Source organism: Capsicum annuum, chromosome 6, assembly GCF_002878395.1.
Source record: "Capsicum annuum cultivar UCD-10X-F1 chromosome 6, UCD10Xv1.1, whole genome shotgun sequence".
Taxonomy (NCBI): Eukaryota; Viridiplantae; Streptophyta; class Magnoliopsida; order Solanales; family Solanaceae; genus Capsicum; species Capsicum annuum.
Window position 1 is genome coordinate 204,669,315 of NC_061116.1, and position 72,089 is coordinate 204,741,403.

At 32.6% G+C, this 72,089-nt stretch overlaps 6 protein-coding genes and 1 pseudogene across 15 annotated transcripts in view; 6 read left to right on the top strand and 1 right to left on the bottom strand.

Moving 5' to 3' along the window:
- Positions 1-1,988, top strand: part of LOC107876035 (biotin carboxyl carrier protein of acetyl-CoA carboxylase) — a 5,187-nt gene extending 3,199 nt beyond the window's left edge. Inside the window, exons 4-9 of the mRNA XM_016723014.2 lie at positions 307-366; positions 520-753; positions 835-897; positions 1,437-1,505; positions 1,611-1,656; positions 1,744-1,988. Of these exons, the coding sequence (XP_016578500.1) occupies positions 307-366; positions 520-753; positions 835-897; positions 1,437-1,505; positions 1,611-1,656; positions 1,744-1,814 (543 nt within the window). The 3' untranslated portion in view covers positions 1,815-1,988. The remainder of the gene's footprint in view (positions 1-306; positions 367-519; positions 754-834; positions 898-1,436; positions 1,506-1,610; positions 1,657-1,743) is intronic.
- A 1,210-nt stretch (positions 1,989-3,198) lies between these two features.
- On the top strand, positions 3,199-4,403 carry LOC107873958 (MAPK kinase substrate protein At1g80180-like). The gene has a single exon (XM_047413792.1). It carries the CDS (start codon positions 3,330-3,332, stop codon positions 3,663-3,665), a length of 336 nt encoding a protein of 111 aa, XP_047269748.1. The 5' UTR covers positions 3,199-3,329; the 3' UTR covers positions 3,666-4,403.
- A 421-nt stretch (positions 4,404-4,824) lies between these two features.
- Positions 4,825-8,950, bottom strand: LOC107876034 (trafficking protein particle complex subunit 2). Of its 4 annotated transcripts, none has more exons than XM_016723010.2 (6): positions 8,822-8,950; positions 8,535-8,635; positions 7,622-7,707; positions 7,456-7,517; positions 6,618-6,703; positions 4,825-5,144 (listed from the first exon to the last, which is right to left on the bottom strand). In XM_016723010.2, the coding sequence occupies exons 2-6, from the start codon at positions 8,613-8,615 to the stop codon at positions 5,052-5,054; spliced, it is 408 nt and encodes a 135-aa protein (XP_016578496.1). In that variant the 5' UTR covers positions 8,616-8,635; positions 8,822-8,950; the 3' UTR covers positions 4,825-5,051. The 4 variants fall into 4 exon arrangements, with proteins under 4 accessions (XP_016578496.1, XP_016578497.1, XP_016578498.1 ...); XM_016723011.2 differs by having other exon boundaries at positions 8,535-8,650; positions 8,822-8,931; XM_016723012.2 differs by having other exon boundaries at positions 8,535-8,627; positions 8,822-8,897.
- Positions 8,951-9,732: 782 nt separating this feature from the next.
- On the top strand, positions 9,733-13,556 carry LOC107874776 (probable polygalacturonase At1g80170). The gene is made up of 9 exons (XM_016721520.2): positions 9,733-10,065; positions 10,544-10,675; positions 11,108-11,278; positions 11,568-11,588; positions 11,829-12,036; positions 12,311-12,392; positions 12,503-12,611; positions 12,846-12,962; positions 13,153-13,556. The coding sequence occupies exons 1-9, from the start codon at positions 9,829-9,831 to the stop codon at positions 13,426-13,428; spliced, it is 1,353 nt and encodes a 450-aa protein (XP_016577006.2). The 5' UTR covers positions 9,733-9,828; the 3' UTR covers positions 13,429-13,556.
- Positions 13,557-15,019: 1,463 nt separating this feature from the next.
- Positions 15,020-18,230, top strand: LOC107876033 (uncharacterized protein At2g34160). The gene is made up of 5 exons (XM_016723009.2): positions 15,020-15,377; positions 15,807-15,855; positions 16,888-16,950; positions 17,450-17,514; positions 17,903-18,230. The coding sequence occupies exons 1-5, from the start codon at positions 15,261-15,263 to the stop codon at positions 17,990-17,992; spliced, it is 384 nt and encodes a 127-aa protein (XP_016578495.1). The 5' UTR covers positions 15,020-15,260; the 3' UTR covers positions 17,993-18,230.
- Positions 18,231-35,720: 17,490 nt separating this feature from the next.
- Positions 35,721-51,989, top strand: LOC107873957 (annotated as a pseudogene).
- Positions 51,990-68,054: 16,065 nt separating this feature from the next.
- Positions 68,055-72,089, top strand: part of LOC107876031 (phospholipase D alpha 1) — a 5,296-nt gene continuing 1,261 nt past the window's right edge. The window contains exons 1-3 of one of the 7 annotated variants that reach the window (XM_016723004.2): positions 68,055-68,342; positions 69,404-69,503; positions 70,452-72,089. The exon at positions 70,452-72,089 is cut by the window's right edge and continues 262 nt beyond it. In XM_016723004.2, coding sequence (XP_016578490.2) covers positions 69,411-69,503; positions 70,452-72,089 — 1,731 coding nt within the window. In that variant the 5' untranslated portion in view covers positions 68,055-68,342; positions 69,404-69,410. The other 6 variants (XM_016723003.2, XM_047413794.1, XM_016723005.2 and 3 more) reach the window with 6 other exon arrangements.

A 72,089-nucleotide genomic window follows, 5' to 3' on the forward strand; every position in this document is an offset into this window, starting at 1 on the left:
TCTGACTGTTCAACTCCTGCTTACAGCGCTTAATTCTCTGTTCCTTAGAGCCGCATTTACATATGCTGTTGACATGACTCTGCAAAATGCATTTTCCTTTTATATGGTGCTAACATACTTTTGTATAGTCCATGCAGCCTCATTACACTATACATTTGTTCGTATCTGCTAAAATTTTTTTGGTGAAGAGGCACTCAGTTTATGTTGAAGAGTGGAATAAATATGCTCTTCTGTATTAATATGTTATTGCCTGCATGCGATGACATTTTATGTTAACATGTGAAACTTACCTACTTCATTTAACAGGTGGAGTCTCTCCTTACAGAAATATGTGATACAACCTCCATTGCAGAAGTTGACTTAAAAGTAAGCTGGTTTTGTAGTTCTTTTGTTTATTTTATTTCTTATTCTTATGTCCTTCACAAAAGTTATTTATGTTCTGCCCCCTGATGCATGATTTATCTTTGATTACTTTTAAATCCTTCTACTTCTTATGACACTTTTTCATTTTACTTTTAGCTTGGTGGGTTCCGTTTATATGTGAAGAGAAACTTGACAGGGCAAACTACAACTTCATTGCCTGCAATATCCAGTCCTGTCAGTATTCCTTCACCTGTTGAAGTGGCTGATTCAAATGGCTCAGCCTCATCAACATCATTAGCTATCACAAAATCTTCACCTCCTTCAGACGGAATTCAGACGATGATTGACAAAGCTGCAGATGAAGGCTTGGTGATAATTCAATCTCCTAGGGTGAGATTGCAATGAATCTCTGTGTGTGTGTGTGTGTGTGTCTTCCTCTCCCTGAAAATGACATTCTCATATGTCATGCAGGTTGGCTACTTCAGAAGATCTCGAACCATTAAGGGAAAGCGTGCACCTCCATCCTGTAAAGAAGTAGGTGTTTTTCAGTTCTTATTCTTTAGATTAAGATGAGATATTTCTATTTGATCGAACTAAGAGATTATCAGCTTCTAGTCTTTTTCTATCTGATTATTACTAAATTTCAGGGGAGTTTACTATTAATCTCATCTTGATATAGCCCTTTCCCTTCAAAAGGAGGTCTGTTTATAGGGAAGGTCCGAGCAACATTCAGCAAGATTTATTTTCTAAAGCAGCCCGTAACTGTGTCTAAATATCTATTGCGTTGTTCTTAAAACAGATTTTGCAAGTCCACGTGCAATCTTTTTCTTGAGGAAACCCTATCTAAACTGGCGATTAAATCCTTTTAGAACTTTCATGTAGCTTTATGAAACCGAGGCAAATGTCACTCTCTTCCTGAAATCCCTCCTTCCTCTCAACCTTCCCCTCTTCGTCTATTCCTTTTTCTCTGTCATGTCCCTCTTAATGCACGACTAGTATCATCTGTGCTTCGGTATTAAACTTTCCGGCTACTGTTATTATGACCTGTTTTTTGGGTTTATTCTTCTCTGTAGAAGCAACAAGTGAAGGAGGGACAAGTAGTTTTCTTTATTGAGCAGCTTGGAGGCGAGCTCCCTGTTGAGGTTCGAACCTGCTATAGCATTATTTCTTTTTGATTGTACAAACTGTTACTCTTCTTCCGACACTTTTTTTGAGTAAATTCTCATGTCTTTTCTATCCTGTTTTAGTCTGATGTATCTGGAGAGGTTATCAAGATACTCCGAGAAGATGGAGGTATGCTTCTTGATTCTTATACTTTGTGTTAAAAATCATTGTGAACATTCTGTCTTCGAGATCTCACTTTACCTGTTTATTGAACAGATCCTGTTGGATATGGTGACCCTCTAATCTCAATCCTCCCTTCTTTCCCCGGTATAAAGAAGCTTCAATAGATTGCTCTTGTAACATAAGCCTTCTGGCCCCGAGTTTTTTTCTTTTTTTTTCTCTTTCCTAAAGAGAATAGTGAAGTTGAAAATTGTTGATTGCCTTGTTTATTCGTTTTAGTTTAAATATTTATCTGGAATCTGCACCAACAGTATGAAAAAGGCAGAAAGTTTTTGAATTTATACTCTCGTTCTTTTGCAATTTGTGTACGTCTTAGGATAATTAGACATTGAATCACTATTAATCAGCTGATTTAACATCCGAATTATAGAAAATTCCGGAGATTGGAACCAAAAGAAAAGAAGAGCTTAGCTTGTTAACAGTAGGTTTCATGAAGGGAAATCCAGTTTCTAAGCAGTTGACTAATGGAGGTGTCAAGAACCACAGTATTTTATGCCCAAATGTTGTATACTAATTCATCGAATTTACATTTTTAAGAAAAAAGGAGACTTGGTCTAGTGGTACCTCTTCTCTTTCTTCTCTGTTAGTATGAGAGGGCAAGAGGGAGTTCCTCAAACTGGAAGCGCCCCTCACTTTCAACTCAAAGATTGTGAATTCGAGTGGGACAAAGGGGGTGGGCCCCTCACTTTCAACTCAAAGATTGTGAATTCGAGTGGGACAAAGGGGGTGGGAGTTCCTAGAGAGGGGTTAAAAAACGAGTATATGAGAAAGAAAATACAGAATGAAATAGACCGGCGACTCGAGTCATTAAAACATAGATAAAAATATAAAATCAGTATGACCTGAACGTTTGATTTAATATTTTAAACAGGCGTTTGACCAACAAATTTCAATATAATTATTACAATTCAAACACGTAAGAGTCCGTTTGAATGGACTGAATTTAAGTAGCTTTTAAGCTCTTCAAGTGTTGAAAAACACTTTTAAGTACTGGAACTTAATTTATATTGAATACAAATAGTTATTTATAAAAAAAAAAAAGAAAAAACAATTGTTAAGCTAAAATAAGTCAAAGGCAATAAGTTGGACAACCCAAACTTGTTACTTTTGCCTTAAAAGGCACTTGACTTAAACCTACCGAATTTGCCTAACATACCAAAAAAATCTTTGCAACACTCATGCTTATGAGCCATACACTTTTAATCCACTAATCCAAACGAACTCTTACATACCTACTTACAAACTTTTAGGTGTTAGAGTAATTAACAAAGTTGTCCTGGTAAACCAGTGGTAAGAGGCCATGCCGTATGTCGTACTTTATTTCCTTAAATATTCCTCATCTGTCTTTCTATATGGAGTATAAATCTGTCGCCTTCATTTGATGCATGTGGAAAAAGTGTAGTTGCAAGGGGCTCCATACTTCATTCAGAGTGCTGATCCCAAGAATGATCTTTATAGATAAGAATATTACTCCTCCGATTTTAATATAACATTAATCTCCATGTCAAGTCAAAATCAGACGAACAAAGTATACAACAAGAACGTCAACAAAGAAGCAGCTATAACACAACCTTTTCTTTGGGGGAAGACTGAAGAATAAAGTACTCATCATTTAATTGTTGATGGCTGGGTTGCAAAGATCAGTTGTTTCATTCCGTAGACAAGGTTCCTCTGGTCTAACATGGGATGACAAATACTTACCAGGTGAACTGATCAATCAGCCTGTTAAACATGAACAAGAAACTAACGAAAAACGTGTCAAAGAGGAAATGATGCTGCAGGTGAATGCTTCATCAAGAACATCCGTTGGATCAACAGAGAGGAGCCGATCCAACAGTGGTTTTCCAACTAGGTGGATGTCTCCGGTAGTAGAGCCACCATCTCCTAAGTTATCTGCATGTGGATTGTGCAGTGCTATTAATGGCAAAAAAGATAAGTCCCACGGTCGACTTCAGTAGGGTAAGCATGCTTTGTGAGTCAGTGTGTTCAAAATCAGTGGCGAAAGCAGGAATTTTTAGACAAGGGATATTCAGCTCCTTTGTAAACATGGCTCTGCCACTGTTTAGAATGTAATTAATGCATCTAAAAATCCTTTATCATATGTATGCACAATTGTTTTAGTCATAAGAAATGAGTTCAGTTGAGCTGTACGCCTTTGTGTGTAATTTACGTGAATACACTTTGATGAGCCGGTGGCTCGAGTGGCCAACAGTGGAATATTCCGGTGGGATCGTTCTCGTTAGTGAATAGGGATGTTTCATCGTATGCTGTATTATGTGCCAGAACGTTGGAGCTAAACGACTTGTACCAGTTTTTTGTTTTGGTTAGTTTAGGTCTGCAGAAATGCAGTGTGTGTAAACAAGGTTTCTTAGATTGTCTCAGTAATTTCTGAGTATTGTTTCTCTTATCTTTCTCCTTTTGAGCAGCTGTGAGGCAAATATTCAATGCAAATATTATTTAAATTGGGTATTCAATGTAAATACTATTGTAGGCAAGCATCATCCTTTCTAATTCAACATGCAGAAAGCTTTCATCCGGTCGAGCTACTTAAAATTTAATCAACTGTACAATATGACATATGGTTTCCAAAGGGGTTTATATGTTATCACTACTCTTATTCTCAGTTTTATAATTGAATCAAATACTCAAAATCTTGCATGGTGCATAAAATCGGGCAGTAAAAAAGGAAGGGATAGCCATCGTTATCAGAAAATTAACATAATGTTTCCACAGTTCTTGTTACTCAAGTGCAAACTTTGACATTATTGAAACAAAGAGTGAAGGAGAAAACACTGGAGCTTCAGGTAGAACTTAGAAGTAAGAAAAGGAAAACACGAAGAGGGGTGTTGGAGAATTTTTCCATATAAGTTTGTCAATAATGAAAGACAACTGCTATACTATACATTACAATTACATGATATAGTTTATAGGTATTGACAGTGTAAAGAAGGTTTGCTTTATCCAGTACTCACAGTTGATAACTATTGACAGTGAATGTTTACACTATCAATGTAATTAAACATACTGCAACCGGTTATATTTGCAAATTGACTTCTTTAATCCATGAAATGCAGATAATTGGAATCATTGTAGCAGACTAGGTGCATAGCAAAACAATTACTGCTAAGCTCAGGCCTCAGTTTATCACTCATTGTTGTGGTTATATAACAATAACAAACATTAACTTGGTGAAAGGAAGATTAGACTAGTCAGCTTTCATTTACCATGAGAAATATGATCACTCCAAACACAATAACCAGACATCGATAGCAGATGAATTTTACAAAGAATGAACTCTGGATTCATACTACAATTCTTGTTTCGCTTTAGTCCACTAGTTAGTCTCACAGATACTTTCTGGCAAGGGCTCTAACTTTGGTATCGAAGTGAGATGATGTGATCCGAGATCCTGGCAAATATAGTGGATTCAGAAGGATCTGCAAGTTTTGCAGTAACAGATCAGTGAATTTCTATCTAAAAATAGTTAAAGCACATTCTCGCTTCAAAACAGGAAGGGGCATTAGGCAGGAGATAAACCAGGGCATGAAGTAGCAGCACAGTTACATTACTACGAGAATATAAATGAAAAAGTCACAATGAAAGATGTGCGCAAACTTTTTTCCCAGGGCTGGCATCTAAATTCCAAGCTCAATCTCTGTTTTTAAATAAACTTTAGAATTTAGTTCAATTGTACTTCTTGAACTGAAACCACTTCTTTGGGAAAAAAAATTCTAGTTTTCATCATGACACATTATGTTTGTGAATTACAAAATTTTGGATTATCATACAGTTACCAATTAATTCAATGGCTTAACAATTTCCCAAGCTGTATCATATACACCTTTAGAGCTAAACTTGACAAAAACCCATATATCTATCCAATATCAGGAGATCAGTAGTTACATGAACCACAGTAGATTAGTGATACAACAACATCATACCCAGTATATTCCCACAAAAGTGGGGTCTGGGGAGGGTAAGTGTATGCAGTCCATACCACTACCACAGAGGTGAGATAAAGATGTTGTTTCTGATAGAACCCCGCCCCAAGACAAAAACAATCTAGAAAAGAAATAGTAACGGAACAAGAAACAATTGGTATTAACACACCAAGTAATAACATAAACAAGACTATCAACAAATAATACGACAAATGATAATACACTCTGAAACAAGACTAACACTATGACTACTAGCACGGATAACAAAAAAAATACCTCCTACCTACTAGTAAGGACGCATTCCTTCCTAATACCCTAATTCGCCTCCTCCACATCTTCATATCTAGGGCCATGTCCTCGGAAGCTGAAGCTGCTCCATGTCATGTCTAATCACCTCCCTCCAATATTTCTTCGGTCTACCTCTACCTTGCTTGAAACCATTCCTAGCCAACCTCTCAACCTCTTAGTACCTCAACAGTACTCTTAGTGATGTGTACCAAAGAGGTTCTGTACACACTGAAAGAGTCCTGTAGTATGCTGTAATCCCAAAAGAGCAAGGCAAAGAGAACAAATAGGCAAGGAATCTAATCATATCCGCGGAACTCCGAAAAGATAAAATCTAGTTAGCCCAAATGAACTTCATATCTAATCAATGCTGACATAAATTCTAGATGACTTGACAGTGATTGATCTTATTATTACATACAAAAGAATTATTCCACACAATTTTTTCAATAGCAATGCATACAGAAGTTTCTGATTAAAAGAATCTCCTGTTACAGCATAGGAACACAAACAATAAAGTGAAGTTATATAATAACTCACAATAGGTATACATAGATGTCAGCACTCCCACCCCGAAGAATAATGACCAAGGGAAAAAGGCTAATGAAGCTTGAAACAGGCCTTTACCAGGTTTAAGCAGCAAGACTAGATTAAATAAAGAGAAGCTTTCAGAAAAGGCTTTACCTTTATATATAGTTCATGGACCTCCTGGAAGAAGCTTTTGATCCCATCATCATTGCGCGAGTCATGAAGCAGCATTAATCGCGTATGTATGCTTGATTAGTCAAGGGAACAAAAACAAAATGTTCACATTTGTACAGTTAAATTGGTGATGCAAATTGTATGGTTTCCACATACAATAAGATATTAACTTATGCAGCTATGAGAACATCAAAAACATGCTTCTTCCTTTTTTTTTCTTCTTTTGATATGTAAGAAGATGCTATCAAGAGAGCTAGAAGAAGTCTGCCTTGACATTCCAACTTGTATTAAACCAAGGAATTAGTCAAGGAGGCGAGCTAATAATAACATCAGGAGATTTAGCACTAGTATGCTTGAAGTTAAGAGTTAACTATCATCATTGTTTACAGAAAGGGATAACGAAACGCATAATGTAGAGTGAGGAGGAGGACAAGATGGAGTTGATGGGGAAGGGTTCCCTTCAAGATCATACAGGTTAAGGAATATGGGTTCTCTCTTCCTACTAAATCTGCTACAGGAAATCACTTCACATATCAATCCATGAGCTATTAGAACTAATCTTCTACAAGAGGAGTCAACTGGAAAGACAAAACTGCTAAGCAGATTCATCTGGGACACATGGGGTACTGGTAAACAATGACTAGCTTTATAAGTGACCAGAGATCACCGTAGATCAGATAATTCAGAAAATAAGAAGCAAGCTGTAGTACTGATTATTAAAGAGAAATGCAGGTATAAAACAAGCTAGCACCATCATCTATTATTTATAATCAAAACAGTACTTTCACTAAATACTGAATTACTATAATATGGAGGATATGACCAGCAGTGACGTAAACAGACACCACCAAATCATTGAATCTGTCAATTGATTTCAAAAACCTGGAAGAAGAAAGAAGGAGAATCGCTATGATGATGATGAAAGCAAGAAACTTTATAATAGAAAATTAACAAATGCTTTGATGACTAAGGAGAGGCAACCTTACATAGCACTTGTAGTCCATGCAAGGTCCTGGACTATATCCAATGCTGCATGTAATATAAACTGGTGCTGGTGAGCAGCATCTTCTTTCTAGCATGCAAGTACAATGTACAATATCACCAAGTAACTACAGCGCATGTCATCAAGAACAGAAGGTAGAAAGATGTACAACAGTTTGGCAATGATGGCAAAGACGCTACAGTTCAAACTATAAATTCAAATGCATTATAACTACGTCGTTAAAAACTTGAGTGCACACATTACAATATTCAAATTTATGATGTAAAACTGTTAAAGGTTCTTCATGTCGGATATTGCTTATGTTGCGACTGGTGTTTTAAGGGGAGACGGGAACTAGTGACTGATTATTACCCCAAAAAGAAATTAAACGAGAAAAAATAACCCGGAAACTGATAAACACTGTAGTCTATATCCTAACATTGTTTAAGACAATATGACGTCTAGACATAGAAAGACTGTTCCTTACCGAAAATCCAATTCTGACCCTCCAGTAAAATCAAAAAGAGAAAATAGTGACAAATAAAAATCAATGCTCTTAGACCAGCTTTACACCCCATTTCTTTATCTAGTTACCAGATATACAGCAATATTCATCAGATAGTAAATTAAAAAAAAATGGGCAGCCCTGTGCACTAAGTTCCTGCAATAGGCGAACTCTTGAGAAGGGCGAGACCAAAAGGATCTATTGTATGCAGCCTTACCCTGCATTTCTGCAAGAATGTTACTTCCTGATTACATGACAACAACTTTTACTAGTTATGCCTAGGCTCCCTTCATTAAAATGAGGTTTATGACTTATGTACATTTCCTATCAATCAGATTCAAAGTGATGCAAAACTAGAAATCTTCACTAATAAAATGTGAAAAAAAAGAAACATAACCAAAAGGCGAATTACCTTGGGCGCTGTACCAACTTCAGCTTCGTAGATAGGGATATCATTCCTACTTACAATCATAAAACATGCCGTGCTTGCCATTTATTCGGATCCCTAAATTCCTTCAAACTCAAAAACTGAATCAAATTTTACATTTTAATCACACACAAAAGTTATCACTCTTAAAATCATCATTTATAATGATGTTAGAAGAAAATTTACTGATCTTTGTATGAACAAAATCAATTAAAATATAATTTTGAATGTACGAAAATCTAGAAGAGAAGGACGAAACAAAGAGTACTTACAACTCGATTATGAAAATGAGATCGCGAGGAGATCGCCGAAGAAACGGGACGGAGAAGTTAGCAAAGAAGGTAGAGTAGAATAAACTGGGCCGAAGAATAATGGGCCTTTCATCATCTGGGCTTTGGATCTAAATGTTTGAGGCTAGTCCATTTTTCAAAAGAGAAAATTTCGTAAATAGCCCTATTTGCGTTTTGATTTGTGAAAATAGCGCGATTTTGCTCAATTACAAAATAACGGTATCTTGATTTGAAAATGTATTAGAATAAATTGTGTTTACATTCGTAATAATAGTGAAATACGTTGTATTTGTATTCATAATAACAGTATCCATGTGAATACATTATCTTTATAGTTGTATCTGCACACATAATAATAGTGAAATACATTATATCCACATGAATAATAAGTGTATCCGTGAGTATACAATATCTCTACTGCTATAACATCTCAAATTATCGTTACATCATGTATTAAACTTTAAACTACTACTATAAATGGCAATTAGAGGCTTGAGTTAGCTAAGCCATAAAATTATCTCTTATATCAAAAAATGAAGAGGGGCGAAGTGCACAAAATAGCCACTTTCAGTAGTACCATTTAATACAATTTCCAAATTTACAAAGTATATTTAAAATTTAGCCACCTCAAACCAAATTTTAGATTTAGAATATGAAGTTTTAACTATTACAAATAAAGGACCTATACCAAGTTTGTGAATGTGAATATCGGTTATACTTGTTGGTACTAAGGATAGCTAGTAGTGATGGGATTGAATGATTTGTATAAGTATAATATAAAATATTGCCAATGTAGGAAAATTCCCTACTCTGTTTTAATTAATTTCTTGGAACCTTCCTTTCATCACACACACAAGAGAAACATCTAGCAGGAATTAAATCATTTGTAGAGTATGTTGCATTATAAATTTCCTCTTCGTTTTTGTCAGTTCAATTAATTAACAGAAACACAGAATTAGAATTAGAAGTGGAAGCTCAATAGCTAGCTCATGATGAGATTTGATTCTTTTTTCTGTTGCTTCAGTGTTCCTTCTTATTCTGTTTCTATTTTTGCATCACTACTATATAGTGTAATATTCTCTTTATTGCTTTTCGTAAATGTGAGTAGTTTTGATCCCCTGATTCAGCTCCCCACAATATTGAAGAGTTCAACAGGCAAATCAATAACCCTTCTTTACGTGAATGAGTTTGGAGCCAAAGGAGATGGCATCACAGATGACACTAAGGTAATCAATTGCTTTTTGGAGTCAAAAGAATAATTTTTACGATATAATACTATCTCTTTGTTTAAAGTCAAAGCAGGAGCCCATCCTTAGCAACGTGTTGTGATCTGATTGTCATCTTTGTCTTTGTGTGTGTCTGAGTGGGACCTTTCCTTGTGAATTGCCATTATATTTGATATTCTTATCATTGTTAAGTTACTTAAAAGATTAAGTGGTACAACCTAACAAGAGTATATTATGCTTACCATCCTCATACAAGCAATAATTGCCCTTAATTTGGTTGGCCTAACCTCAAGTCTTTTTAAAAAATTTAACTGATTCAATTGTGAAATAACATGGCATGTGTAATCAGGGAGTTGGTCTTTTGATTAGAGTAGAGATTGTGAGAGAGCAGTATACCAATCGACCATTCATAGTCATGAGTTTGTTTATAGTCGCGACTATTAATACTAATACATAGCTTTTACGTATGTATTTTCAGATTTTTCAAGATGTTTGGAAGATGGCATGTTCTTCACGATTAAGACCAAAAATTATAGTCCCAAATGGATATTCATTCTTAGTTCGACCAATTGATTTTGTTGGGCCTTGCCGGTCAAAGGTTTCTCTATTAGTAAGTTCTGCTAAACTCTTAACAGTATAGTAACTTGTTCAACAATGAATTACTATGTTTTGCAACTTTTAATTTGATAATAGAGTAAAATATTTAGTACGCCTCTGAACTATGGACCAAATTTGCTACGACACATTAACTTTACGGGAGTTCTATTATCTCCTGAACTCAATTTTAACATATTTTTATCACCCTTTTATTCTAACGTAACACCTTTTGTCACTTTTTTGGCTGGCAGGATACCTTTGATGTGAACCCTATTTTATGTTAAAAAGTTATCATGTTAGCACAAAGGGTGACAAAAATACGTTAAAATTGAGTTTAAGGGATAATAGAACCCCTGTGAAGTTGAAGTGCTTTGTGACAACTTTTGTCATAGTTTGAGGGGATATTGGATGATTTTTCTCTTGATAATATTTTGCAATATTACAGGTTGAAGGATCAATTGTAGCACCAAAAGATCTAAAAGTGTGGGATGGATTGGATGCACGTAAATGGCTTTATTTCCTTAAAGTGAGACACCTAACTGTACAAGGAGGAGGAACAATTAATGGAATGGGCCACAATTGGTGGGCTACTTCATGCAAGACTAATACAACAAATGTAATTAATAGTATTTGTCATTAATTGACCTAGAAATAGCATCTATTATTGTTCACTTTTAAGCTCTTGTTTTTTGAAAAATAACCATTGTTTTAGAGTTTTTAAATTTTACAAATGAAATTCCAAGTTATTAGTTTGAGGATTTAACTCCAGGACAGACTGTCTGACAGTGACTATTTTTCAATTATAGAGTTAATAAGTGACTATTTGTAATTGTTTTTTCCTTTATGCTTTATGAATTCTTTCACAGCAATGAAAGTCTGACGTGTTACAATCTTCTATTTTGCAGCCTTGTCGACATGCTCCAACAGTAGGTGCTATTTTCCTCACCCTCACCTGTCTTAAAGAAATTTTATATTATTAATGTCACCTAAAGATTAATCATAATGACGGTAAGTACCAACCGAAACTAGTGCACTAGCAAATATTGAGAAATTATGTTAAACTAATAGTATTGTCAACTGTTTTTGTTTAATTACATATATAGCAGATTTTAACTTAATTTTTATTAGGGTCATAATGATTATTCATTAATTTAATGGAATTACAGGCTATGACTTTCCACAGATGCAACAATTTAAAAGTGAGGGACATAAGGATGCTAAATAGTCAACAAATGCATATATCAATTTCAAACAGCATACATGTTGAAGTATCACATATCATAGTGCAAGCACCAGCTAAGAGCCCCAATACTGATGGAATCCATATAAGCTCATCTACACTTGTTGCTATCAAGGATTGCACTATTCGCACAGGTTTGTTTAACCTCTACCGTGCGCGAAGAGAGATTTTACTCTTATGTAAAAGAGGACCATACATGATTTAAATTTAATGGGTTAAAAATTCGATCGATTAATTCCTCTGGGCTCTTTTTATCATGCATATTGTTCACCTTATGCTTCGAGATTTGTCTCATGAGTTCAATTTTTCTTGTCTACAATATAATGTCAATTCTGTCGTAACAATAGAAAAAATTATATTTTTCTTTTCTTGTGACGTGCTATGTATAAACTGAATACGATCCGCCAGGAGATGACTGCATATCTATAGTCAACAATTCTTCAAATATCCTGGTAAAAAATATTGCTTGTGGTCCAGGCCATGGTATAAGGTACAACTACGTTTAATATTAATTACCATTTTGTTATAAGATCATATATATATATATGTGTGTGTGTTGATAGATTAAAGTTTTGGCTGATTTATGCACCATAATTTTAGCATTGGAAGCTTGGGAAAGTCAAATTCATGGGCTCAGGTGCACAATGTCTGTGTTGATGGAGCATATCTTTCCAACACAGAAAATGGTGTCAGGATTAAGACTTGGCAGGTAGATATATAAAAATGCTATTAACTTTAAAATTGGAATTTCTAAGTTAAAATATTTTTTAATTTAGAAATGTAGTAACGTTTTTTTTCTCTCTAATGGACTAACAAGAAACAAGAGAGAAACACTAATGTTGCCATCATTAATTGATTCTGCAACAATTTTCATCATTGACATTTTAATTTAACTGATGCAACCCTGATTGAGATTCCTCATATATAACACTTTATCTATCAGGGAGGTCGAGGATATGTGAGAAAGATTAGCTTTACGAACGTGTGGATGGAAAATGTGTCAAATCCCATCATAATAGATCAATATTATTGTGATTCTCCACTGCCCTGCCCAAATCAGGTATGAGTAATCTATGTTTCTCCGATTCTTTAAAAACATCGACGGGGATATGTCGAATACTGCAAAAAGCAGTGCATTTTTTGAGGGTCCGACACGGTGCAATGCAATAATATTTTTAGAGAGCCCGAACAACTAATTAGATTATGTTTTTGTTTATCTAATTATATTAATGTAAATATTTGATATGCAGACTTTTGGTATTAGCATTCACAGTGTATCCTTTGTGGGAATTAGAGGAACATCAGCAACAAAAAATGCAATTAAATTTGCCTGTAGTGATAGCTCCCCATGTAGAAAGCTATATGTGAAAGATGTTCAACTGGTTTCATATTTGGGGTTCCCCACTACATCCTTTTGCTGGAGGGCATATGGTTCAACTTCAGGACTAAACAATCCCCCTTGTTGCTTTAGCTTTATGCAACAGCCAACAAAATATTTATCGTATTGGAATCATCAGTCCATTTGAATTTGCTCAAGGCATAAAGAGGCTTAGCTTAGATCATGCAGAGAGGCAGATTCAATATTTAAAATTTATGAATTTCTATATAGTGTGTTTTATATACATAAAGGTGTGGGCAAAAATTATTGAGTTCACGTGAACCAGCTACCGACACTCTATATCCACCCTTGTGCATTCACATCATATGAGAGCTAGCTATTATTAAATTTAAATATGTTATAAGTACTATATTTTGCTATCCTAGGTAAAGCATGTATATTAAACGCGATGTAAGTATTTGTAATACTTGATGAGATGAGAAGGTTATGAATAATCTGTCCTTTGATAGGATGTTGTAATTGTGGCTGAAAGACATATTGCTTATTTAAATTCGATTTGGATTGAGTTCACAAATGATCTTCAGAATGGGTGATCTTGATTTTTGAGCTCCATTTAACAAAGTGTTTTTTTTTTTCCGTTTAACAAAGTTCAAAAATAGATTTGAACCATTTCTAAAGTTCAAAAGCAAATTTGACGCTGTTTTTTAATGGCACTCGTGTGAATAAATAGCATCACCAAGTGCCAAACATTATCATTAGGGAATATGCTTTAATAGATAATTAGCAAGAGCAAATCAAGAAAAGTACTCAGAATATTAAAATAACCCTGCTTAAGGATGACACACATAAATCGAAAAATGATTCAAATTTTTATTTTATTTAAGAAAGAGTAAATTTTTCCGAAGCTGTTAACTTTTGGTAAACATTAAGGTGTAGTTTGGTAGCTGATTTGAAGGTGAGTTATGCATATATAAAATTACTTAAGTGTTTGAAGTGTTATTGAATCATAATTAATATCATACATATGTAAGTTAATTAGAAAATCTATAAAAATTACTTTATGCATGTTAATAGACAAAATAAACATGAATAACGAAAGTTCAAATCATGTGCAACAACTAACAAATACCTCCATAATCTAATGTATAAATTCTCTCATAATTAATCTTGCATTATTAATAGTAGCATAATTCTATTCAGTAACAGTGTGTATTAATCGATTCGATTTGATTTATTTTTTAATTTTTACATATGCGAAATTAATAAAATATTTTTATCGATTTTTTATCTTCAACGATTTGATTTTCAGGTTAATAGATAAGAAAATACTCATAAAATAATAATAATTTGATGCAATGATATTCAATATTCTGTAATAACAACAATTAACATGACATCAATGAGAATGCTTATAAGAAAAAAACAGTAACAACTAACATGACACATGTCTTGCAATGCCAAGTTCTACAAAATAAAAAGTCTACCATCTTGTTATCTCAAACCCTCACCATCGCCGTCGCAATCTTCGTCTTCGGTTTACCAAAGAGGAAATTGAATAGGTTTAACTTTAGGGGCTATTGAATAATGAATAGGTTTAACTTTATTACGTTATATGTTTTCAGGAAATTTAAAAAGTTCGTAGAAATTAAGTGAAGGTAGTAACCGAACCATTAACCCAATAATTTTTTTTTATATAAAATCATCAAAAATCCAATAATAATTAATATTTTTATTAATTTAATTTATTAATGGATTCGATTTTTAAATATCCACGGCGACTATTGTTATTACGTGGTACATGAAGGTCCAAAGTAACTCAATCTCCTTACATCAAGGACCACTTTGATAATTTCCTCCTCAAAAATTTTCTCCTCCCAGTTTAGTAAATTAGTAACAAAAAGCCCTAGCTCAAACGTTATACAGTTACATTACCCGCCGTTTCGTTTTCAGGCCGTTCAGTCTCTCGCTTACTCATTCACCATAATTTGAGTTGATAGTACTATTGTTAAATTGTTGAATATGGAAGAGGTAACTGAAGGAGTAAGCAATTTGAACCTGGTTGATTCTCAGAAGAAGAATCGTATTCAAGTGTCTAATACCAAGAAGCCACTTTTCTTCTACGTTAATCTGTCCAAGGTACAATAACTCATAATATACCATTATTTTTATATCGTTTTAATGGGTTAATTTGTTCTTTTTGTACTCCCTCCGTCCCAAAATAAGTGTTTAAGGTCCGTTAAGAAATAAGTACAGTATGTAGTTTATTTACTGAACTAACAAAACGTACTATTCTCTTTGTATTTTTGTTTTTTCGAGAGTGAAACAGTTTAAGTTTGATCATAAATTTGGATCAAATCTTTTAAGTTTTTTGAAATAAAATTTATATATTTGAAAACTACGTAAAAAGGCATAATTAAAAAGTAAACTTGTTTGAATGTCAGAAATCTGAAAAGTGACACGGACGGAGGGAGTAATATTTATTGATGGCTAATGATACACTTATTTTGAGATGAAGGGAGTATATTATTGGATATTTGGATTTAATTTTTGAATACATGGTTGTAGAGGTATATGCAACAGTATAATGAGGTGGAGCTTTCTGCTTTGGGAATGGGTATTTCATCTCAACTCTTTTTCTCTTTTTGTATTATCGCACTATTTGTTTGATTGGGTATTGTCAATATTAGTGGTGGTAGAAGAAGATTTATTTAATATTGTTATTGTCATTGTTAGAAGTTAGGTTGTAGAGCATGTCAAAATTTGGAATTTGAATATAGTTGAATAAATTTGAATTCCGTAAACTAAGAGAATAGTAATATTATTATTAGTCAAGTATTTTGGGAGGTGTCAAAGTAGAAAGCTTGTTTTAAATTTGGAAGGCGGGAGTGTTTGATTTTGGTTCTTTTGAATCATCGACACAAGTATCACCCTTAGATGATAATTTTGTTGCTATTGAGAACCAATGAGGGACGGTCATAATAATGTTTGCGAGTAATTTTTTTGATATAATTGAAGGCAAAAAGGGAAGGTTTCGTGGAATACATTTGTCGACAGATTTCTTTCTTCCATTTAATTGATTTCACTATTCCTTTTAGTTGCTTTACCGAGGTCAATGAGGGTCCAAGTTGCCAAGAAATAGTTCCTTTGTGCAAGTAAGAAACTTATGTATTTAATCGGATCGCCCTTTTACCATATATGAGTTCTTAAAAATTTCCAAACAGTGCTATTTCAAAATGATCCTGCTCCTCTTTAAGGTTTTGTAGCAAAAAGACTTTTGGGTAGAGCTTACTTCATAGCTCCCTGATTTTGATTTTCAGCAATTAAAGGGATAGTACGAATATTTAAATCAGATAAACCCTGAATTCAGTGAATCTCTCTATTACATCTGCTTAATTTATTGTTAGCACTGGTTTTGAACTTTCAAGGTGTTGTTTCCTTGTTGGTTCCTCTATGATTAAGGAACTGTGCTTTTAATAATCTCTCAATCCAGTGAATTTTTCTTGGCGTCATTCGTTCTACTTTTGCTCTATGCTTATACAGTTATACTTATTATAACCTAAAGCTTAGTTGTAAAAACTACTCATGATGGTCCAGTGCATAAAACTGCTTAATACGGTGCTGACACATTTCTGATGTAAATTTGCAGCAATTTCAACAGTTGTATCAATTGCTGAAATTCTAAAGAATAATGGGCTGGCCACGGAAAAAAGTGAGTTTTCACATTAGATGCAAATTTACTTCAGTGTTACTCTATATTGTTCAAAGTTTATGATATTTGCCATGCATATTGATATCAGTGTTGTCAAATGCGCACTTAAAGAGCGCTTAAGCCCTTAAGCGAGGTGTAGAACATGTTGAATGCTTCTTAGTCGGCGCTTCAGTGTTGCCATCTAGATAGGCATACTTTTTCTTGCAAACAAGCATCATCCTGAAGAGTCGATACTAAAAAATTGACATTTCGCTTTATTGTAAAATGAAAATACAATTTCGTTTGTCCATATATTTGTTCTTCTTGCTTATAATTACTAGCATTGTATTACAAACACATATTTGTATTTTTTTTCTCCATTTGCACCTTTCTTCATTTAAGTCCACACTTTTTTGTGATTAGCGCTTAATGCTCCAAGTCCCAACTGACCTGAGAGCTTTTTGCGCTTTTCACCTTTGATAACACCAATTGATATCCGTTCTTTGAAACATAAATGCAGAAATAATGACTTCTACAGTTGATGTAAAGGAAGACATGAGGGGAAGACCTGTCCAGAAAGCCAAGGTATGTGCTTGGACGTGTGCGGGGGATGTTTTAATTTGGTTGTGCATTGTGAACTCAATTATGTTTTCGTCTCTGTTTACGTGTCTGTGTATGCGATATTTTGTTTTGATTACATATTGTGAAGCTCAATTATGTTTGGCTTTTGGGGAAAAAGTGACTCATTCCATATTATAATTTAGCCTGTTTGTTATCTTTCCCTTAGTAGAACAGAGAGCAGCATGGCATCTAGTCTGTCACGTATAATCCATCTTCGAACATTAGTAGTAAATGCTATCCCATCTAACATAAGATCTTCCATGTTTCGAAATGAATACAATAAGAATGTTCTTGTCTATCAGATGCAACTTGTTTCTACCTCTTGTTGAAACAGTGGATGTTTACCTTTCAGATTGAAATCGTTCTGGGTAAGACCGTGAACTTTGATGAGTTGATGCTGGCTGGGCAAAATGATGGAAACAATATTCAGGAAGAAAGTTGAATGAAAAATAGGTAGTTAATTTTCTTGGTCATGGTCAGTTGTACTTTTGAAGTTTAGAAGCAAAAATTTATAGCCGTGCAGTTCCTTTTTCTTCCCCTATATTTATGCTGCTGTTGTTTTTTCTTCCCACCTCCCTCTCGTTTGTACCTCCAAGACACAATTGCCCTATTTTTTTTCTTTTTTGGGGTGTCTAAACTGAATTTTACATCCATTTAAAAGAAAGCATAATACATAAGCATACCTGTATCGATAACCCCCAATTTTGAATGTGCACAATTAGACACCTAAATTTGTATAAAGTTAAACAAGTAGATACACACGATCTATGTGAAATCTACATGACAATCTCATCCGAATTGCCACATAAACACTATGTAGGATGTGTGTCTACTTATTCAATTTTGTGTGCTTGTATATACCCAAAGTTAAAAGGCGTAAATGTTAGCTGATGTCAAGTTAAACAACATATTTATATTTATGTATTATGCCAAATAAAAATTGAAGTCACATTTGAGTGACAAGGATGGTGATAAGTGACAACTGATTAGGAGATCTGGAAGTAAGGAAGTTCTCACGGATTACGTTTCCTCCCATTAGAAATTATAGTTCAATTTCATTACGTCACCGGCATGGATCAACAACTATGAGCAGGGTTAAAATTTACGCGCATTTGGTGCATATATCAAGCAAATATATGTATGACATGTGTTTGAATTTATAGTTCATGTTACTTAACCATGATTAATTAACAAGTAATTTACTTAATTTAATTATTTAATCAAGGTAAAGAATATTAATTTGATGTATACATCGGGTGCATGTAAGTTTTTACCCTATGAGCAGCCTTATGGGTGGAATATTTTTCGAAAGTAGTTTCTCTATTTTTTCACGAATAAGAGGTTAAATATAAACTTAAATTTGCTTATATTTATCTATAATCTATTAAAAGTGTGAAGATCTTTAAAAAGTAATTTGAACTTTTTGCGCTTCATTAAAATACTCCATAATAGATAAAATTGTGTTTTTACTTATTTATTTCAATATTTAATTATTTTTATAATATTCAAAAAATAAAAAATCCGAAAATATATGTAAGGATTTTCTTACTTTTCCTTATTTGAAATTAAAAAAAAATCTACTTAGGGTTCAATTGTTACACATATATATATATATATATATATATATATATATATATATATATACCAAAATTTGATATTGATGAGATACAAACATAAATGTACATTGATTTAAAATGATAATTTTTTAAATAATAACTATTTGACGGTACTCGCTAAGGAGTAAAGTTTTATAAGATAGTTTTTTCACATGATAAGAAAGTGTGATATGTCGTGTAATCGGGCTATTTTAATTGTTTGATGATAAGATTGAGACCTGTTACAAAATATAGAAAAGATGTAGAATTAATATTCATAGGATTAGTTCATACAAAAACTGAAACAAAAGATACTTCAATTAACAACAAAGTCTTGAATCATCTTTTCAAAGGCAAAACACTTATAAATAAAGATATTAAAATGTTTTGAACCACTACTAAATTAAGAAATTCTTATAGATGGGTGCACAATATTATCAGATCTAGATATCCAAATATAATAACAGTTAGAATTGAGGTGGTAGCGCGAAAAACATTTTCAAGATTAACTATTGTGATTTATAATACTTTTTATGTAATTTTTAAATGATATATACTATACCCTCTTTCTCAATTTATATGGTATTGATACAATTTTTGAGAGTTAACTAAATTTTTTATATATTTTTAAAATACTTTAAATTATTAATTGTTGTGATTTGTAGTATTTTTTCTTCTGTTCCAATTTACGTGACAGTAATAAAATTTAGAGAGTCAACCAAAAATTTTTTATGTCTTTTTAATTACTTTAAATTGATAATTATTATGATTTATAATACTTTTACGTAATTCTCAAATATATAATAGATTAAAATTGAAAGAAAAATAAACAAATATAAAAGGAAGTATTTAAGTAGGCAACACAAACAAACATGTCGATCTGCTACCTGCTTTATCATTTTATGTCTATTTTATCTTTTTTATTAAATATCATTAATTTTTTAATACTTAGATGATTAATTAAGAGCGGTATTTAGTAAAATTACAATTGAAGCAGCTGAAATAGACATGTCATAAATGTCTATTTTTTTAATTAAATATTATTATCTTTTAATACATAAATGACCTAAAATAATTAATTAAGAGTGATACAGTAAAATCAAAGTTGAAGGACGCCAACTTAATTTAAAACATCAAGAGTTAATTTATTATTTGTCGATTTTATCATTTTATTAAATATTATTAATTTTTTAATACTTAGATGACTCATCATAATTAATTAGGAGCGATATTTAGTAAAATTATGGTTGAAACAGTTGCAACAAACATGTCATAAACACATATTTTTCTTGTTTTAATTAAATACTATTAATATGCTAATACATAAATGACTTATAATAATCAATTAGGGGTGGTATAGTAAAATCATGACACAACTCTTGAAGCAGCCATGTCGAAACCAATTTTTTAATTAAATATTAAGAATTTTTAATACATAAATGACTTATAATAATTAATTAGGGGTGATACGGTACAATCACGGTTGAAGGAGGTTAACTTAATTTAATACATCAAAAGTTAATTTATCATTTTATGTTTTTTTTTTTTAAATATTATTAAATTTTTAACATTTAAATGACTCATAATAATTAATTAGGAGCGATATTTAGCAAAATTATGGTTGAAGCAGCTGCAGCAGACATGCCATCTATTTTTTTATTTAAATATTTTTAATTTTTAATACATAAATGACTTATAATAATTAATTAGAAACGATATAGTAAAATCATGGTTAAATCAGCTGAAACAAACATCATAAATATCTATTTTTAATTAAGTATTATTAATTTTAATATATAAATGACTTATAATAATTAATTAGGGATAATATAGTAAAAAATATTATTAATTCTAATATATAAATAACTTATAATAATTAATTAGGAATAACATGATAAATCATAAAGAAATTAGGGGTAATATAGTAAATAATGAACCAGCTGGTCGAAATCAGCGTTTCTATTGTATAGAAATAGAAAAGAAATATTTGATGTACAAGTCAAACATAAATAGAGACACAAGTAGGGATCTCTCCTCCTCTTTTTTTTTTTCTCTTTATTTTTCCCTTATTTCTGTGTTTTACATGTTGTGAATTAGATATATATCATAATTTGAATTTTCTTTTTGTGTTTGTTTGTGTTGCAGATATAATAAAAACAATTGCATCAGATCGACAACAAAGAAACTACACCGGGAATGAAAAATCACGCACGAGGTATCTTTGTTGGATGTTTCTTGGCATATTACATATGCAAATAAATTACTTTTAATTTGTTGATAGAATATACTTTCAGTGAGTTTAAGGTAATAAGGCAAACACGGTAATAGTACATTAGGTAAAGCAGAATGAAATAACACAAGAAAAACACTAATCTACAATTATGTATTGGTTCAAATTTTATTTTCTTAAAAAAGATCTTTCAAAAAAAGAAAATACTATTATTTTCCGACTACATGCAATGTCTAATTACAGTATATAAAAATAGATTAACGGGATATATTAATTATTAAATTGAATTATCTACGTAGAATTTGAATCATACTAAATAGTATTCGGGGCTTTGAGCTGCAGGTGAAAAAGAGTTTTAAAATGAGTTGTATAATTGAGTCAATGTGATAATTATTTTATTATAGATAAAGTTGGGAAAGTTTGAAAATAATCTACAAGTTTTTTAATTTACACTTTGATCCAAATGTTAGTTAATATAACAGAAAATGGAGGAAAATTCTCTCTTTTCTCATCCGTTGTTGTTTTCTTTCTCTTCACGATTATTGTTGTTCATTGTTGCTGCTGCTTTATTCATCATTTTCTGCTTCATTATCATCATCTTCTACTTCATTATCATCTTCATCTTCTTCTTGTCGATCATTGTTGTTGTTGTTGTTACCGCTACTGCTGCTATCTGACCAATTTCTTAGGTCAAATTTTGTTTCCTACATCACTTTCCACTTTTGCATTATTTCATAGGTGACTTTGGTAAGTAAAATTATGATTTTTATTCGAATTTGTCATCTGGTACACAATTACTGCTATTTTTTCCAACAATGGATAGAATCCGATCATGAATCCAACATAAGTGCCTACAATTTAAACAAATCTCTCATCTGGTGCATGAATAATCTGTTGCAACGGAAAACTCATATGTTGGATTCATGTTTATGCTTCTATAGTGCCCGTAACATGAATCGAACAGTTGGGTAATCTGTTGCAACAGACTAGTTATCTGTTGCAACAAAGTTATTATCTGTTGCATTAGACTGATTATCTGTTGCATCAAACTTCTTATCTGTTGTAACATGTGAGTAATTTGTTTGGAACAACACAAATCAGCCTTGCCACAAACCCAATAGATAACCAATATGTTTCAACTCTTGCTATTGCTACTGGATTCAAAATTATTCCTTACGTTCAATCGTCGACATGTTTGTTGAGAAGATAATAGACAGAATAAAAATTAAATACTCCCTCCGTCTCAAATTATCCTTCCCAAATTTTCTAATTTGATTTCTCATTTTACTTATCTTTTTTCATTAATCAAGAAGAGACATTTTTTTTTCATGTTTTACCCTTTGCATTGATTACTTTTTCTTCAAATTAAAATGTAACCATCATTTAATAGGGGTATTATGGTAAACTAGGCATGTTATTTAATTATTTTTCTTAATCAATGTGTCATCTCAATTTAAGACGGGTAATTTGAAATGGAGGGAGTATGAATTAAAACGTCAAAGCCGCGCAACAGACTAGTTATCTGTTACAACAGACTAGTTATCTGTTGTAACCAACTTATTATCTGTTGCATCAGAATGATTGTCTGTTGCATTAGACTGCTTATCTATTGCAACAGATTACTCATTTGTTGCAACAGATGAGTAATCTGTTTGGAATAACACAAATCAGACTTTGTCACAAACCAACAGATAATCAATATGTTTCAACTCTTACTATTGCTATTGAATTCAAAATTATTCCTTACGTCCAATCATCGACATGTTTGTTGAGAAGATAATAGACAGAATGAAAATTAAATATGAATTGAAACATCAAAGCCGATCAAACATAATTTTTATATTATACAAAAATAAATAAAAATACATAGACTAAAAAAAATAATCTAATCATTATTATTATTATTATTATTATTATTATTATTATTATTATTATTATTATTATTACTACTACTACTACTACTACTACTATTATTGCCAGCCGGCCAATCTTCAACCGGTAGCAGCAAGACCCTCTTCAGCCTGCGGATCTCACGGAGCATCCTTGCTCTAACTGCTCCCAATTCCCATTGCAGGTCACGAACCTGCATCCGAAGTTCATTCATGGTGTCTTGCAGAAAAGCAACGTCCTATACTGGATCAGCCATATCTAGAATACATATGAATTGACAAAAAGCTTAAAAATAAAAGTAAAGAAAAGAATATCTGAATGTAATACAACATATACTATAAATTGACAAGAAAAAAACTTACCTGAGTTAGGGAAGAGAAAGTGATGGAAGGTGCAATATGAAGGACAAGATGCAATAAATAAATAGAGTGTAGTTGAATGAACGATTGAGTAAGGAGGGATCTATTTATAGAGTATTGAATTTGAATGAGTTAGGTAAAAAGGCGCGACTGTTCACCTCCATTTTTTAATTATATTTTTGATTACTGTGAAAAGTTATGACTTAATTAAATTAAGAAATATTGTGATAAGTCATGACTTTTCAACTTATTATTATTAATTAGTTCTTTTCAAGAACTGTTTTTGTTGAGTTGTGACAAAAGATTCTATATCTGTTGCATCAGATAACTCATTTGTGACAACAAATATATCATCTATGGCAACAAATAGAAAACCCGTTGCATCAGATAATCTATCTGTTGCAACATATAATATATATATATATATATATATATATATATATATATATATATATATTTTAAATTATCATCATATCATTAATCCAAATTTGCTGACTTTTTTATTATATAAATTAAAAAAACAGATTTAAAAACAAAAATATTTTCTTTGAAAATAAATGACGCCTATTTAATATTAGCGTCAATTATTCAAATTAAATAACCATTTTTTTACGGTTATAAATTGTATTTATCATTTATTTTCTTATTATTTTCTGTGAAAAGAAATGACTTAATTAAATCAAGCTGGTGAGTTTTTTTTATTATTGTGATAAGTCATGAGTTTTCAACTTATTATTATTAAATAACATTTTTCTCAATTTAAAAATCGAAGACACCTTTTCAATAACTGTTTCTTTCATAAAATAATAACCATTTTTATTGAGTTATGACAACAGATTGTGTATTTGTTGCATCAGATAAATCATCTATTGCAACAGATATACCATCTGTTGCAACAAATAGACCATCTGTTCTAATAGCTTTTTTGATTTCTTCTAACAACTGATACATCAGTCGCAACAGATGGAGAATTTGATGCATCAACAACATTGTTGAATGTGTTTTAGACAAAAAGTCACGGCTGTTCACCTTTTTCTTAACAATCATCATATAAGTTAATTAATCCAATATTATGACTTTTTTTATTATATAATAAATAAATAATTTTAAAATTCAAATCTAAAAATAAAAATGGTGAAAAGTCACGATCAGTTATTAAAATTAAATAATCATTCTTTTATGGTTATAAATTGTGTTTATCATTTATTTTCTTATTATTTATTTACGAATCATTTTTCATATTAAATAATTGAAAAGTGACTTTTCACCCTCTCAATAACAACAATAACCCCTTTTTATTAGTAACCGCATGTTGCAACATATGATCCATCTGTCGCATCAGATTAACCTCTGTTGTCATAAATGCTCAATCCCTACCACCAACCGTCGACATGTTTAGAATAAATAATGAACAGAATAATAATTAAATATTAAATAAGATTTAAAAATTCAAATTCGACCAAACATAGATTTTTGAATCCCTTAGGTAGATTCAATATAAAAAAGGAAAATACATATGCTAAAAGAAAAAAATAACATAATTATTATTACTACTATTATTATCAGTATTACTATTATTGTCAACCGAACAATTTTCATTCGGCAGCAGTAGGTCCCTCCTCAACCTTGCTCTGAAGTCGGCCAAATCCCTCTGGAGTTCATCAAACTGCCTTTGAAGTTCCCGCAAAGACTCGATATGAATCTTCTTATACGAATCTGGATCAGTCATATTTGTAAGTGTAGTAGAATGAACGAGTAAGGAGGGACCTATTTATAAATAATTGAATTCGAAGGGGTTAGTAAAAAAACCACGACTGTTCATCCCTTAATTAAATAAAACTAGTGACTTTTTGAATATGTAAATTAAAAAAATGGATCTAAATACAACATTTTATCCTTTATTGTATTTCAAAAAGAAAAAAAATTGCTTTAAAATAAATCTAATAGATGGGTAATCTATTGCAACATATATTCCATCTGTTAGATAACTTACAACATATTGACAATCTGTTGCAATAGATGGATATATCTATTTGATTTTTCCAACATATATGTCATATGTTGCAACAGATTGATCATCTGTCGTAACAGATGTCTGTAATTGTTTGATAATTTAAACAGATGTTGCATCTGTTGCAACTTGTTAGTCATCTGTTTATTCAATTTAAGCCATGGATGGGATAGGAAGATTAAGGTGTGTGCAGATGGATGGATCAATTATCATGTGTGGGAGTAAAGTATTACTGATAAGGTCATCGTGACAACACACACAAAGTACAATATTTTTGTGAATGCAGTTTTTAACCGATTAGACACTGATCATTCAAACAAGATCCTGCATTGTATAGTTAAGCATGATAGGTTCGAATTGATAAGGCCGAAGGCCCCATGAAGATGGTGTAAAAATCCTGTTATGAATTACTGACGGTTGTTGCTCATGTTTATGCGTGTCAAGTTTTGAGAAGGAATCAATATTTGGTGTCATTGCAGAAATCCAATAGCTATTGGACTTAACTTTAAGTGTGCATTGGACTCTGAGAAGGCCTTCGAATCCTCGTACTACATCAAACAAGAATAGAAAACCAATAGAAATTTTCCTGACCTAAATTTATATGGAAGGGTTGTTCGAGAAAATGATCATACGCCAGAAGAAGCCGAAGGAGAATGCCTGCGAGGAAAAGGGGAGTTGATGAATGACTGTATCATCTGAGGGCTAATTAAAAAGGAGACATAGGGTAGCAAGGAACTTCTAGCGAATCTGGCCGATGAAATTGATTTAAAACATGAGAAATCTGAATCAAGTATAAATATAAAAGTGTATTCGGTAATGTAAATTCGTTTGTTGTTTCTCTGAAAAATAGTACAGATGGACACTTTGCTAGGGAGGTGTGACTAGGTAGCGTGGTCGGGGTTATCACCTAGATAAAAAATAGTAGAAGACCAATAAAGGGGCCTTACGGGCATCGAGGGTTGAAATGATGTACATTAAGTCTAGAAAACTTGCACCAATAACAGCTGCAGTTAATATAAAGAATCTAAGAGAGGCTGTAATTTCTGAATTTTAAATTGCATCCCATGCCTTCTTTTTTGTGGTTTCGATTAAGTCCATTACTGTTGACCTGATCGGAACCACAAATAAGATTTAAAGGCAGATTGAGTATCATTACTTCCTTAGCAATATGGATATAATTGATTGTGTTTTCTAGCCTTAGCATGCTTTTAACATATCTTAGAAAAGATCAGAGGCTTGCTGTAGTATGTGAATCTCGATAATTTTCAAGCTTGCCTCTAGCTTACCGATTTGGTGTTCAATTTTATCGTTGCCATCTTTGAAAATTGTGTAGAGTTCCTGGTCTTTTGTGAGCTCGATCAGGAACACGTTCTTCAAAGTTCTGACATTGTAGAAGGCCTTCAGAACACTTTATTCAGAAGCCTTAAATAATACAAGGATGGTCACTATGTTTGTTTTAGGTCAAAATATGTTAATGCATAGTCAAGCAGTGATCCCGACAGTTAAATAGCTCACTTTTATCGAGCGTTGCTTAATGCAACTTGTTCAAACAACCTTCAAGAGATTTGATAAATTAATTAGCATTTAACAAGGAGTTACATAACATTTGATCTAAACTGACTCTACTAAGCCTATCAAACATTACGTTACTCCAGGCTCATTATCCTATTAAAAGCCTTTGCCCGAGTTAGTGCACAAATCAAACGAGCTCAATCTCTAAGACTTTCTGTTGATTGCTCTTCTCCCATATAGAGGACAAGATATCTGTCATGCAAAAGTCTACACCATCGGCAGAAATTCTTTCCACAACGAAAGTCTTTAGAAGGCCTGCCTAGTAATCTCTCAATATCACTTTTGTGACTTTTTTGACGTCTTTTGCCAATATATTGGATTGGACATAGCGAGCAATTGTGCTTAGTTTGGTTTGTCCATTCCAATTTATTGTCAAGAGACGTCAAGAAAGTCATAAAAGTGACATTGAGAGATTACTAGTCATGCCTTCTAAAGACTTTTGTTGTGGCAAGAATTTCTGCCGACGGTGTAGACTTTTGCATGGCAGATATATTGTCCTCTATATGGGAGAAGAGAGATCATTAGAAAGGCTGAGAGATTGAGCTTGTTTGATTTGTGCACTAACTCGGGTAAAAGTTTTTGATAGGGTAATGAGACTGGAGTAACGTAACATTTGATAGGCTTGGTAGAGTCAGCTTAGATCAAACGTTACCTAACTGCTTGCTAATTAATTTATCAAATCCCTTGAAGGTTGGTTGAGCAAGCTACATTGAGCAACGCTCGATAAAAGTGAGTTATTCAACTGTTGGGACCACTGCTTGACTGTGCATCAACACATTTTGACCTAAAACAAATATAGCGACCCTCCATGTATCATTTAAGGCTTCTAAAGAAAGTGTTCTGAAGGCCTTCTACAATACCATAACTTTGAAGAAAGTCTTCTTGATTGAGCTCATAAAAGACTAGGAACTCTATACCAACTTCAAAGACGACAATGGTAAACTTGAAGACCAAATTGGCAAGCTGGAGGCAAGCTTGAAAATTATCGGGATTCACATACTGCAGCAAGCCTCTGATATTTTCTAAGATATGTTGAAAGCATACTAAGGCTAGAAAACACAATCAATTACATCCATATTGCTAAGGAAGTAATGATACTCAATCTGTCTTTCAATCTTGTTAGTGGTTCCGATCAGGTCAATAGTAGTGGACCCAATCAAAACCACAAACAAGAAGGCATGGGATGCAATTTAAAATTCAAAAATTACAGCCTTCTCTTAGATTTCTTAGTTTAACTGCAGCTTTTATTGGCGCAAGTTTTCTAGACTTACTGTACATTATTTCAACTCTCGATACTCGTAAGGCTGCGTTCTTGCTCTTGTGCTATTTTCTATCTAGGTGATAATCCCGACCACGCTACCTAGGCGCAGCTTCTTAGCAAAGAGACCATCTGCATTATTTTTTTTCCAAGAAACAACAGACGAATTTTTCATTACTGGATTCATTTTCATATTTGCACTTGATTCAAATTTCTCAAGTTCTAAGTCAGTTTCATTGGTCAGATTCACTAGAAGTTCCTTTCTACCTTATGTTTTCTCCTCAATTAGCTCTCAGTTGATATAATCTTTCATCAACCCCCATTTACCCTTCAAGGCATTTTCCTACCGCAACTTCTGGCGTATAATCATCACCCCGAGCTACCAAACCATATAAATTTGGGCTAGGGCAATAACTATATTGATTTTCATTCTTAGTTGAAGTAGTGTAAGGCTTTGAAGGTCCTCTCAGAGTCCAATTCACCCTAAAAGTTAGTCCAATCACTATTGAATCTCTTTACAATGACACCAAAACTAGATCCCTTCACAATGCTTGACAAATAAACATGAGCAATAATCGACATTAAATCTTAACAGGGTATTATAACCTTATTCATGGTCCCTCAGCCTTATCATTTTGGACCTATCAAACTTAACTGTAAAATTGCAGATATCTTATTTGAATGATTAATGAGTAAACGGTAAAAACAACATCCACAAAATTAGTGCACTCTATGTGTGTTTTCATGATAACATTTTCATCCACAAAAGGTGATCAAATTTCAGTTCCTTATATCTACAAAGAAGGGGGAAAAATTGATGTCAAACAAGATAAGAACAGAAAAATTATTATCCATCTGTTGCAACAAATGTGTAGTCTGTTGCAATAGATATGGAGTCTATTGGAATACATCAAACCAGCCTTGTTAGTGGTTAGATTTATTCCAACAGTTGCTTCGTCTGTTGCAACATCAACAATAGCATAAACAATAAATAAAGAACATCAACAACAAAGAAACAACATCATTTGTTCCAGCACCATCAACAACATCATCAATAATAAAGAAGCAACATCTTTTGTTCCAACACCATCATCAACACCACACAACAAGTTTCAACAACACCAACCCCACCAACAACATCAATAACAACATCAACAACAAAGAAACAAACAAAATACATACAAAAAAAATGATACTGCCAACAAGGCTTTTAAACTTCTCTCAACAAATGACTTTTTTTGCATATTGTAATAAAAATTCTCGGTTCGTTTATTCAACACTTAAAAGTTCTTTTAAACTTTTTAAATAAATATGATATGAGTAAATGATAATTAAATAAAAAATAGATGTAAATAACTTGCAAAGAAGAAGACGGGAATGAAAGTACAATAATGAACCATACCTTACCTGCAATGTTAAAAGGGGATCAAAACAACAATTTCAGTTGAGAAAAAATATGGATCGATTTAGATTCAAAAGAATCTTTATGAGAAAGAGGAGAGAAGGGAGAAAAAAGGTTGTGATAACCCTAAAGAGGAGAGAAAGAAAGAGATGAGAGATGAATAAAATAAATTTAGGGCTGAAGGAGAGATGAGATAATTCTAGATGTAGACGTGGGTTTAAATATTCATTAATTAATATTCATTAATAAATTGAGGGGCACGAGGAAGATGGGTGACATTGAAAAAACACGACAAGACTAGTCAATGAGATTTTTGAGTTATCCAAGAAATATATTTTATCGCCTTTAGTGGTACTATTTTATCTATTTTTCTTCTTCCGGACAGAAGCTTGCTTTAAAATTAAAAGAAAAAAAGAATTTCAAGCAGATATTTCATCTATTGCAACAGATATAAATATTTGATTGAAAAATTCCAACAGCTCAGTCATCTGTAACAACAGATGCAAATGTCAATTTGATAATTAAATCAGATGTGTCATCTGTTACAACAGATATCAATATTTGTTTGAAAATTTCCAACAGCTCAGTCATTTGTTACAACAGATGCAAATGTCTATTTGATAATTAAATTAGATATGTCATCTGTTGCAACAGATATCAATAACTGTTTGAAAATTTCCAACAACTCAGTCATCTGTCACAACAGATGTAAATGTCTATTTGATAATTAAATTAGATATGTCATCTGTTGCAATAGATATAAATATCTGTTTAAAAATTTCCAACAGCTCAGTCGTTTGTTGCAATAGATTTCATTACAATTAATTTAAGTAGAACTAGGGATGAGTTCATAGGGTCAACTACAACTTCAGTTAAGTCTTTGCAATTGGATGGTGTTGGTATTGCGTTCATCCCGACCCGAGTCATCGATCGATCACTCTGATTTTAAAAGATACTCATTAGCTTAATGTTAAGCTAGCACCTAAATTGATTTAGGTAGAACTAGGGATGATTCCATAGGGTCAACTGCCACTTCAATTGATTCTTTATAATTACATGGCGTTGGTATTACGTTTATCCCAACCCAAGTCGATCGATTGATCACTCTGAGTTAAAAAGATTCTCATTAACTTAATGTTAAGCTAGCACCTAAATTAATTTTGGTAGAACTAGGGATGACTGAGTTCATAGTATCAACTACAACTTCAATTGAGTCTTTGCAATTGCATGGTATTGGTATTGCGTTCATCCTAACCCGAGTCGTCGATCGATCACTTTGAGTTGAAAAGATTCTCATTAGCTTAATGTTAAGCTAGCACCTAAATTAATTTAGGTATAAATAGGGATGAATGAGTCCATAGGGTCAACTCCAACTTCAATTGAGTCTTTACGATTGCATGATATTGGTATTGCGTTTATCCCGACCCGAGTCGTTGATCGACCACTCTGAGTTGAAAAGATTCTCATTAACTTAATGTTAAGCTAATACCTACATTTATTTAGGTATAACTAGGGATGAATGAGTTCATAGGGTTAACTACAACTTTAATTAAGTCTTTCCAATTACATGGTATTGGTATTGCATTCATCCTGACACGAGTTATCGATCGATCACTTTGAGTTAAAAATATTCTCATTAACTTAATGTTAAGCTAGTACCTAAATTGATTTTGGTAGAACTAGGGATGAATGAGTCCATAAGGTCAACTACAACTCCAATTGAGTCTTTGCAATTGCATGGTGTTGGTATTTCGTTCATCCGGACCTGAGTCGTCGATCAATCACTCTGAGTTGAAAAGATTCTCATTAGCTTAATGTTAAGATAGTACCTAAATTTATTTTGGTAGAACTAGGGATGAACGAGTCCATAGGGTCAACTACAACTTCAATTGAGTCTTTGCAATTGTATGGTGTTGGTATTGCGTTCATCTCAACCCGAGTCGTCGATCGGTTACTCTGAGTTTAAAAGATTCTCATTAGCTTAATGTTAATATAGTACCTAAATTAATTTATGTATAACTAGGGATGAATGAGTTCACAGGGTCAACTACAACTTCAATTGTGTCTTGCAATTGCATGGTGTTGGTATTGCGTTCATCCTAACCCGAGTCGTCGATCGATCACTCTGAGTTGAAAAAATTCTCATTAACTTAATATTTTAAAAACTATATCTTTTAAAATTTTAAAAATTAATTACGATCAATTCGGACCAAATTAACTATTTCAAAACTTGTCATTCTTTTTCAAAATTACAAATCAACCCATACAAATCATCCATTTGTGTGACAAACTTTTTCTCATTTCAAATCTTAAGTTCTCTCTTTTCTCTCTCTCTCTCTCTCTCTCTCTCTCAACAATACAGATAACAACTACTTAACATATTGCTCAACCCTTCAAAACAGATCAATTTTCTTCCCATTTTCGACGACATAATTGTTATTTTCGATTTTATTCTTGCTTGTATTTATCATTTTCTCTGTCTTCGCAGGTAACAGAGTTCAAGAATATTTCTACATTTGTTCTTTATTCTAAAAATTAAGGTTTTTTAGTTAATGATGAAAAAAAAGACTTTTAGTTGTTTTATCTTCGAGAATGAGTTAACAATTTTGAGTTTTGATGCTAAAAATATAGAAAGCACCCGAGAAAATTTTAGTTCTTGTCGCAGTGTTTTGTTGACTGTTGTGGTATTTTTGGATAGTGTTTGTGGTGTTGTTGGTGGATGTTGTTGATGTTGTAGATATTTATGATTTTGGTGGTGGTGTCGGTGATCTTTGTGTTGGTATTTGTGGCATTGGTGGTAGTGTTGGTGGTCTTGGTATTGTTGTTGGTATTGGTGGCATTGGTACTGGTCTTGGTGGCATTGGTTGTGGCGTTGGTGGTGGTCTTGGTGGTCCATCTATTGCAACAGATAGAAGATCTGTTGAGAGATATTAAATAGGTTTTCAAACAGATTCTCCATCTGTTCCAACTGATGGGTTATCCGTTGGAGTAATTTTTTATAACGTGGCATATAATAATTTATTGAAATTTGTCTTACCTTTTTTTAAAAAATTATGCAGACATTAAATGTTCTGTATTTCTTATTTTTCTATTGTTTGTAGATAAAAGATATCTCCCAAAAGAAAAGAAACTGAAACTGAAAGTGGATCAACTTCTGACCACCCAACAAAAAAGGCTAGAGCACAAATAGATTCGAACAAACTTCCTTAACAATCTCAGTCAGGGCAAAATGAAGCTGAGGAAAATGAGAACTCCTTCTCACCAATGGGGCGTGAATTAAATATTGAAATCCAGCATGATCCTGTCAAAACCATTAGTATCGACAGGTTTCGAGTTGCGATGTTGATAGATCACCCTAAAGAAGTAACTGGTGATCTTGTACTTAAATGTCAGTTAGGGAAAGGTTTTGATGAATTTAGGAGTATTATGAAGAATGAAAACATAGATGGACTTTTTAAGAGGAGTTGCTTTGCATACTTTCTTAAGTTGCCTGAGGACCATACTCTTTGTGTCCAAATAAGCATGGTATATGGTCTTCTCAAGCGCAGAATAAAGTACGTGGGGGATGATAAAGATTCGAAGGAGGGCAAAAAAAATGAATGAAATTTGGATCAATACTGTGGCATGCCGGTTTGTTTTGGATTGAAAGAGTTTGCCATAGTGATGTGCTTGAGATGGGATCATCTAGAAGAACCAATCATTAAGGAAACACCCCACACAAGGTCCAACAAACGCAAGGAAAAAAAGATGGGTTGTTGGGCATTGTTGGACGTAGCTACAAAGTGATGGATTTGATAGCAAGTCTCGAGGATAAAACCATACCAAAGCAGTACAAGGAGAAATTGTGCTTAGTTTGATTTGTCCATTCCGTTATATTGGCAAGAGACATCAGGAAAGTCATAAAAGATGATTTGTTGGCGCTTGCTGATGATTTTGAGAAATTCAATGATTATCCCTGGGGATATGACAGCTACTACTTGACAGCCCAATATTTACTGGCAAAGCTATCCCCAGGGACGATCACCTTATACAGCTTTCCTTGGGCTTTCATGGTAAAATTAATCACTATTTTTACTCATCCATTAATTTATATTGAATATAGTTATTATGACTTTTTTTGCTTGCTTCCTGTTTATATTTTTTAGGATTGGACATTTGAAGCCATTCCTCCCCTCCAAAATCAGTTCAAGGATTACCCGAATGAGGTTTCTTATCCAAGAATCCTTAGGTGGTTGGCTGCAATGGGCAGCAAAAAAATTAAGGAGGCTGATTTCTTTAACCTTCGGATGATGCAATATGTCTTCTTTCAACTAAAATAATTTGCCTCAAAGAAACATATTGAAATAGATGTGCCATGTGTTACGATAGATGAGTCATTTTTTACAACAGATTACCCGTCAACTACAGTTGATGCAACAGATGGGTAATCTATTGCGACAGATGATCCATATTTCGTAATAGATTAACCATCTGTTGCTCTGGCTCCCTAAAACCAACTCAATAGATTACCCATCTACTGTAAATTATGCAATATATGGGTAATCTGATGCAATATATTATCAATCTGTTGCGACATACAAATCAGCTGTTGCGGCAAATAGATCATCTGTTGCATAAGTTGGTTGTTTTAACATGTAACCCAACTGACTACAAATTATTATTATATGATATGATTTAAATGCCTTATGTCTTTTTTTATAGGTTGTGCATCCTTGGATCGTGCCTACTGAGCAGGAGTTGGGGATGACTTCATTCATTACTCTAGGTCTTGTTGATACAACAACAAACCCAATATTGGAGTTAATAAAGAACGAATTGGCTGGAGCAACAGCCATAAGAAGAGCAGTTAGGCAAGGTCAGCCTAATGTTGAAGCTCTTCATGACCAACCTACTGCAACAGATCTGCATGCTTCTTCTGGGGGTATTACTGGTGGAGTTGTTAATGATGGTGGCAGCCATCCTACTGCTGCTCCTGCCAATCGTGATTATGATCATGTTGGTGCTCTGGAAAAAATAAATACATTTCGAAACACCCCTTGTACAGGTCTCTCTTACTCTTACACCGGTCCCTTCCACCCGTACAGTGGTCCCTCTCACCCCTCTTCACCCTCATGTTCTTATTGTAAATGTAAAATGTGCAAGGACAGAGAGGATAAACTCCTTAAAAAACTAAAGACTATTGCTGAAGCTGGCGAGGAGTTGAAATCCAAGAGGGGTGTCATACTATCCAAGAAGGCGAGGGAGCCATACACTCCTACAATGGCGGTTAGGAGGAAGAGAAGAAATATTAGACAAATACTCAATTCTGAAAACAAAAAAAATTGCACCTCCTTCCACTCCAAGAGTTGTTGAAGTTCAGGGGCCGCTAAAGAAGGTGGACACATACGCGACACTTGGCGACGAAGAGATGAAGAAACTGCAAAAAATCATGACTGACAAGATGAAGGTTCCACAGGAATACACCGTGTATTTATTTACGCCCAAGAATTCACGAGTATGATAAATATGCGCGAGTGGTACGTGGATAATATGAGTTTACTTTTGCTAACCTAGCCTTTCTATCTACTCCATGAAGAAGAAGCTACGCAACAGATGTGTAATCTGTTGCAACAGCTGGGTATCCTGTTGCAACCTAATGCACATATGTTGCAAAAGTTGCGTTAGCTGGGTAATCTGTGAACTAATTCAGAGAACCCTCTACAACTGAATCTTTGCACTGTGTTTTTACTCTTTATAATTTCTAACCTATTTAAAAATTATCTTCTTATACCACCGTATGTTGATGAAATTCCCTGCCTTATGAGGGATAAGCAATTAGCATACCTGGATGCTTATGATGCTGCCGATAGGATAATGGACCTCAACTTCTACGACAATTTCAAGAGTAGGTATGATAGTCTCCGCGGGAAAGCTGGTCTCGGTGGTCGAGGAATTGATCAGTTAGTTTCTGCGTTCAAATGGGATGAAGACATGATCAACTATGTTAGAGGGAAGAGGCCATATCCACACGGCAAGAGCTAGACCAAGGCAAAGAGAATCCTTGCAGTCATGAACGTGGAAGTCAAACATTTTCTCATTGTTGAGATACTACTCAACGAGAAAAATATTAAGGTTTATGACTGCAACTTACTTGTCTTTAGGAAGGCCGCGTTTTTAACCCATGTGCAGCCATTCTTGAAGTTGTTCCCCAAGTTGTTGACACAGAGTAAAATGATGGATCATTTTCCGGCGGAAGTCTTGAAGAAGGAATCATGGAACTTTAAAGGTTGAAATAAGAACATTCACGTTAAAAAATAAAACCAGTACTGCGTGCGGGCCGTACTCGCTTGCATACATCGAGTGTTTGCTGAACGACACCAAAATGGCCGGTATGTGCAACACCGTTGTGGAAAAGATACAAGAGGTCTGGACTTATGGGGTACTAACTTAATGCTTGGAGCCCATGTATAAAGAATAATATGTACAAAGATAGAGACGAACACGATAATAATTTTTTATTTCAAGCCACTTTGTTCACTTTACATTGTAGTGGTAATTTTTTTATGTCTAACGAAAGTTGAATTTTTATAATGCAACAGATTATCTATTTGTTGTAATAGATAACATACCTGTTGTGACAGATTGATTATCTGTTGCAATAGGTTGGTCATCTGTTGTATTATGAAGATATATCTCAATCTGTCAGTAGCAACAAATAGGTAATCTGTTGCAATAGATAATTTATTTGTTGCAATTGATAGGTAATCTATTGGAACAAATAAAAAAAGTAGGAAGACCTGTTATATAATTTCTAGCAGATGACCTACATGTTGCAACATATGTCTAAATTCGTTTGATAAGATATGTCGTCTGTTGCAACAGATGTATTATCTGTTGCGATATTTGAATCTAGTATTCCATAAACTAAGGATTAAATTATATTCATAGACAACATAAAATAAATCGAAACCTTCGGAAATTATATAAAATAACTCAATAAATAAGTGAAATATAAAGAAATTATTATGGTTACAAATGATCTACTCTACAAATAAATCAACAAGTTAACCAAGGAGGATAGGTTATTACATTGACAGACTCAAGCTATGAAAATCTACTCAATATGGACAAGTTGTTCTTTATCCGGTGCTACGAAATTTGGCTTTGGTCGTCGTGGATATTTAATGTCGCTTGCATACGGTTTCTGAGCTTTCGCTTCTCCGTATTTCCATTAAAGAACAACATATATTTTGTAAAGTAATCCGACATCAAGTCTATCATTTGGTACTTGTAATCCATTGCTCAAATACTCAGCATAAGCGGCAACAAAAAGACCGCAATTCCTGCTTTTTAAAAAAATAAATAATCCATATCTTGCAGTTCATGTAAGCGTTATGAAATTTATGAAATAAAACTAAATCATGATACTTATACTTACAAGCTACCAATAGTTTGTTGAGCAATTTCTTCAACATATTATACATCAAATGGATTACCCATTTTATACCGGTATGCTTCAATCGTCGACCAATCAGTATGAACCTTTTGATCCAAAAAGCCACTTATATCAAGGTAAGTAGGTAATATTTTGACCAACTTTTGTATTTCAGACGACGGTTCGGAACGTCTCGTTCGCGACATCGAATCATAAACTCAGATGCGCTATGAGACAGCAACACCCAATGAAATTCATCACCACAATTGATTGGGATGTACACTTCGTCGACCAAATGTCAAGGTAAGCCAATTGAAATGCTAAAACCTTTGATGATGTTGATTAAGCATTCCTCATTTCGGAAAACTTTTAGCTGTTGTTGACAATACCTATCGTAGGCATTATTGATGTAAACTTTGACAAATAATTATCTGTCGTGTATCTGTATTGTTCTTGTGTTTGCAACATGGCCTTCTTTCAGAGGTAGTAAAAAATGACATCGATGTGTTTCATATATTATCAAACATTTTAGATTACGTGATAAAAAAATTAATACACAGATATAATTAAATAAAGTATTAATTAATAGTAATATTCGTTGTTGACACCTATTTTTTTCCTCCATGACTAAATTTAATCTCAAGTTTCTTTGATTTTTAATAAAATCAAAATAATTATTTCATCCGAATAAAATTTTTTTGAACAAAAATTTTCCTTTTGGGTAAAAGAAGGAGGGTTTCGGAAAAGAGTAATTTGGTTTCGAGGAAAGAGCAACTTTGTTCGGTAAAGATTTTAGGGAGAAATAGTTAGCTAGTCGAGTGTTCACGACGGTATTGAGCTTTCCTGGTAGTGATAAGATTCCGATCGTAGCTCATTGCCCCGTTTCGCTACTCTGAGAGAGGTAAACACCTCTTTTTTGTTATAATTTTGATGTGGTTTTCTTCTTTTCATCTCTTTCTTTAGGATTTTGTTATAGTAATGTTGTTGTGTGCTGGGATTATGTGTTGTCGGAGTTGTGAAGGCCATTGAATTTCAGTCTGGTATTTGTTTAAAGAAATTTTCCTTATCAGTTTGTTTTACTAGTTGTTCCATGGGTTTCTCTTTTCCTCTATGTAAACTTGTTCAATACATCGTCAGTGCGAACCATGGTTTTACGTGAAAGGTTACTCTTTTTATACCTGTACATTTTGTCTGACCTGAATATGGAAGCAAGCCTCAAATGATCACATTCATTAACATCTTGAATGAAATTCGTTGACTGCTTTAGTGTAAATGAGATAATGTCTTGATTTCTCAAATAACGTTGTACTGCTTTACTGTGCACCGGACCAATTGAATATATGTTAACCTCAGTTTTATCTCGAAATGCCCTGTCTTATTAAAAACTCTCCTGATCGCTATCTTTCTGTATCTGACTGTTCCAGTTGAGGTTTCGTTCATGGAATTTGTTGGGTAGAAGTTACCTTTGCTGGATTTCTAGTTAATCTGCCCTGCTTACCTATTTTACTCAGAATCTGTGGAGCTTCTCTGGTTGTTATTTCGAGTAAAGTGTGGTGAAAACTTCCCAATGAACTCTTGGCTCATGATTCTCCGTGACTGGCCAGACAGAGGGAGATGTTGGTTTAAAGAATTTTCATTTGATTATTGGTTATTCGTTCCCCTTTGAAATTTAATTCTGACATGTTTGATTCGGAAATGAGATTTCCAGGTTCCATCTAGCATTAGTTCGTAGTAGTTGTTATCTATTGGGCTACCTCTGTATAGGGATTTTATATATACTCATGCAAATAGAAAGCATTCCAGTCTCACGGGCCCTCTTCCCAGTTTTCCTTTATGTTTTCTTCCCCTTAAATAGGACCATGAGTATAAGTTCGATAGAACATTTAAGTCTTTTATCTTGCAAAAAGGCCCGGGATATCTATTCCATTATGATATAACTTTGTCTATTCACTTATCGCTGAGACTTGGGTACCTCAAATGGTCATAGTAGAAGCATGTTGCGGGATAGCACTTGGCATTTATACTTCTAAGGTTGATGTTGAATAAGATAATATTTAGTTAGTAGCTTTTGAATGTGTAAATCTGTTTACTTCTTTTTCTTCCCGTATTCTGAACATGCTTTGATTTCTTTTGCATTTTGATGTCAAACTTCTGCTTTTCACTTCATAGGCATGCATCCGGATCGATATTATTCTCTCTTTCACTTGACATTATTTTTGATGAGTTAACATGTCCCTTCTTTATATCATCTGCCTACTTTTAAATAAGATATGTGGTTTCCAAGCATTTTTTTTGTTTGAATATTTGTGTTAAGACATTTATTGTTCTATTTTTTCCTTTTGTATTTCGGATATGTTTTGATTTCTTCTCTTTCTTTTTTTTTTCGCATGTAAACCACCTTGGAGTCCAAATGGACTCTTCTTCCTTGCATTTCTTGGTGAGCCAACATGGCCCCCATCCTTTGAGTCAAGCCCAAAAAAAGAATCTAAACGCCTATCACGTGGCGTACAGATACTAAGAATCGAAAGAAGAACAAGTAGATTAAAGTCCTATCATTTGAAGCGGCTACGAGACCCCAAAGTCTCATTTTTTATTTTTGTTTATTTACTTATTGTCGTCTTCATTTATTTATTTACATTTATTTATTTATTTCCTTATTTATTCATTTGAGCCTCGAAGCCAAAGTTGTACTTAATACAGGTGAAGCAAAACTCGAGCTAAAGGCTCGAAAACATAGAATTAGGACAGGTGGAAGACGGGCTGAAAGCCCAATATCTAGATTAGGACATGGTTGTCGATTTGGGCCTAATGGCTCAAGTCCTTCTGCTTCGACCCTTTCCCTTTTACTTTTGCTAATTTGTTTTATGTGTTTTCTTGCGAACCTAGTTAAAATTCTTAATTAAGTCGCTAAAAAACTGATTTTACAAAAACTTTTTCCTTAATCAACTATTTTTTTCAACAAATTGATTTTCTGAAGTTAATCAAAAGAATGTTTTCAAAAAGATCGGATAACCGCAAGTTAGCGGACGTTTTAGGTGCCTAACACCTTCCTAAAACATTAATAGGAACCGTTTATCTAAAATCTCTAACTTAAACAGTTTTTCTGTTTTGAATCGTCTAAGTACATTACAAAGGTTCCTTAATTCCTTTTCAAAATTAAGTGGCGACTCTCAAAAAGTCAAAATTTCTCTGCAAAACATGTATGGCATTTAAATCTCATCATTCCAACAAGTTTGGGGTTGTGATATCCAATAGAACCAATTCTTTATTTCGAAATGTGCAACAACAAAGTCGAACATATCAAAACTAAGACTCGATTCATTCACTTTATAGTGTGCATCATTTTATTTTCTACATGATGATTTATATGTGTTAATGTCATGTTTTTACAACAAGAATTGTATCAATCAATATTTTTAAATCTAATTTATGTACCTGCCAGCATGATGCTTTAACATCCCATCGGCAATCCATTCTGAATAGTCATTGATCAATTTTGTTAGTTTTTTGAAGCCTCGTCCGAGATGTTGAACCCTTCAAATGGGTAATTCTTCCGTTCTCCCAAACTGACAGACTCTATTTTTTCTTCTTCGTTGGAAGTAGTTGATGGATTATCAACTGTGATATTAGGCTCTTCAGCAGTAGCTTCTACTGTGACATCCACTTAAAAAACTAAAATTATCAATGCTAATTACAAATATACAACAGATTGTCTATCTGTCGCAACAGGTGAGTATTATATTACAATAGATGGATCATCTATTGGGACAAATTCAAATAGGTAAAATAGAGTGGTATGATAGTTTCTAATAGATGACCCATCTTTTGCAACATAAGACTCATCTGTTGGTACAAATTAAAATAGTACAAAAACCTGTTTGGTTTACTAAAACAGACAGATATATGTTGCAATAGATAATCATCTGATGCAACAGGTTAGATAACAGTTGTAACAAATGTATATATCTATTTGATAATTTTCAGCAGATGTATCATCTGTTGAAACAGATATGTGCCTATTTTTTATTGGAATAGATGATATAAATTCACCTTCTTCAACTCATGCAGCTCTTCTGTGGCCCTTGAACATTGAACAACGATGCAAGACAAAGATAGAGGAGTTGCAATTTTGCTTTTTTCAATGCTTGATGATGCCCTGGAAATATCTTTTCTTCTTTTCTTAGCCACCTTGATCTCTAGTTTAGTGTATGCATATGAAATCCTCTTTGATGGAATAACATCCCTCTTAGATGTCATTTCCTTTACAGAACTAGTTAGTTCATTAATAGTATTAATCACTCCATCAAGTTTTGCCTTGGAGTCTTGACATTTGTATGCAAAACATTCGCTAGAAGTGGCAAAATCTGTATAACCAGTATGATCATAATCAAAATGGTTTGTTGTTTTAAAAACTATAAGAGAAGCATCATTAGCCCCAACAGCAGCACCACTACCACTTCCATCAACAACAACAACAAGCCCACCCTCTAAAATTATTTTTCTTGTGATGGTTATTGATCCAAACAATTCCATTTTTATTCTATCAATGACCTTGAGATCCGATAAAGTTTGCACAGATCGTAAAGTAAGAAAAAATGGCATCTTCAACTCTCGATTGGTCGGAACAAACCACGAATGGACAATCTTAAATAAATCAGTACATATATTAGAATGATGATAAAATTATTTAAAATAATCATTAATTAAAACAAAAACTTGATTAGCTTTAGACTTACTGCTTACTTCGGGGGATTGAAAAGATCAAGAAATTTTATATTTTTATCAGTTTTAGCCGATAACCATCTCGCGATTCTTGGACAGGAAACTTCTTTTTGGTAGTTCACTTGTTGTCTCAAATAAGGAATGACTTTAAATGCCCAAGTCTATAATATAACGACAATAAATCAAAAGCATTATTGAGTAAAAAAATGAATCATATCATAATAAAAGAAATATTTACCATGAAAGCCCATGGAAAGCCATATAAGTTGACTGTCTTTGGCGTTAACGAAGTCAACAAATATTTGACAGTTATTTTGAAGCTTTTATTACCCCAAGGATAGTTGTTAAATGCCTCAAGATCCTCAGAGAGATTTATTAAATCGAGGCTTAGATTGTTGTTAACGTCTCTCGCCCAAAGAATATTATGTACAAACCAAACCAAGCACAATGATTGCTTGTGCTTCTTTGAAAGTCTTTTACCTTTCAACGCTTCTATTACATTTTTATTTTTGAAGCTTAGACCAACAATGGACACCAGTTCATCACAATCACTCGACTTGCCTTTGCTTTTTTTGGGTGTGCGGGATGTTTTTTTGGGGTTAGAGTAGGTATAATTTGAGAAGGAGGAGGAGAATAACATTTTAATCCAGTAACTATGGCAAACTCCTTCCAATCAAAATAAACAGGCATGCCACAGTAATTTATCTACACCTCATCCATCTTATCTTTGTTTTCATACATAAACCTATGCTTGAGAAGATCATATACCATTTTTATTTGAAAACGAGTATTGTTGTCCACCAAAAAATTAAGATATTGCCCAAAGCAGCTTTCCCTAAAATAAGAATCCAATTTTTGTTCGCGAATTATTTTTCTGAAGGCATCAAAAAAAATTTCCATGGCTGACTTAACCACGAAATCACCCGTTAAATCTGTGACACCATTGCACTGCATTCTCACTGAATAATGATCAATGCTGAAGGTTTTGACCAACTCTTCAGTTGATACAAGCACGGTCATGAAGATGAAAACTTTTGAGTATTTTGAATGCAACATACAGAGTGTATGAGTTGACGTGTAAAAAGGGCTCCAAAGTTGCCCCTCTATTGCACTCCATGGGCTCCATTTTGTTCATTTAACACTAAGGGGCACTTTTGTCATTTTGTCTCTTATTTTAATAAGTCTATAAATAGAACATGTTAGGGTTTTAGCTCATTAGTTGTTGAATGTTGATGATAGAACACATCTCTTGAGAGAGAGAGCCTCCCTAGGTCGAAACTAGGACATGAGCAAGTGTGGATTCACTTGAGAATGTGTATTGCTTGGAAACGATGGTTCTTGAGCGGTGGAATCCCTCTCGTGTCTTCGTAAGAGTGTGGTGTTGCTATCGTAAGTTTTAGGGGTCTTTAATTTTAATATATCTTTGGGTTCTTGGGTCTTATTGTAGTGTATGTCTCACTATTTATCTCTACACTTTATGTCTTAGTGTTGTTTAGGGAAACCATTGGTTTTTGTTGTTCATGTATCTTGTAACCGTTTGTTGTTGTTATTATCCTTATCGTATTATTGTCTATCTTCTTGTGTTCATCACGTTTTAGTGGTTGTTTTGGTGTATAAATACACCTTGTTTCCTTGTATTCTTGTGTTGTAGTTGTTTGACTGAAACTAGCTCTCAAAGGGATCCTCGGATTCCTCTTGATTTGTGGACTATTTTGAGCCTTTTCTTATGTTCCTTGGTCTTCTTGTATCATTTGGTATCAGAGCATGGCTTGATCTTGTTCCCACAAGATCAATCTTGGGCTTGTTAGTTGAAAAATATAAAAAAAAATTATTGAAAACTAAAAATTCTAGAAAAAAAGAGCAATCTGTCCGTGTTGTGTTCTTGGCTGAAATCTGTGTTCTTATTGTGTCTTAGCCTAGATTTTTACTTGTCTTTGTTGTCTCTAAGTGTTAGTTTTGTCCCTCACTAACACATTGAGTCAATATCTTGATTTGAGCTTACATTTGTTGTAGTTTTCACCTTGGCCTTGTGATGTTATTGTTGTTCTAAGCTTGGTTTTGTGTTGTTGTTGTGGATTTGGACTTGGAAGTTGGATGTTGTTGGTTGTTCTTGAAGTTTCTTGTTGTTCTTGGGGAATGTTGTTGTAGTTCTTGATGTTCTTCACAACCTTTATGTCTTGTTAAAATAAAGTGCTTATTTGATCCATAAAGGTGAAGGAAAAAGAGGCGTGACTTGTTAGTCTTGAAAGACACTACAACCACCAAAGACTTTATCAACCATTTTCCAACAACTTTCCTTAAAACAAGGGACCTTGTCTTGTGGGACTATTAAAGTCAAATCTCACCTTTTGAGTTTGAAAAGTTGAAAGGTTACTAGACTTTACTTTCCTTCCAATATCAAGTCATCCATTACAAAAAATTATGTAAAGATTAAGACTTCAAGTGATGAACAAATTGTGTGGGCCGTGACCTATTGTAAACTGTTACGTCACCATATATACTGTTCACGCAACAAATTTTGGCTCAAATTTTGATCTTCTATTTTCAATTTGTTGTTCTTTAGTTTCGTTTGTTGATTCCAATACTAATTTACAAACTAGTGACTATTTACTAGATTGTAAATTAGTTTTGAAAACCGTTCTTCGTGTCTACGTTTCTTTATGTGTCTTAGTCTTTTTTTAAGTCGTTGTAAACATTTGGTTCACCTCTCAACACCTCCCAAAGTACAAGCAAGCTTACAACACTTGTGAAATTAAAGTGTGAGTAATTTGAGAGGCAAAGAAATAAAGGGAGAGTGAGAGGACCTTTCTTATACAACTAATTTGTTTGTGTTTTGTAGGTAACTTCTTGGCTACAATGAATAACAACGTTCCTAGTTCTATCTTGGCCGGGGATGAAACTCAATTGAGCGGAATAAAATTGAAGGCAAATCTCAAGATGGAGAGAAAGCTGAGGTGCAAAATGAAGATGTTTGCCGAGACTTGAAGTTGTTATGTCCTCGGTTTATTCTTATTTTGTGGACTGTTTTGGGAGCCATTTTCATTTGGTTTGTGCCGTGAATTTGAGGTCAAATTCCTCTCAAGATAGAGAGGATGATACAAGCACGATCATGAAGATGGAAAATTTTGAGTATTTTGAATGCAACATACAGAGTGTACGAGTTGAAGTGTAAAAATGGCTCCAAAGTCGCCCCTCTATTGCACTCCATGGGCTCTATTTTGTTCATTTAACAGTAAGGGGCACTTTTGTCATTTTGTATCTTATTGCAATAAGTCTATAAATAGAATATGTTAGGGTTTTAGCTCATTAGTTGTTGAATGTTGATGATAGAACACATCTCTTGAGAGAGAGAGCCTCCTTAGGCTGAAACTAGGACATAAGCAAGTGTGAATTCACTTGTGAATATGTATTGCTTGGAAACGATGGTTCTTGAGAGGTGGAATCCCTCTCGTGTCTTCGTAAGAGTGAGGTGTTGCTATCGTAAGTTCTAGGGGTCCTAGATTTAATATATCTTTGGGTTCTTGGGTCTTATTGTAGTGTATGTCTCACTATCTATCTCTACATTTTATGTCTTAGTGTTGTTTAGGGAAACCGTTGGTTCTTGTTGTTCATGTATCTTGTAACCGTTTGTTGTTGTTATTATCCTTATCATATTGTTGTCTATCTTCTTGTGTTCATCAAGTTTTAGTGGCTGTTTTAGTGTATAAATACACCGTGTTTCCTTGTTTTCTTGTGTTGTAGTTATTTGACCAAAACTAGCTCTCAAAGGGGTCCTCAGATTCCTCTTGATTTGTGGACTGTTTTGAGCCTTTTCTTGTGTTCCTTGGTCTTCTTGTATCATCGGTGAAAGGCTATTAGCATTTGGATAATCTCTTTCGAAATATTTCTCCTCCCCGTGTTCATTATTTTCTGCTCCTGGTTGAGATAATGTTTGTAAAGCAAGCTCATAGAGTGGTGGATGTAGCCTAGCTGCTTCACTTGTTCCTTTACTTGGACTTGATTCGGTTTCTTTTCTTTTGGGAGCCATATTATCTTAAATTAACAGAAACATAAAATAGATTATAATTGATTAATGCATTATTAAAAAAGGATAACATTAAATCTAACATGCACAACAGTAAAATAACAGTTCCAACAGACCACACATCTGTTGCACCAGGTATATTATCTATTGCAACATATCTGTTGCAACATATAATCGACCTGTTGCAACAGATGAGTAAACCATTGGAAACAATAAAAATAGACCACACATCTGTTGTACCAGGTATGTTATCTGTTGCAACATATAACCAACCTGTTGCAACAGATGAGTAATTCGTTGAAAAAAAAATTAGATCTCTCATCTATTGCACCAGGAAGGTTATTTGTTGCAATATATAACCAACCTGTTACAGCGGATAGTAATCCATTAAAAATAATTATAACAGATCACTCATCTGTTGCACCAGGTAACATATCTGTTGCAGCATATAACCAACCTGTTGCAGCATATAACCAACATGTTGCAGCGGATGAGTAATCCGTTGGAAACAATAAAAACAGACATTTGTTGCACCAGGTAGGATATTTGTTGCAACATATAACCAACCTATTGCAGCGGATGCATAATCCGTAGGAAATAATAAAAATAAATCTCTCATCTGTTGCACTAGGTAGGTTATTTGTTGCAACCTATAAGCAACCTATTGCAGCGGATACGTAATCCGTTGAAAACAATAAAATTAGGCCACACACCTGTTGAAACAGATCACTCATCTGTTGCTAAATGAGTTATCTATTGGATCAATATTGTTTAGATTTCTTCCAAACAGAAGAGTCGTCTATCGCAACAGATGAATGATCTGTTCTGTTCATCTGTTGCATTAGATATTTAATCTGTTACATCAGATATTTTATCTGTTGGATCAGATGGTTAATCTGTTGCAACAGATGGTTAATCTGTTGCATCAGATGGTTAATTTATTGCATCAGATGATTAATTTGTTGCATCAAATGGTTAATCTGTTGCAACACCATTTCTACCTCAAAAACAACAAATCAACCTAGCAACACAACACACACACACACACTAAGAACATCAACGGTGATAAAAAATCACCAACAAATCGAATCAACAGTTCGACAACAAGAACTACAATAACAACAAAAAATTATATTTCACACCAGAAAGGTTAGAGAAGAAATGCCAAAAATTAGGGTTTTATTCAGTCTACATTTCAAATTTAAGCTAGAAATATTGAAATTGTTAACCAATACTAGAAGAGAAGTTGGCTCAAGTTCCTCTGTTTCTTCATAACTAAAAAGACATAATTTTTTACCCGTGAAAGAGGAAATAGGACAACGAAGAACTCGAAGTTGTTGTCGCCAAAGAAGTCTTCACGTCGATTGAAGGTTGAAAGTCGAAAAGAAACTCGCCCGAATATTTATTGCCGGAGATTAAAGGGAGAAATTTTGCGGACTTGTTGGTTGGGAGAGAGGAGAGGTACGGTAGATAATATGGAGAGGAAAGGGGTGTGAGTTGATTTGTATTTTTGAAAAGATTAGAAAGTTTTGAAAATATTAATCAAGTCCATAATTAACTTAATCAAGTTTTCTAATTATGTTTGACCCTTTAAGTTGGTCAATGTCACCAATCCTTCATTCAAGACTTAAAAGACACCTTTTCTTCAATTTTCTCTAATTTCTAACATAAATTTAAATTTTGAAATATTAAATTAATTCAGTTCAATTTAGATATAAAAATTAGTGAAGTTGACTATCATGAAGTGAAATGTGATAAGTAAAACTAAACAAATAAAGTAGATTGATTGAGCTAGGAATCTCAAAAAGACAACTTCTGTGTATCATAAAGCTAAGTAAGTAATCTTTGCACGTACCCTAACATCTCCGAATCCCGTAGTGTCATTAGTAGAAGCTAAACGCTTGAAAAGCATGCTACAAAAAATTGCTTCTGCCGTCCTTTTCATGCAATAGTTCGAAAGAGGGTTACCTACATACAAGAGTCAATACGTTGTTTGGATTTCACCCAATTGACACAAATTAAACAATTAAAATGTACCAAAAACAAATTAAATAGAATAACCAAAAGGGTTTAAAATGTAATTACACCATTGGTTTCTCTCACATTCCAGTCCCTCTTTCTCCCGCCAAATACAGCTCAATTACCATTCCCATGGCCTCAAAAATACGAAATAATCTTCCAATTTTACCCTTCAGACGCCATTTCTCCGTCGCCGTAATCTCACCGTCGCCAGCGCCGGTGACGGAACTAAATCGGAAACTTACTCCTCATAGCTTCAATTACAAAATCCCTCTCAAAACCCGGCGCCGGCTCTTGAGATTTTAGAATTTGTTGAATGTGATAATTCGAGCTGTTGTTTAATTCCTGATGTGTATAATTCCGTGCTTATTGCTCTCGTGCAGAAGAATCAAGTTAATTTAGCTTTGTCGATTTTCATTAAATTGTTGGAAACTAATAGTGTTGGAGTTAGTAATAGCGTTACGTGTAATGTGTTGCTAGTTGGACTTAGGAAGGGGAATATGAAAACGGAGTTTAAACGTGTTTTTGATAAGCTTAGAGAGGGAGAGAATAAGAATGTGTTTTCGTTTGATAGATGGGGGTAATAATATATGCATTCATACGATTCGGGTGTTTGGGGGATTTGTCTAAATCGTTGAGTCTTTTTAAGGAAATGAAGGGAAGCGGGGAGTTGGTTTAGTCCGGATTTGTGTACTTACAATTGTTTGATTCATGTGCTTTTCTTGCTCGGGAAGGTTGAGGATGGTCTTGTTGTGTGGGAGGAATTAAAGGGGTCTTTGGGGGTTGGAACCTGATGGTTATACTTATCGAATTGTTATACAAGGCTGTGGTAAGGCGTACAGGATTAATGATGCGATAATAGTGTTTACTGAGATGCAGTACAATGGTATTTGTCTGGATACTGTTGTTTATAACTCCCTTTTAGATGGATTGTTCAAGGCAAGAAAGTTGACGGATGCATGTAATTTATTCCAGAAAATGATTGAAGATGATGGTGTCCGAGCTAGTTGTTGGACTTATAATATTCTCATTGATGGCTTGTTCAAGAATGGGAAGGGTTTGGCTGCTTATATATACCCTGTTTTGTGATTTGAAGAAGAAAAGTAATAATTTTGTTGATGGGGTTACGTATAGCATTGTCATTTTGCATCTGTGTCGGGAAGATAGGCTTGACGAAGGACTGAAGTTGGTGGAAGAAATGGAAGTTAGAGGGTTTACGGTTGATTTGGTTACTATAACTTCTCTTTTGATTGCAATCTAACACTGGGATTATACAGAGAGGCTTGTGAAGCACATCACGGATAGCAATTTAGTTCCGATTATTATCAGGTGGAAAGACAGTATGGAGGCTACGATGAAAGCTCCACAAAGCAGAGAAAAAGATTTTACACCCATTTTCCCATCCAATGGGGACTTCGGTGATATTCTAAGCCGAGAAAATTTTACAGACGCTGGGACTGATACTGCTCTTGGGGCGGAGGATGCTGACATACACTATCAGGAAAGTGATCCGTGGTCATCATCGCCACATATGGACATGCTGGCTAATAAAGTTAGCTCCCAAAAGTAATTCTACAAGTACGTTCCCTCTTACTGGAGGAAAACAAATCGATACTAAAGGTGCAGATTCTTTTGATATTGATATGGTGAATACCCTCTTGTCGATATTTTTGGCCAAAGGAAAGTTGAGCATGGCTTGTAAATTATTTGAAATTTTCACCGACATGGGCGCTGACCCTGCTAGTTATACTTACAATTCTATGATGAGTTCATTTGTCAAGAAGGGATATTTCAATGAGGCATGGGGCGTTTTACAGGAAATGGGTGAGAAGGTTTGCCCCTCTGATGTAGCAACGTACAATGTCATAATCCAAGGCTTGGGAAAGATGGGAAGGGCTGATCTTGCGGGTGCTGTACTAGACAAACTGATGAAGCAGAGAGGTTACCTTGACATTGTAGTGTATAACACCTTGATTAATGCCCTCGGGAATGCGGGCAGAATTGAGGAAGTAAATAAGCTTTTCCAGCAGATGAATGATAGTGGAATAAATCCAGATCTTGTCGCTTACAATACACTAATCGAAGTTCATGCCAAGGCAGGTCAGCTTAAGCAAATCTTATAAGATTTTAAGGATGATGTTGGAAGCAGGGTGTGCTCCAAACCACGTCACTGATACAACTTTGGACTTTCTGGAGAAAGAGATTGAAAACCTGAGATACCAAAAGGCATCCATTAAACCCCCAAATGTAGACATTCTTTATGAAAAACAGCTTTACACTACGGACTTCAGAGGAGTGAGTTCAGGTATTATGTTTTTTTATGTAATAGTCCAATTCAGCATTTGCATTTTATTCACCATTGCTTAAAGAGTTGTTCTTCTGGTTTAAAGTGGGCAATCTTTTAAGAGGAAGTAGTGGGTAATTCATGTGGCTGATATTCTCTATACAGTTTTTCTTGCATGAACGTAAAAGCAGATTTTCAAAAAAAAAAAAAAAAAAAGAAACAGGATCTGCATTGATTCAGCGATTCAAACTTCTAGTCTAGAGATGAGAAGTTTGAATCGCATTTTGCTGAAATACACTTGTATTTGTTGTTTTATCTATGGCTTTGCCTAAACAATCATGTTTCTGATACATCACGACCACTTTTGAAGAAGTTGAGTATGTGAATTCTCATTGGTACAACATCCTGATCTTCTAACGCTAGAATATATATATTTCTAAGTTGGATTCAAATTATGTTGATGGCCAAATTTAGTTAGCTAGGGCTGAATTAATTTCTACTTGATGAATAGATATTCAAGCTTATTTGGTTAACTAGTTTCTTTATAACCAACGTTTTGACTTTTCGAGAATGTAATGGGATTGGTTAGAGCTCAAAATCTGGATGTAAGGCTTTTCCTGATTCACTTGGTCTATATTACCTGTCATCCAGAGTTTAGATCAAGTCAGGATTTGTTTATGGAGACTGGAAGCTTATAGCATACAAATGTACTCCTACTATAACTGAAAGATTTGAAAAATAAAAATGCGAATCAGTCTCCCTGCTGATACCCTTCATTGATAGATTCACAAAGTCTCCACGAACAAGCTATTTTCTATCATTGTTCTCTTTTAATAACCTTGAAGGGATGTCAAATGCAGCACTAGAGTCCTCCAGAGATATTAATTCTCGTTTTGCTTGGTCAGTTAGATAGACTTTCATAACTAGTGATTTTAGTCAAGAAACTGAAAATATCCCTGCTATCTGAGGGACGAACTGTGCCTGATACTCGTCCTCATTCTGTTTCCCATTTATGGCTCTTTACGTTTCCAAGCTCTATGTCTTGACATTTTTTTTGGAACAAATTCTTATGTTTTAGGAGGCTCATGAAGAAGTGGAACTTCATAAAACTTGGAAATGTGTAGACTCTAGAGGTCATAGCAAAAGTTAGTCCAAAAGGCTGTCAAACCACTTAAATTGGAGAAACAAGAAGCAGGACATCATCTGACAAATGATCGCACAGAACTGAGCTCTCACAATGGCTGTTTCTGGATTGCTTTGAAAGTGTATGTTTGGTGCTCCGGGAAAATGAGCTGCTGATGGCTAAATTTGAGTTGTCAGAGAGAGAATAAATTTGAACATAAGAGAAAGCGACAAAGTTATAATTGAACTTGTCATGGGAGTATGCATCGGTCGGCGTGTGGATTGACACCTCGTTTGTTCTATTCACCAAAGGATAAGAAGGTCCACACATCCTAGCTGCCAGATGAAAACCATAGGAGACTAGGGTTCAAGTCCCAGCATTGTCATCTGTCTAAGCGTTGGTAAACAAGAGTTATCTAGTATTTGTGCTATAGCTGGTGGGATGTGTGTGGATATTATGGAGAGAACATTGTTATGACTCCTCATAGAGATAAAGCGTTCAACGAAGACATGAAATTGAAGGTCGAAGCAGTGTGAAGCAGACACTCATCAAAATGCGAGGAAGTGATAAAGTACAAAATTATCACAAGGCCTATTAAGGCATCAAAATAAATAGATAAACCCTACAATAACAAAAGAAGTGTCAATGAACACAAAGCTCTCAACTTCAATATAAATAGATAGATGAGGTGTTTACATCAAATAGAAGAGTTTGTAATTTGGTAACATAAAGTTTTTATCTAGAGTTGATAACGGCAAACTGGGCAAGAATTGCCACTATTCTCGAACCAATTAGCAATGCAATCTCCATGAAAGACATGGGAGCAAGATATCCATCCGCAACAAGCTCCTCTCTTTTCCAAGCTCGTCTAAACATATCACACAATCATCATTCACAGCATTTTCATCAAGCTCCATATTCTTTATGGGCATCCCATCAAAAGCATTGTAAGATATTAAAATAACCTCAACCATCACATCCAAGTGTTGACGGCCCTTGTTACGCTCATCATCTACAATTTCACCAACTATACCAATCATATCACGAATAACAAGGTGACGATATTTCTCATCAAACTCCACAGTGCAGTTGTTGAGATTATCTTGCATGGCACCATAGACGAACGTGTCAAGCGAATAACTAAGATGGAGTGATTTGGTACGAGAAATCTCGTGTGCACATTGGTTAAGATTAGAAAAATATTGGTGATAAATAGAGAGCTCAAAATTAATGGCTAATGTGCGAGAATTATGAGTAGTAGGTTTATTGAATAGTTGCCAAACTTTGAGGGATATACCAGAGCTGGGATTACGGTACAATTTCGACATCATCGACAACTGTTCGGTTTTTAGCTTTGAAATTGGAGAAATAACACATAAATAGTTGGAGAAAAATAAAATACGGCAATAGTATTGTCAAAGAAAATTGTTTTATCAATAACTCAAAACATATATTTATAGCTAAATTTCTAACTACACTTCAATTTAAATTGGGATAACTTATTCCTATTTAAATTGGGAAAACTAATTCCTATTCAAATAATATGGGACAACTAATTCCTAAACTCTAATAATTAAAAACTACTAAAAATATTTATTCTGAGACATATTTTCAACACTCCTCCTTGATCTGAAATTGGCTGAATTTAACCTCTTGAATAAATCTGTCAATTCATTTTTGTTCTTGCATGACTTGTGTGCAATCTTTTGTTGGATCAAATAAGAAACTTTTACCTCTCATATCAACTTGTAAAATCTCATGATTAGTGGAATCAAAGAATCGACAATATTTGTCTCCAAATAGTAATTTAAATCCTTCTCCCATTAGCTGGCCAATACTAGGGGTGTGCATGGTATGATATATACCGAATACCAGATCGAAATCGAAATTTTTTATACCGCGGTATGAATGTTATGGTATTTGGTATGATATTTGGTAGGAATTTTAAATTATTTTGGTATTTGGTACGGTATTTGATATTTATGCAATAAATACCAAAATACCATATACCGCACCGAAATTTTTTAATAACATATAAAACCCATATATATATATTATATTTAGGATTATTAAATATACTTATATATCATCCATTAGCCAATTGAACACAAAAGTAGCTTTGAAATAAATTTTTTGGGAAGCTTATTATTTAGGAATACTATTCTTAAGTTTTGGTATCATTATTCAGAGTTTGCATCTCGGACTATTCAATCGTGATTGAAATGTTATTTTTATGTAATTGATTAATAAAGATAGTTGTTATCCTAACATGATTGAGAGGTTTTTAAAATTTAAAGTTATAGTTTTTTTATATGAATATATGTAATTAGAAATCAAATAAAGTATGGTTACCGAATTACCATACTGTAAAATACCGAAATCGAATTTAAAAATATCGAACCATACCGAACTAATTTGGTATGATAATGGTATTATTCTTTTAGGTACTGAAAATCGAAGTTACCGTACCGAAATTTAAAATACCGTACCGTACCATGTCCACCCCTAGCCAACACTTAACAAACTTTTATCAATATTGAGCACGTAAAGGACATTTGAAATTATTTTTGTACCTGAAACTGTTTTGATTGCAACATTTCCTTTTCCCTCTGCAGGAATATAGTCACCATTCCCAATTTTGATGTTATTATTTTTCAAAGGCAAAAACTCTTTAAATTAATATTAAAGATTGTAAAATATAAAAGATAAAAATTTAAATTAAATAAAAAAGAAAGAAGAACTGTCTGCATTTTATTAAAAACTAATTTAACTGCACGTGCCTTGCACGTATAACTTTTGATTAATTACATATTTTTTATGTATTTAAAACTTTTAAAATTTTTGTATTTCTTAAATTTCTTATTCGAATGCTTTTATATTTATTTCTAGTTTTTTCAAATCTTTTTAAAATCAAATTAAGTTGATTTATAATTCTTAAACTAATGAAAAAAGTATTAGTTGTCATGAATTCTCGTGACTTCTAATAAGGAAAAGTTTATGAAAAAATAATTGTCATGAATTCGGACGACTTCTAATAAGAAAAAAAGTTGTTATAAATATTTAATTAATTTTCAACTCTTAAATATTAGAAAAATAGTAAAAAGACGATTTAGTTTGAAGTAAAGACCTTTAATGAAGAAAAATGTTCAAACAATATTTTTAAAAGTGACAATACGCATATTTAAGATTTAAATATTTTTGGTACGGAAACAAATTCGTAGAAATTATAGGCCTGTTGATGGCATCGATGATGAAAACAATCTTCTTGACATTCATATATATCATCCACTTCAGTAAGGAATTGATTCAAAACTCTATCAGCAGCTCCTCCGACATTAGCTGTTTTTTAACGTGCAACATCAAACCTTACAATATATGTTTAAATTTTCATTAAACCTTTTTTTTGAAACTCCTTCCTAAGAGCTTCTATTTTATTTTATTTTTCTCGTTTGGTGATTCGAACTTTCAACCTTAAAGTTGAAAGTGAAGATGTTTACCATTCGAGCAAAATCTTATCATTTTTATTTAGATTCTTTGGACTCTAGATAAGATGCCTCTTAAAAGATCAACAAAATATACATATTCAAAATTTATTGGATTTCAATTAATAGCATAATAACCTGGCCATAGAAATTCTCTGCATAAAAATATAGTTTGTGTTATCACAAAACACTTTCCTAGACTACCGATCAATTAGAAAAAATTGAGCTAAATCACATAAATTGAAATGGATTAAGAGGTTGGGACTATGTCCAACAATCAGATTAATTTGCACATAATTCTCATTATTGGTATAGGAAATACCGTTGTTACAAAATAAAAAAAAATGGAGAAAGTACTTTCTTTTCAAGTTTCTTATTAAAAATAATATGGTTATAAATTAATTAAATATATTATTTTTTAATACTTTCTCTTTATTATCATTGTTCAAGATTTCTTTGTTGGTCGTATTGTTTCTACACCAATAACATGCTCATATGTTGAGTTCAATCGCATTCTATGCTATGTCAACAACGAACACTCACTGAATTAACGTAATTCACGTGAACATTGATAAAATTATCATGTTGTTAGATTAACTTATAGGCAATGTTGATCCATTCAAAACACTAATTTTGTCTTAAATATGTTTTAGGATTGATTAAATAATAATGTTTCAAGAAAAAAATAACTTAAAATACATAAAATAGCAAAAAAGTAGGATTTGTGTCAATTTAGACTTCTTTCGATTATTAGCGAAAATTCATAATACATGTGCAACGCACGTATACTAAATTAGTTTTTTAAAAATCTCACACGTGAAATTTTATTGGGTATATTATTATTTGTTTAGGTTGATTTACACAAATGTCCTGTTTTTTTAGCTGTCACTTAGATTTTATAGGGCAAATTTCAAAAATAGCAACTCTGTAGCCTTAATTATAACTTTTATAGCAACAGTTTCATAATTACGAAAAATAGCAAATTGTAATTGTATTTAAGTAAAATGTTGCTATATAAATACATATACAAATATATATGTATTACTCATAAATACATATGCACAACTAAAAAATACATATTCTTCTATTACTATGAAGTGGGTAAAATATTTATACTTTTGCTATAAGTTGTAATTTTGAAAAGTGTTGTTATTTATTGTAATTATAGTTTTAAGGATGCTAGTTTATGTAATTTTTCCAATTTTATATTCTAAAAAAATAAATATGTAGATATAACTCTTAACCTTTATAGAATTATTGGACGTTAATATTTTTTATTTGCTTGGACGGGCGTCTAACATGTACAGTAATTAACAAAAAAAAATTAGATTGTGGTCTAACATTTTTTTATTGGGATAATACTCATGAAAATATTTAAACTTTGACCAGATTTTCAGTTGATCAGACTGAACTTTGCGGGGGTCCTATTACCCTAGACTTTTTTAAAGTAGAATTAACTCCCCCCAAAATGCTATATCCAATTTTAAAGTGGAAAGTGTAATACACGCACCAATGACATATTGATACGTATATTTTTTATTTAAAAATAATTTTCATTTAATTTCTTTTTCATTCTTAATCTTCTCCATTTTCTATTCTTATTTTCTTCTCCTTTTTTATTCATCAAAATCCACAAAAAATTAGTAGTAACAGCAGACCACCATTGTTCTTCTTCAAAATTAGCACTAGCGGCCGACCAAAACAATGATCAAAATCCACAAAAAATTAACAGTAGCAGCATACCAGAACATTGGTATCCAACCATGGTGTTGTTCCTCTCCAAAATTAGCAGTAGCAGCAGACCAAAATAATGATCAAAATCCACAAAAAATTAGCAGTAGCAGCAGACCAAAATAATGATCAAAATCCACAAAAAATTAGCAGTAGCAGCAGACCAACAACACCATTGCAACCAAAACATTGGCATCCAACAACCCAAAACTCAGAAAGTTTCAATCTTTATACTCCCCAAGTTCAATTTAATGAAAAAAAATAGCAAAAATTTGCTTCAGAGAATCCAAATCACCAATTTAGAAAGAAACTTCAAAATGCATCATTTTAAAAAAAGAATAAAAAAATCATAATTTGAGAAAATCAACTTCATTGATTTTTTGAAAATTTAAAATTCCAATTACTATCAAGATTGTGCCGACAAATTCCCTTCTGGCGCTAATAGTGGGTTGGTTGATGATGACGATGATAGGTTAATTTTGCTATTTTGATAGACTTGAAGAAGACCCATTTGGTGTGTATATTGAAATTGGGTAAAATTGATGTAATTGGATTGGGTGTGTTGAAGATAACTTATTTGGCGTGTGTGTGTGATGAAATTGTGTTCAATTCAATTTCAAGTCAACAATGGAATGAAACACCGTTGAAGAGAAGAAGAGAGAAGATATAATTAAAAAATAAATAAAAACCCATTCAATTTATAAAAATAAGAAAATTGAGGGTTATTTTGACCAAAAAAAATTTTAACGATTTTTTAACACGTGAATTACACGCAATGGTCTAGGGGGACTGATTTATACCATTAAAATACGGAAAAAAAAGCCTAAAAGGTAATAGGACCCCCGGAAAATTTAGTATGCTCAATTAAAAATTCGATTAAAGTTTAAATATTTTCGTGAGTATTACCCCTTTTTTATTTAAGTTCCATACCTCAAAACAAAATTTTAAAATGTGGTTCAAAAAATTAAAACTAGAAACAAAGGATTATTTAATGCTGTTTGGGGCAATTTTGCCATTCCAATGACTTTGTGTCCATGAGATTAATTTTCTTTTTCCTTTGCGAAATTTAACCAAATCCCATCTTTTCTTTAAAACACTAGAGGAGCATGACACATGTCAGCACGGGCCCAACATTAAGATATTTATTTATCTTTACAATCTTGATATATTTAAATAAAAAATTTTAATAAAAGGATTGCATATGTTTTCTAAGATTCATCCGGAATCTAGCATGAGTTCAACATATATTATTTTAATACGTATTTAAATAATTTAAATTGTTAACTATTGTAATTTATAATATTTTGTATGTAATTTTCAAATTAATATACGTTACTTTTATTGTCCAAATTATTGTGGCATTGGTAGTCAATTATATTTTAAAAATAATTTAAGTTTTTAATTATTGCGATTTATAGTACTTTTCTTCTATTCCAATTTTAGTGACACTAATATAATTTCAAGAGTCGACCAAATATTTTATATCTTTTAAATTTTTTAAGTTGTTAATTATTGTGATTTCTAGTATTTTTCATGTAAGTTTTTTGAAATATATAACATATTAAATTGTTTTTAGATATTTTAAGTTGTTAACAATTGTAATTTATAATGCTTTTTATGTAATTTTTGAATAATATATGCTACTCTCCTTGTCCAGAATTTTGTGTCGACGACAGCCAATTATATTTTTTAAATAATTTAAATTTTTTATCATTGTGATTTATAATATTTTTTTATATCTCAACTTATGTGGCACAATGCTTAAATGACCATAATAATTAATTAGAGGTGATATAGTAAAATCACGACTGAAGCAGCTGAAGTAGAAATCAGTCAATTTTTTTTTAAAAAAATTGTTAATTATTGTTATTTACAATACTTTTTATTTCATTTTCAAATAATATATGTTGCTTTATATCTTCTTCTGTCCCAATTTCTATGGCACTAATATAATTTTGATAGTCAATCAAATATTTTATGTTGACATATCATTTTGCTATTCTTATTTTTCTAATACATAAATGACTTATAATAAGGAGTGATATAGTAAAATCGTTAGAAAGACGAAAATTTAATTTAAAACATTAAAAGTTAATTTCATATTTTATGTCTATTTTATTTTTTACTAAATATTATTTATTTTCTTAATACCTAGATGAGTCATAATAATTAATTAAGAGTGATTGATTATGTTATTACTATAAAAATTAATATAATTTTATCATATCCAATAGTAATCATCGATAATTCACCGGAATAGTATATTAATTAAATACGGGATACTATATTTGCATATGCAAAATATGATATTATTAAATATTATTGGATAGTGCATTATATTTATCTTTCAGAATAATAAAATTTTACTATATATTTTTCTTTAATTCTTTTTAACTTAATACATATTGTCCCCTTATTTCATTATATTTGTATTTTCAAGAACTCTATGTAAGATCAATTTTATCTTTTTCAATAATTATTCTCTATTTTATACAACAGGTGTCAAGTCTTATGTATCAATTTTAATCTCATATTTTATACTTAATGTGACAAATTTCAGTCTTGTGATTAAAGATCTGAACTTCAAAATGCATAGAATTATGTTATTTATATAAGTAAGTTATACATGATATCTTGTGGAATAATTTATCTCCTTCAAAAATACTATCAAGTAGTTAATATGTTTTGTGTATCCATGTTTTATAATTCACATTGACATCAATCTAACTTATCGTACATAATTAAAATATCTTAATGTTGGGCCCGTGCTGGCACGGGCCATGCTACTCTAGTATGGTTAATAACCGAACTCAAACGATAAATATATATATTATATTTGGTTTTGATTTTGATCAATAATCGATTGAGTCGACTCGTGTCAGCACGAGCCCAACATTAAGATATTTTACTATGTATAGTAACTTAAATTGATATTAGTTCGAATTATGAATTATAACACATGCATACACAAAATATATTGACTACTTGGTAGTATTTTGCAAGGAGCCAAGTCTTACAAGATAATTATGTATTCCCTTACTAAGCCGCCATAAATATTATTTGTTTTCATTTTCTCCTTCTCTTTTATTTGTCAACTTGTTCTTTGAAGTTAAACTAAATTAATAGTTTAAATTCAAATTTTAAGTGTTTCAAAAATTATATAGAAAAAAAAACTATAGTTACCACCTTTTATATTAATTTAAATTATTTGACTTTGAGAACACGATAAAACATACTTATGTTGATATTTTATTAAATATTGGTTTTGTATATGTTCCTTCTATTCAAATGTGGAGTCGTTTGTTAGAGTGTATAAAAACAATACTGATAGAATGTATTAATAATGTTTGCATTAATAATGCTTGTATTAGTAATATTGGTATTATTTATGCTAACATTATTTCTTATACACTTTTTGATGTACAGTGTACTGTATTAAAACTTATATTTTCAATTTGATATATTTAAACCAAAGTTTTAAAAAAGGTGAATTGCATATATACATTCTAGGATTCACCCGGGATCTAGCATGAGCTCAATATATATTTATTTGTCTCAATTTTTGTGATACAGAATGAATTTAGATAATCAATCATACTTTTAATATGTTTTTAGATATTTTAAGTTGTTAATATTGTAATTTCTAATATTTTTATATAATTTTTAAGTAATACATGTTACTCTCTTTATCCAAACTTTTGTGACATTGATAGTAAATTATATTTTCAAAACAATCTAAGTTTTTAATTATTGTGATTTATAATATTTTTCTTCTATTTCAATTTAAGTGACACTTTATAAATTAACTTCAGAACAGATCCACTTTGTCAAATCCAGAATTATATTTGTTCAAAAATACCTGACAGAGCCGCAATTGAGATTTTTTCTTTACCGATATAGATATAGAGAGAATATCACAAGAGTTGGGTTTTTTTTTTACAGAGCATATAAACGATAATATTGAAGACTGAAATGGTAGACGTATTTAGTAATGGCAATGCTGTGCCACGTTTCAAGATATGTGTGTGGTAGAAAATTTATTAATATAAAAAAAGTGATAAGTGTGTTGTAGCAAATTTGTGAATGGGTAGTATTTAATAAATATCAAGTGGTTATTCACTTACCAAATTACCCTTAGTAGATATAATAATGATATAATTTTTATTTATTTTTATGTATAGAAAGGCAATTGGGTCGAAACCAGCATTTCTATTGTATAGAAATTAGATGTACAACAATCATCATGATTATCAGCAATAGGAGGTCTTATTAGTACTCTAACATTGTTAGAACTCTTGGCTCTTGACAAAGCAACATATAGTTGACCACGGGAAAATACTGATTTTCTTAAATAAATGTCAACAAAGTCTAATGTTTGTCCTTGAGCTTTATTAATGGTCATGGCAAAACGTAATCGCACTGAAAATTGTGTTCTTTTAAATTGTAACGGAATTTTTTCATTTGTTGAGGTTAATAATGGTATGCGTAGAATGAATACATGAGTATTTTTAAAGTCGCCACTAGATATTGTAGTACTGATAACGTGAACTTTAAAATCATCACATGTAAATCATGTTCCGTTACATAAACCTTCTGAAGGATTTAAATTTCTTAGCAAGATAATGGGGCAATTTTTTTTTAAACATAACTTGTAAGGAGGTAATCCAGTAGGATTTAAAGTATGCATAAAATCTTCATATTCACTTTGATCTTTTGGATCAAGAGTTTCATCAATAGCCATATATACTTTTGCATCGGATGAGAATTGAGTAACCAGCATTTCATTTATTTCATCTACAAAATCATTTTTGGTTGTTAAAATAGCTCGAGAAGTAGTAAAAGAAATATTTGAGTAAGATGTATATAAACTGGGATAAATAGCAAGTTCAATGAATCTTTCTCAATAGTGAAAGGAATGATTAAAGATTTTGGTATTTGAATTTTTCCTTGAGCATTTTGTTTCTCATTTCCATTACCGATTCTCATTAAGTAGTCACAAAAAGAAGATCAGTTCTTGCTCGCATATTTTCAGATAATTGTAGTTTTTGGAGTTGATTCAAAATTTTAGAACATAGTAAATTTTCACGGACAAAGTCTTCTCTTTTTTCATTACGAACAACAGATAGGGTTTGTCTGAAATCACCACTAAAAACAACTTTTCCACCGAGGAGAATCTTTCTTTCCATAAGATCTTTAAGAAGCAAATCCAAGGACTCTACAATCTTTTATTTGCCATTGAGATTTCATCCTAAACTATTAATTTTGCATCATGGATTAAAGATGCCAATGAACTTTGTTTGCTAATATTACAACTAAAATTTTCATCAATATTTATAGGCAGTTTAAATCGAGAATGAGCAGTGCGACCTCCAGGAAGAAGCGAGGCTGCAACATCAGAACTTGCAGTTGCCAAAGCTATAAACCCTCTATGTCTCACAGTAGCTAATAATGCACGATGTCAAAAAATTTTACCAGTTCCATCAGGACCATCAATAAAGAAAGCCCCAAGTTTATTTGAGAACACTCTTTCAAGGATTATATTGTAAGTTGTTCGTTGTTCATTGTTAATTTATTTTTCAATAATAAATCTTCATCACTAACGCTAATATTTCTTTCAAAATGTACATCTTTAGCTTCTTTGGCTATAGTAGATGTTTTTATTTTTTCCGATATAAGTTGAAATTCATTAATATCATGACCCATTGAGTAAAGAATATCGTTAATATTATTTAATATTTTATAACAGATTTCTTGAGAAGATAGATTTGCATATTTACTATAATCATCTGACATTGCAGCTTTAAATTTTTTCCACAATTCTTTGGGATTATTTGGATTACAATATGTTAGTAGGACAACAAACAAATGTCTTAAGCTAGATGGCATTTGATAACCAAATGCTTCTGACATACATTCTATTAAATTATTATCGCCTAGTAATAGCCCTCGTTTTTCTGCAGATTCTCTAAATATATTATAAAATTCACCACTTACCGTTAACAAATCTTTATATGATTTAGGTCCTCTTACATTCATTAGAAGTAATCTTAAATAATATCTTTCTCCTTCAGTTGGATGACATGTCACAATACGGTCAATTGCATTTCCTTGTTGATGACGTGTCCAAATTTTATATGTTGTTGATCATACAAAATATTCAGGAAACTCTCGATATAACAAATTTAAATTCATAGCTTCTTTATGTATTGTATTCATCATAAAAAATTCAGTTAACATAATTTTCTGAATCATTGAATTATTTGTAACTTTGCTAATATTATCGGTACTTTTGAAAGAAATAAGTTATTGTCCATCAAGATGGAGCTGCAAATGATAGACATAAGGATTCATTTCACTAATGGGAAATCCAAATATGCGCCATGCAGCTTCAGGCGGGGAAACCCATCTAACTGATTGATACTCTTTTATTTCATCTATTTCTACATTTGTGTTATCATCATGTAGACGGAATGTAATTTTATCATGTCCTTTACATATATATTTATAAATATATTTAACAATTTTAATATCAGAACAGATTTCTACATTCATATGGTAATTGAATTTACATAATAAAAATGAATTGTAAGGAACAACCCATGAATTATTAAGAAGGTGGTTTTCGATTTTTATACATTTTTCTATATTTCGTCGCCTATAAATTGAATATGAATTTTTGCCTTTACATGTTTGGTCAGAAAATTCTTTTGGATATTTAAATTTACAGGAACCTTTCTTTTTCATACAAAGACGTGTTGGATTTAATTTCCCACAAGGGCCATGTATCATGTGTAGAGTAACAAGTTCAAATAAATTTGGATTTGTTTAGAGTCAGGTAGCTCTGCACAAACAAATCGATCATACGCTTCTGGTGTCAATAATTTATATTTTTCCTCAAGTATGATAAGAAAATGAGCATGAGGAAGTCCTCGTTTTTGAAATTCTATTGTATACATAAATGTTGCAACTTTACCAAATATATGTTTTCTTAATATATCCTTTTTTAATTCTTCTAATTTTGCTCAAAATATTTGGCAAATCAAATCAGGTCTGTTTTGAACTTCATCCGTTGGAAGTAGAATTTGTTCAACTTCAGGCCAAGAAGGATCGCAAGTCATGATTAGAAATATATCAAGTCTTCCAAAACATTGAACTAAAGCCATAGCATCCATATATCGTCGACGCATATCTCTAGGACCTCCTGTGAAACTAAGAGGAATTATTCTATGCTTTCCTACTTGAGAAGCTTCTCTTTCACCACGGCGTAATATATCAAAAAGTCCTCCTAACACATCTGTTCTAAATAAATCTTGATTGAACGAAGCGAAATCAAGCCTCTGAGTTTCAATTTTGATCCATTCATCTACAATATATTGTTGGAGTAATCTACTTGAGTGCAATATTATATCTTCATCATCTCTTATTTGAAGCTTATAGCAATAATATTCATGATAATAAACCACATCTCTTTTTTGTTTACCTTTTCGCAGGATGTCATTTTCTAAGTTAAGAAATCCATCAATTGAAGTCATATTATTCACACTAGGTAATTGGTCATGTTCACAATATATTTGTGTTGTAGTAGAACTGGCTATAGGTTTAATTTTTTCAATGCCACAGTGCCAATCATTTTGACCGTAAAGAAATAATAATGGATATTACAATGGGTCATAACAACCATAGTAATAATTTACCAATTGACTCCTATCACTTGTTGTATATATTCGTATATGAGGTGCAGAAACATAATTGTTGACATCTTGATCTACCCATATTCCTACAACCTCTGATGTAGTTGGTAAATTGTATGTTCGTTGATTTAAACCAGCATCAGATTTAAATGCAATATAGAAATCAGAAAGTTGTGGAATATTATATTTACTAAAGATTTTTAAAATATTGAGTATGGATTAATATTTAATATTTCCATTAATTTTTTAACAGTATATTCATTTAACTTGTCTGAACATGTCATTCGATTTTTCAACTCATTCTCACTATCAAAGTAGTATAATTGCATATTTTTTTTAATTTTCATCACTTGGTATCAAGTCATTTATAAAATGAGACATTTTTACTTGAACTCAAAATGTATAAATACCTTTGTTTTTTTGTGATAATTCCTTATCATAAGCTACCCCAAGAGATGTAAATGCAAATATGTTATTATATGTTCTTACATAAGTTCGAAAGTATTTTGATTCTTCAGTATTTCCCAGATAAAGACTCATTAATTCGGTGGAAAGCCGATGAGAAATTAATTTGATAGCGCCTTTGCCACAACAAAAAGCAGGTGGTTCGTATTCAAATTTTCTTGCCCGACAAAAATTACATTTTGGAACAGATTTTAACATGACATAATTTGTAGATGTTTGTGTCATAGTTGAGTTGTCATTATATTGTTCAGTATTATTTGATGTTGATCCTTGCTCAAATTGAGGTTGTTGCTCAATTAAGCTAATTGAGGTAGCACCAAATCGTCGGTAGGTACGTTCAGCTTTACTTGTTCGTGCTTTAGCTAGTAAAACTTCTTTTTTATTGGATTGCATTATTTTATATCACTAACGGCGTCTAGCTTTTTATCCTCGTGTGCTTTTTCAAAGTTTGGATGTGCTTGTTTATTTTTATTTGACATTACCACAGAGGTCGTCGTCGCAGATGAGGGCGGATTCCAATTTGCTTCATTATCTTCTTCTTCATCAGCGACTACTACTCGAGTTCCTAGTGAAGACGAAACAAGATTTCAGTGATTCCATCTTCTATTAATTATTTATTCAAATTTAATTCCAATAAAAATTTAAATTTAAGTTTAAATATTAGTATTTCTATATAAGGAAAAAACATTAAATTTAAATTTACTAAAATAAATAAATAAAAAGATTATTTTTTATATAAAAGTCGATTAAAATAATAAAATTGATTTACTTTAAATATTTAGTTGCAATTAATTAAGATAATTTTTTATTTTGTTATGATTTATGTTGCACCGATAAAAAATTTGAGAATTGAATAGAACTTTTATCTATTTTTAAAAAAGTATTTTAACTTGTTAATTATTGTGATTTATAATAATTTTTACGGAGTTATCAAATAATATATTTATTCCTTGTGTCCCAATTTATGTGGCTTCGATACAATTTTGAGAGTCAGCTAAAATTTTTATATATCTTTGAAATATTTTAAGTTGTTAATTATTATGATTTACAGTACTATTTCTTTTATCTCAATTTATGTGGCATTGCTAAAATAATGAGAGTCAATAAAAATTTTATATGTCTTTTAAATATATTAAGTTATTAATTATTGTGATTTGTGATAACAAATTAGTTTTGAACATGATAGTCAATTAAATAAATAATTTTTTTTTTACTTCCAATATATAGTTATAGTTGATTAGTATAAATTAATAGAATATATTAAATATTTAAATCATTATAATGAAACAATAAAATTATTATATATTGGGGCATGATATGTAATTAAGTGGGAGTATAGAGATTTTTTTGGTAACAGTTAATAAAATTTCTACATATCTTTTAAATATTTTAAGTTATTAATTATTATGATTTGTGGTAATAAATTAGTTTTGAACATAATAGACAATTAAATAAATAAAAAGTTTTTACTTTCAATATGTAGTTATAGTTAATTAATATAAATTAATAAAATATATTAATTATTTAAATCATTATGATAAAACAATGAAATTATTATATATTAAGACATGATATATAATTAAATGAAAGTAATTAATTTTTTTTTTTTTTTTTTTGGTAATTGCAAGAGGTGGTCGAAACCACCTCTTCCATATAATAGATACTACGTGTTAAATCCGTGTATCAAAAGTCAATTTTATTTCTTCCTTTTTTTTTCTTTTTTTTAATGGTAATAAGCAAAAAGAACTTTGGAGCAAAGTTGACATATAAACGGCAAAAACGCGTAAACCTTTTGAGTTTAGACTAAGGCACTACACGTGGCCTAATTTTTTTACCTTGATGACTTTTTCTGGAAATGAATTAATAGTCTTTAATTATGAAGAAAAATGAGATAACCAATAGTCTTCAATTTAGTAATCAACGTTTTTACAATGAAAACAAGAGGAAAAAGGAAAAACATTACAACTAAAAGAAAAGACGTTACAATCAGTGTTGTTCTGCTTAAATCACTTTAAAGTTTAAACTCAATTATACATACAATTAGACTTGACGTTCTATCCACTTATGGAATATAAAAAGTTCACCAATACGTCATTCGATTGATAATTGTAGATACTTTTTATTTAATAATGGTCTATTGATGAAATAACATATACGGTGAATTATTTCGTGCGTATAAAGAATAGAATTTATATACAATCATATAAATATAATACACTATTCATGTAATTTGAAATGTGATTGTATATTTTTATTATTCTTATCAATCAATCCTACTAAGAGAACTGATTGTTAAAAGGTCCGGCATAGACATAGTGCATATAACTTGTATTCTCTTTGATCCAAATGAAGCATTTTTAGAAAGTAATACTAGTAAGTATTTACTAACTTATTTTTCATTAAATATATTTATTTAATATAATTTTTTGATTATGTAAAAAATTTCTTATCTAAATAAAAGTAAATTCTAAAAACTATAATTCTTCAATACTTGAAATACTACTTATTTACTCGTCCCAAATTGTTGACACAGTGATTAAAAAAAATAATTAATAATATGAATATTTTATCACAGTTCCTCTATTAAATGATGTTTATATTTTATTTAGAGAAAAATAATTAATACCAAGGGTAAAAGAGGAAAAAAATTGTCTTATCTTGATGAATGGAAAAAAACAAGTAACATGAGAAATCAAATTAAAAAATTTGAAACGAGTAGAATGAGACGGAGGGAATAGATCAAAATAACAATATAAACACATCAATTATTTTGGAGGGAGGGAATATTTATAGAGAAAATAGTCTCTAATATATCTAAATTTTCATGAAATTTATTATAACACTTTTAAATTTTGCAGAATGTTATGACTTCGGAATTATTTATAATATATTTAATAACATTGATAAGCTAATAAAAAATATTTTTTATTAGCTTAACAAAAAAGTTCAGCGCAAATAAATAACAGTACAAAATGAATTTAGGACCCTCGCAAAGTTTTACGGGGTGATAGGATCCTATAAAATACATATGTGTTATAATAAATTTCATTAAAGTTTTGATATATTTAAAAGTATATTTTTATTTTATAAATAGATATTTATGGAAATATCCATTACACAAGTGATGACTAGCGAAAATCATGGGAGTTGTCAAACTGATCATATTACACGTAGTATGTAAACAGTCAAAATCACTTACATTTTAAGTACAAAATTTTGCAGACAAAATTTCAGTTTTTTTGTTCTAGAAGAAGAGGCACGTAGTATAGTTGAATTATTGAATTTTGACGTATAAATTAAAAAATAAATATTAAAGATATAAATTTAACATAATTTTTTTTTTTTAAATCATGTAATATCTTTTAAAAAATTAATTAATTGTTTTTGAAAAAAATAAACTATTCACTTATTTTAAAACATTAATAAATGCCCCAACAATTTGTTATTACATCAATTTTCTGTTTTCCAATTGATGATCATCAATTGACCATTACAATTTTCTGGTTTCCATCTCCACTAGGTATGAACTGAACTGTATAGACTATAGTAGTGTAAAGACAGATGTAAATTGGAGTAGAATATTTGCATATAGAGCATAAAGATCTGGTCCAGTCCCTTAAATCTAGGATATACTAGTATTAAATAAAAAGGGTGCTGCTCCCCTCGTTCTCTTACCGTTCCAACTCTTTTATAAATAAAATAAAATATACTTTCTTGGATCACAATCCTTTTACTCCTCTCACAAGCAAGATTGTATCATATATTCTTTGATTGACACTTTTAAGTTTAGCTCTGTGGTTGTAAGGTTTCAGATCTCTGTACTGTTCTAGTCTTACTTTCTTGATTTTTCTCACTTTAGTTTTGGTAAAGATTTGATCTTTTCTTGTGTTGTGTTCAACTTTGTTGTTCTTGATTTTTCTGACAGCAGTTTTGGCAAAGTTTTCATTTTTTTTTTTCTGGTGTGTGTGTGTGTTCAACTTTGTTTTTCTTTTTGAGTTGAGAGGGTTGATATTGCTGACCCCAACAGCCCAACTAATTTGGGATGCAGATATAGTTGATTGTTTGGTTTTTGTGTTAAACTTTGTTGTTCTTTTTGAGTTGGGAAAATTCATATTGCTGACCTCAACTAATTTGGATCCAGACATAGTTGATTGTGTTTGTTTTTGTGTTAAACTTTGGTTTGCTTTTGGAGTAATGTCTCTGTGTTTTAAGTATCTTTAGTGTGTTTAATGTTTTGCTGTGAACTGTATGATTGTGGTTTTTTGATCTTTGGATAAGCAGGTGAAAAATGACTCAAATTCAGCTTGATTTTTCTGACTTTAGTTTTGGCAATTGTTTGATCTTTTCTGGTGTATGTGTATCATTTATTTATTTTTCTCTTTCAGTTGAGAGAATTGATATTGCTGACCCCAACTAATTTGGGATCCAGACACAGTTGATTGTTTGGTTTTTAGGTTAAACTTTGTTTTGCTTTTGGAGTAATGACTTTGTTTTAGTACTTTTTGTGGTTATAATGTTTTGCTCTGAACTATATGATTGAGGGTGTAATGTGGTTTTTTCTTTTAATCTTTGAATAAGCAGGTGAAAAATGGCTCAGATTCAGCTTCATGGAACTCTCCATGTCACGATCTACGAGGTCGATAATCTGCAATCTCAGGAGGGTGGGAACTTCTTTAGCAAGGTTGGTATACTTATGATCTATGTTCTTGATTGACTTGGATTGTAAGGCCTGTCGCAATCAATTGCAGTTTTTTCCCTTATGCTTTGCCTGAATTGAGTACGTTAGTATGGAAGATTGGATCAGTTGTTCCCAAATTAGTACTCCCTCAATTTCAATTTGTTTATCCGATTTTGACTTGGCACGGACTTGCACCACAATTAGTAGGATAATGTAAACAAATCCATGATTAAGTTAATGATAAGGTTTTGGCTATTTCCTGAGGTTAAATAGGCTAGTATAAGGTAATTATTGGTTACATCCATCTTTTAATCTTTCAAGCATCAACATATGGAATCTATACTTTGTGATGATCTAATTCCTTTAATCCCTGAAATTCAACAGCAGCACAAGCATAGATTGTAGCGTATGAGCAAGCATAGTTTCATGAAACAGAATCCTGTAGTTCGTTCATATGAAAAAACCAAAGGTTAAAGCTGATGGAGAAATTTACCTATGCCCTATGTACTTTTAGATTTTATTTTACGCTGTAATACATGTTGTAGGTCTCTTGTGCTAACTTACCTGACATATTCTCCTGTTAGACAAGTGATTCTGTTTTACCAGAATCTGACATTATAAAAACTGTTATTTAAGTGGAACCAGAGAAGAAGGATGGGGCCATACACCCCAAGTTCAATGTTGGGCAGTGCAGTATTTAGTGCACCTCACATTTCCAACTAAAAATATGGAATTCTGAATCCTTTCCGGTAGTAACATCAAATGATCTTTTGTTGATAAATCTCGGTAATTCTCTGATCTCTGGATATGATTTGTATAAATTGCTACTAGAACATAGCCGACTTTCTGTTAAATGTACTTAGATGTTGAAATGTACTTAGAATAGGGTCCTTTAGGAGGAAATGATTGCCCCTTTTATGACAAATTTGATTTTGAAAACTCATATTTCAGATAAAGCAGCACGTTGAGGACACAATTGGTGTTGGAAAAGGAACTCCAGAAATTTATGCTACTGTTGATTTGGAAAAGGCTAGGGTTGGGAGAACCAGAACGATTAAAAATGAACCAAACAATCCAAGGTGGTATGAGTCCTTTCACATTTACTGTGCACATATGGCTTCAAATGTTATATTCACCGTCAAAGATGATAATCCCTTTGGTGCATCCTTAATCGGAAGAGCTTATGTTCCGGTTGAAGAACTTTTGGAAGGGGAGGAGATTGAAAAGTGGGTTGAAATAATGGATAAAGAAATGAATCCTACAGCCGAAGGTTCTAAAATCCATGTTAAGCTACAGTTTTTTGACGTCGGTCGAGATCGTAACTGGGGACGTGGAATTCGAAGCTCTAGATATCCTGGTGTCCCTTACACTTTCTTTGCACAGAGAGCAGGATGTCGAATTTCCTTGTATCAAGATGCTCATGTGCCAGACAATTTCATTCCTAAAATCCCCCTCTCTGGCGGGAAGTACTATGAGCCCCACAGATGTTGGGAAGATGTCTTTGATGCTATTACTAATGCAAAGCACTTGATTTACATTACTGGCTGGTCAGTATATACTGAAATAACCTTGGTAAGGGACTCGAGGAGGCAAAAACCTGGAGGAGACATCACGTTGGGGGAGCTGCTCAAGAATAAGGCAAGTGAAGGTGTTAAAGTTCTTATGCTTGTTTGGGATGATAGGACGTCCGTGGGTTTGCTGAAGAAGGATGGTCTGATGTGCACTCATGACCAAGAAACTGAACAGTACTTTCAAGGTACAGATGTACACTGTGTCCTCTGTCCTCGGAATCCTGATAATGGTGGAAGCATTATTCAGGATATGAAAGTCTCTACCATGTATACCCATCACCAGAAAATCGTAGTGGTGGACAGTGCACTGCCCAGCGGGGAGTCGGAAAAGCGGAGAATTCTGAGTTTTGTGGGAGGTATTGATCTTTGCGATGGGAGATACGATACACCTTTCCATTCGCTTTTTAGGACACTGGACACTGCCCACCATGATGATTTCCACCAACCTAATTTTCCGGATGGCGCAATTACCAAAGGTGGACCAAGAGAGCCCTGGCATGACATTCACTCTCGGCTTGAAGGCCCAATTGCTTGGGATGTTCTGTTTAATTTTGAGCAGAGATGGAGAAAGCAGGGTGGAAAGGATATTCTTGTCAACTTTAGAGAGCTTGATGATATTATAATTCCACCATCTCCGGTGATGTACCCTGATGATCATGAAACATGGAATGTTCAGTTATTCCGATCAATTGATGGAGGGGCTGCTTTTGGGTTTCCCGACACACCTGAAGATGCAGCAAAAGCTGGACTTGTCAGTGGGAAGGATAACGTAATTGATAGAAGCATCCAAGATGCTTATATTCATGCTATTCGCCGAGCAAAAAATTTTATTTACATTGAAAATCAGTATTTTCTTGGAAGCTGCGCTGACTGGCAGTGTGATGATATCAAGGTAGAGGATATAGGTGCTTTGCATGTTATTCCGAAGGAACTTGTACTGAAGATTGCCAGTAAGATTGAAGCTGGGGAAAGGTTTACTGTTTATGTGGTGGTCCCAATGTGGCCAGAAGGAATTCCC

Bases quoted from the DNA above. Each gene is read 5' to 3' on its own strand.
- LOC107873958 (XM_047413792.1), top strand. From the start codon at position 3,330: ATGGCTGGGTTGCAAAGATCAGTTGTTTCATTCCGTAGACAAGGTTCC.
- LOC107876034 (XM_016723010.2), bottom strand. From the start codon at position 8,615: ATGGCAAGCACGGCATGTTTTATGATTGTAAGTAGGAATGATATCCCT. The intron at 7,708-8,534 runs GTAATTCGCCTT...CTTGCATGCTAG, and splicing joins AAGTTGGTACAGCGCCCAAG to AAAGAAGATGCTGCTCACCA. The intron at 7,518-7,621 runs GTAAGGTTGCCT...TTCTTCTTCCAG, and splicing joins GCATGGACTACAAGTGCTAT to GTTTTTGAAATCAATTGACA.
- LOC107874776 (XM_016721520.2), top strand. From the start codon at position 9,829: ATGATGAGATTTGATTCTTTTTTCTGTTGCTTCAGTGTTCCTTCTTAT. The intron at 10,066-10,543 runs GTAATCAATTGC...ATGTATTTTCAG, and splicing joins GCATCACAGATGACACTAAG to ATTTTTCAAGATGTTTGGAA. The intron at 12,037-12,310 runs GTTTGTTTAACC...ACGATCCGCCAG, and splicing joins GGATTGCACTATTCGCACAG to GAGATGACTGCATATCTATA.
- LOC107876033 (XM_016723009.2), top strand. From the start codon at position 15,261: ATGGAAGAGGTAACTGAAGGAGTAAGCAATTTGAACCTGGTTGATTCT. The intron at 15,378-15,806 runs GTACAATAACTC...ACATGGTTGTAG, and splicing joins TCTACGTTAATCTGTCCAAG to AGGTATATGCAACAGTATAA. The intron at 16,951-17,449 runs GTGAGTTTTCAC...ACATAAATGCAG, and splicing joins TGGGCTGGCCACGGAAAAAA to AAATAATGACTTCTACAGTT.